The 70,362-nt window shown below is 41.7% G+C and overlaps 1 protein-coding gene across 1 annotated transcript; it reads left to right on the top strand.

Annotated features, from left to right (window-relative positions):
* Positions 1-9,805: 9,805 nt before the first annotated feature.
* On the top strand, positions 9,806-58,937 carry ATP9A (ATPase, class II, type 9A). The gene is made up of 28 exons (XM_014943657.1): positions 9,806-9,870; positions 10,862-11,006; positions 11,334-11,447; positions 14,857-14,965; positions 21,942-22,000; positions 22,891-22,942; positions 23,506-23,600; positions 24,850-24,930; positions 26,245-26,320; positions 29,406-29,482; positions 30,077-30,237; positions 30,973-31,115; positions 31,884-31,996; positions 34,050-34,262; positions 39,582-39,743; positions 45,616-45,708; positions 46,531-46,614; positions 47,278-47,448; positions 49,335-49,433; positions 49,711-49,800; positions 49,926-50,070; positions 50,646-50,710; positions 51,496-51,651; positions 53,056-53,120; positions 53,928-54,036; positions 55,318-55,375; positions 57,285-57,488; positions 58,606-58,937. Exons 1-28 carry the CDS (start codon positions 9,806-9,808, stop codon positions 58,740-58,742), a joined length of 3,141 nt encoding a protein of 1,046 aa, XP_014799143.1. The 3' UTR covers positions 58,743-58,937.
* The last annotated feature ends 11,425 nt before the right edge of the window (positions 58,938-70,362 follow it).

Here is a 70,362-nt window from a genome sequence, read left to right as displayed (position 1 = left end):
CCCGCCTCGGGGCGGCGGGGACCCGGATCGGTGGCCTTCGCGGGATGCCCGGGGCGGGGAGGGCGCGGAGGGCAGGGGGGAACCCAGGAGGAGGAGGAGGAGGAGGAGGGGGAGGCAGGCGCTGACAGGTTGTTCCTGACGCCATTGCCGTGGCACGCCCGGGCGGAGGGCAGGATCCCGGCGGGCGGTGCCGCGCTGCGGCCGGGGGCTGCGGGGAGCTGGGGCCGGCCATCGCCTGCCGGCTGGCAGCCCCCTGCGTGGGGGGAAAACCCATCCCGGCCGGCCCGCATCCTCCTCGCCTTCTCCATTAGAGCTCTCCAGACAAAGCGGTGCCTGGGCGGATGGACGCCGAGGCCGTCCCGGCAGCAAAGGGCGGCTGGGGCGGTTGTGTCCCGGCTCCATCCCGGCTCTCGGCCCGGTGTGTGTGTCCCGGCTGCCCTGCCCGGTGCGGGGCTGGGGAACCCCAGGCTGGCGGGCAGCGAGCGCTCGGGCTTCGCCCAGGACTAGCGTTGGGCCAGGAATGGTGCCTGTAGCTCTGCAACAAAGGTGTCTGGACGCAGAGTGCTCTGTTGGCTCCATCAGTCAAAGCGAGACAGTGTCCCCGGTGTGGGGTGTTGTGATAAACCGAGCGTGGGGTGCGTCCCTAAAGAAGATACGTCTGTATATTTATACTGGCGTTCCCATGCAGGAACTTAAATAAGAAAAATGATGCTTTAATGCTGTTTCGGTAGGAGATTGCTTCACTATCCAGACAGGTTGGTTTGTACGCCGTGGGCTGTATCCAAGTTACCTGGCTGTCAGTTATTGCAGTGCTGCTTTTGTCCCTGGATATTTTGCTTTTAAAATGTGGCGAGTGATATTAACAGAATAAACGAAAACATCAAAGGAAATCCTGGCTGTTAAAACAGGAGGAAATTGACAGGTTTTCCCCATGTTTGTTATGTTTTCGGTTGATAGTTTTGATCCCCATTCCTCTGACTGGAATTGTTCTACATAGTTTATTCACTATTAGAATTATCCCTTATTATAATATTGTTTTTACTAATTGATGTAGCAATATCCCTGCCAGTTGATACTGAGCTGGGAGGTGTGTGTGATGCAGCAAGTAATTCCCCCAGTGCCTGTGTAACCTGCATCACTGGGCAAGTTCCACAAGGTGCAGCCACCATGGCATTAAATTTGGTGACGTGATTGAAAGAGTTCAGGGAGAGGTGGATGCCTGAGAAGTTTCTCAAAGCTTCTTGAATGATTTCTTTTCCTAAAGTTCTCTAATCTCCACCAAGACCTTCTTGGGTATTACGATGTGGTTAGTGCTGTCTAACAGAAATTGCCCTCATCTAACCTAAGCTATGGTTGGTTGGTTGGTTGGTTGTGGACTCTACCTGATTAGCAGTCATGGAGGTGATGTTTCCTGTGTTAGCAAGAAATTTTGGCAGCAAGAAGTTGTGAAGGGGGATTGCCTAGGACTTTCTCAACAGTGGTCTGAATAACTTGGATTTGAGGTTTCTGTTTGGCGCAGTAACTCTGTTTAGGGATGGGACTTATATTGGGAACTCTGGTTTTACTGAAAGTAGCCTGTAATGTGTTAGCAATTTGATTGAATGACAGGGTGGATAACAAAGCATTTAAGTCCAGCAAATCCAAAGCAGTGTTATAAACCACAGGAGAAATGAGCCAATAAATCAGGGAGGGTCCCAGGTGTCACATCCAGAATGGAGTCCTGGGAATCCTAAGCCGTAATCAAGACCTTCTTTCTTCTGTTCCCTCTGAGAAAAACCCAAACAAAAGCACTTCAACTTCATCTTCCCTGATATATGAAAATCCAGGGATAAGCAAGAATCGAAAGACTTCCCCTTAGCATAGCCCTGATTCAGTTTCTACTGCGGGGGTTTCCTCGCATCAGTGGGGGCAAGTTTTCAGGCAGAGGTTTTGTCCATGTGGTCTTCTGGAATGGGAACCAGATTTCCGTTTACGTACTGAATGACTTCATGGAAACCTTCGTGTATGTTAACAAACAAGTAAGAACTGCCTAATTCTCATGTAGGCAGAAAAGGGCAGGTGTCATCCAAGCAAGGCTTTCATTATAGCTTCAGCCTCCAGTGCTTCCTTTGAAGGGAAGCCAGGGAGGAACTCGCACAGTAGCCTTGCAGAGATGAATGATGGTACAGGCTGCTGAGATGTGTGTCAAAGAGAAACCATGTGTTTAATAAACCAGCGGGAGAAGTGGTTATCGGTTCCTGAGCATGACTTTAATGTGGATCTGCCTTGTTGCAATCAAAGGCTAAGCTCTGAATTCTGCAGCTGTATGCCTTGAATTCAGCCGTGTTCTCCCAAATGCTCTGCAGCCCTCTGAGAACCACTCTGAGAGATGTGCCAGCTGGGAGGGAGGGGTGGCATTATCTGCAGCAGGGCTGTTGGTGGGATGGCTAGGGACTCTGAGCTTCCCAGGGGCTGGGCTCTGCCGGGAAGGGAGCTGCAATTCCTGAAGCACCCCAGATGCTCCGTTCAGTGCATGACACAAGTTTTTCCCTAAATAGCTTATGGTCTCAGTCCACAATCCTGCAAGGCATTTTTTTGAAACTAGCAGACTGCTGTGCTCCTGCTGCCTCTCTGCAATGTGGAAAGGCCTTGATCCAGAAATGTGGGGGGAAGAACGGGGAACGAGAGGGGGAAGGAGGAGCTTCACAGGAACATTTCATGCGGCCATTCCATTGTATGTGTGTGTGTACTCTGTGGCTCTATTTAAATCAGCAAATTCCATTTCAAAGTCAACAGAGAGGGATGGGAGCTCCTGCCCTCCATCTGCCTGCGTGTGGGTGTGCCTCAGTGTGTGTAGGGCTGGGCTGGTTGCCTACAGCCGGGCTGGTTTTTGCCCGGTGGCCTTGGCACATGGGCAGGGGTGGGCTGCAGGAATGACAGTGCTCCTGGCCCCCTCCCAAACCTCCCCAGCTGTGCCGTCACACGCTCTGAGACAGGGGAATGTGTGAATCCTGTGGAGGTGCAGAAAAGAGGCTGGGTGGTTGTACACAACTCTTTTTTTTTTTTTTTTTTTTTAGTAAGTTAGACTTGACTATTGCCTATAGGACCAGAGAACCATGGACTTTCCCAAAAAGTTCAGGGCTATTTTATGACAATTGCTTGTCTATAACAAAGTATAACATAAAACTAGTTACTTATTTGAAACTTTGCATTAAATCTGATACCTCATCAACAGTTTCCCATGACAGTAAAACCTCTCAAAATCTCTTGCATCTGGTTCTCAGAATCCTTCAGATCTGCTGATCTTGTTGTTCACATCTTTTTTTTTTTTTTTTTTTTTTTAATCAATGGAAACGCACATGGCTCTTTTTTTTTATCAATGGAAAATTCTTTATATGCTTTTAAAAAAATGAAATGTGGAAGGTTGGTTTGTATATTAGAGGCGCCAAGGACTTAACAGTGCAGCCTGTAAGAAAAACAGAAGCATCGTCTGAGAAATGTGCTGTTGTAGAAGTGATTAAATATGTTGATTAACTTCAGCACTAATTTGATAAATACCACCCCAGTATTAGACAAATGTCGCGCTTCTTTTCCATTCAGTTTGTTTTCAAAGCAATTTTCATTTGCTCTCTCTAATACTCCTTCATCAAACTTGCTGTGTTTCTAAATAAAAACTGCTTCTTGGTAATGGCCGTTCATCTGGCATCCGACAGTCAATCTGTCATGTTACTGCATCTTACGTCATCCCTAAGAATGTGTTTTTGTAAACAAATATCCTCCCAAGTGGAGTACACATCAGACTTCGTGCTCTTCACCACCTCCCTGTAGATCCCTGTGCAGATTAAGGGCCACATTACTTAGAGGAATCGAAGTTCAGATACAGTTCATGTTTAAAGCAATACCTTTGAGTGGTTGTGGCTTTATTTGTGGATTTGTGAGTTTGGTTTTTATTACTATTTTTGCCAAGTTATTATTTAAAACGTTAACGCCACAGTGCTGTATAAGCTTCCACATATAAGTTGTTTTTATATATTTTTGATGTTCTCTCTTTAAGATAATTTTTAGAAATTCATGCTGTACAGTGACTTGCTAGTTTACTGTACTTCACAGGCTATTGCAATACTGTTCTTCAATGCTTCAGTTGCAAAACAGAGAAGGAGAAATGTTTAGGAACATGTATTCCTAAACTTCTGTGGAAAACTGCTCACACGTCCGTAACTTTATGATTCCTATTCCTGGAAAGTGCATGCTAATTTTATCTCTAAGCAGCAATGTAAACCTTCACCTGTTTTTCTAGACAATCTTTCATTCACTTTCAAGGACGTGGTCTTCTGATTTCCTGATGGAAAGTATTTTATGATTCCTAATAATGTCAATAGTTCTCTCCTGCCAGAAACAGCCAGCTTCCTCCAGTGACACTGACCTTGCCCTGAGCAGAAAACTTTGGAGTAATGCGATGGCCTGAGCAGCCCCTTCCCTCGTCATACAGGTTCTTAGGCTTGATACCCCAAAATAAGGATGGTATCCGAAGAAACAGTAGATCACAGAACTGTGCAATACCTGTGAAATTTGTTTCATGGAGCAACAAGTAAAGGAACCAGAAAAAGCTGATAGCCCCAGTCAGAAGGATTTGTTATTTAATGAGCACCAGGATAATCTGAAAGCATGTTTGTGTACTTGTTTGCATGTGCTCAGAGCACTCTGTTTCTGGTACCCAACTGAATGGATTTGTCACAGTGGTTTTTTTGGGGTTAAGATTGTTCAGTTTCCAGAGGAGAAGAAAGGGAACAGGAGACTGTCTGAAACGTTCCTTGTCAGGCTCACCACCCATCCTTCTGCGACACCTTCCCTTTTGCTCTCGGTACGAGCTGTGTTTTGTCATTCCAGCACGCGGGCATCCCAAGTCAGATATTTAGCATCATGGCCCAGGACTTTTCACCCAAGGTGTGACTGTCTCTCCCTGCAGTACAAGTCCTTGGCAGCTTTGGGGGGTTTTGCTTTGGCTGCTGTGAGTGGGCCAGTGAATGCTGGGCTTTCACTGGTATCACACTGTGCCAACACACCCTGGTGCAGTAACGAAAGTGCCTGTGGAGACCCGTGTGTACTCACATTGCTACATTGGGACATGCGGGACAGAAAGGGCTGGGGTAGGGAAACCGTCCTCTGCACGTGACCCTGGGGGGTCAATGAAACCTGCTGATAGTCGATTAAAACACGGTCTGACATTGCAGCCACTCCTGGCTGTGTAAAGCGCTTTGTAAGGATCACAGATGTCATATAGAGGATTTTAAAGCGGAGCTAATGAGCTTAGTAATGTATTCTTCCTTAATGACGTTTAAGACATCATCGAAAAGTTTTAAAAAATAAAATTTGTGAGAATTTAATATCTTGGGGGTGTGATAAACATCTGCCTATAAGAACGAGTGCAGCGCTTGAGAAATGTCTGTGTTACCAGAAGCTCATTTTCTAACTTATTTCAACAAGCCCCTGGCGCTTGCGCAATTAGTGTGCAGAGGTAACCGTTGCTGCTGAACATTCCCGCTGGCCCGGGGTTTGGATTGTGGATTTCTGCTCGGTGCCCACCCGGCAGAGCACAGGCAGTGTGCTGGGTGGTCTGTGGGACAAGAGGGGGAAAAACACGGTTACGGAATAGGTGAGAGTTAAATGCCAGCACTGGGGTTGACTGGGTGCCGCCACAGCAAAAGCTCTTGGGGGATCTTTGAATGTATATGGGATAAAAATCAGCATTTGCTGATTTTTTTCAGGCACTGGTGCAGGAGTTCCTTGTGGAGCGCTCCAGGCTCTGGAGGAGGCTTGGAGTCACTGACGTAATGGGATTCCTAAGCGCTGATAAACCTCCCCAGTTAAAGTGTCGCAACCTGCCACTCTGTTACTGCCAGTTGTAGTATTGTGTTCCTTGGTTGGACTTTTTTTTTTTCCTTAATGAATTCCTTTACATGGCATGGAAACCTTGTGCTAAAAGGCTATGTGGGAGACTTCTTAGTAGAAATGCTGGGTATTCTTTGCTTGAGCATTGATACTACTGATAATCGCTTTCACAAACTTGCTAGGCAGGAAGTTTTTCTTTTGTTTGTCTAATTAGGTTTTCAGTTTGCTTTCCCTGTAATTCAGGAGGTTGCGAAAACTGTGACTCCATCCGGGCAGGAATTTCACAAAACTGTTATTTTTACACAGCAGATTCTCCCATGCCCTTTCTTCCTTATACTTGGAACTGCATTATTTTTAGCTTGATTCACAAACCTGGTAGTAACACAGCATTTGTAAATTCTCATTCTTAACAGCAACAAGTATCTTTGCGGTGGGAACGCTACAAGAGGTCATGGCTTTAATTACAGAACATGTGCTAAATTTTGGGTCATTTCACATCTCTGAAATTGCCTTCTACTTCCCTGCCTTTGTAGGTGCTGTCAGTATTGGGGGCTGCCATCTCATTTGGAAAAGCACGAGCATAAGCGGTTTCGTGGTAGTTGGTGTTAGCATTCAGAGTAGTGAATTTGTAGTAATTTGGAAAAGACTAAAAGCAATATAATTGTATGTAAACAGTCGGTCGTAGTGTACTCATCTTGAGGTAAAATGTTGTGCTTAGTTTGTGGGGTTCGTTTTCCATTTTCTTATACCCTTACAAACAAATGCTGATAAGTCATTGAACTTATTAAAATGATCTGCTTTGGGGATTTAGGTATCGGTTTGAAGATCTGCCCAGATATTTGGAAAGTTCTTTGGAGCGTATCGGTGAATTTTACTTTGTAAAAGAAAAAAAAATATGAAGAGCACAAGTAAAAAAATTATTAAACTAATAAGGGAACTAAGTACCTTCTATTAATCTAATAGAGGGCATTAAGTAGTACCTTCTTTGAGCCTTATCCTATTGTAAATATTATGATATAGGTGTGTAGGTATTTTTGCTGTTGAGTACAATCCCTGGAAGAGGCCCAGCCTAAAAAATAAACAAAGGTAACTGGTTTCAGATGTCTGATTACAAGGACCGACTGACTCTCTCTAACTGGGAAGCACATTGTGATGAAATGGGGTGTATGGACACTAGATTTGCTCCTTGGGCAAAGCCTCTTATTTGGAGCTTTATCATAGAGGTCATTCTGGATTCACAGTCATTAAAATATGGAATCAAGGCTAATCTTGTGTCGTTTTCTCCATTATTGCTTCATAGACCATATCTATACCACCATTTTCACTATTTTCCATTAAAATTCATTTCAGATACAAGTGATTGTTTGTCTTGGGTCTTCATCTGCAAACACAAAACTGCAATTAAAAGTTATCAAGCTAAGAAAATGTACTTCTGAAGTAGAGTTTATGAATCTGAGTGTTTAATACCAACTTTATAGTTTGATATAGTTTGGTAACTGCCTTTCAGATATGGATATTATATACAACTACATGGAGAAGAAAGATCTATTAGTTAGTTTTTCTTAACAAGAAAAAAAATTGTATATAATTTTTTTTTGCCAAAATTGATAGTTTCAGGGTCAAGAGTACCTTTTTCAAGTGGGCTACATTTAGTCAGATGTCTCTTGTACATACTTGAACAGAAAAGCATCTCCAATTATTTTATTCCAGTGATTTGATCGAGGTGTGCATTGCTATCAGGGTTTTGAGCAGTTTGCATCACCCACTGTGTTTTTCTGTCAGATTTTCCTGCATTCTCCTAACTTTCCTTCAGCAAATGAACAGTTTGCAAGTCAGAGTTGACAACTACTGAGGTTTTGCAAAAGCTGACCTCTATGTGGTCAGTGATAAATGTGTGTAGGTGAAAGCAGCGAGATTGTTATTGAAATTGAAGGACTTTACAAGTACTCTGGTTTTGGAATGGAGAGTTTGACTTGCATGGAGCTGGTAAGAGAGATTTGGCACCATCCGAAATTTGTGATTTCATGCTCCTTCACTACTGATGCGTGGGTGCTCTGCTATCTTCTCAGCATTTCTGTCTGAAAGCTGCTTTAGCAAGAAAATCTTCTCTCCTGTGTTTGGGTGGCACCTGTGCGCTTATAGGTTCGGTTGTTCTTGAGTACAGACTAGAGAAAATCCACCCTTTCAGGGCTCATCTGCCACTCTTCATGAAATATAATAATGTCAAAGTAATTTGATTATGCAAAAATCATTTTGTCTAGTTTTAAAAGCTTGTGAGAAATTATCTTGCAAGTCAGCCTTGTGAAGCTAATGTCTACGCCTGCTCGTGGAGCAGTGAATCCCGTGGTGACACCTTTTCTTTACTTTTAGAAGCAAAGCCGAATTTATTCCTCTAATATACTGAAGGAACTGACTCAACTGATAACACTTCCTTCTGTTTGTTTGCATCCAGCAAGGCATAAAACATGGTGTCTTTGTGGAGAACCACCTTTTGCGTGGTGAGTTGTAAACTCTGTTCATCATGCTGCAGGGGCCGAATGCTTTGTTTACTTACTTAAATAGTTATTTATTTTGATTAAGCGTGTATTTAACTAAACATTTGCAGCAGAATGCTGTGATTCGAGAGCAGATCTCAGCAGTGGTTTCTGGAAAGATGTTTATAAGAGCTTTGAAGCTTTTGGTTATCAGTCTGGCTGATACTGGCTTTCCCAAATATCAATGAAATTCAATAGGGCTGTTTTGAAAGGTACAAGAGGGATTGAGAAGAGATTGGCTTTCAGTAAGAAGCAGTGACAACAGAAAAATGACCCTTTTGGGGTTTGGGAGGATACAATGCTGCAATTTTGAACAGAGAGGCTTTTTCAAGGTACAAGAGGGAACGCTGATAAGTCCTTGCATCTCCCACGAAGTAACCAGTGCTCTGTGTGATTCACTGCTGCAATTAAGGATTTGTTATGTCCAGCAGCACAAGGTTTTATTCACTGCGTTCGGGCTGGCTGAGGTGAAGGTCTGTGAGGTGCCTCATGTTGATGGCGGCCAGCCTTGGGGCTGCGGTGGGCAGGCTCTGGCCTGTGGAAAGTAAGTTGCGATTCTCTGCTGTTAGCGTTGCTTAACGAATTACATGTTGATCCTCTGTGTTTTTCCTGGGGTCTTTGAGTTGACAAAAGCAGCCCCTGGCCTGAAGTTTGTAGGCAGCGCAGTGGTTTCCAAAAGAGGGAATACAGTTTTGTTGTGTGCGGCACCCAACGGTGTGCTGGAGGAGATTTTAACCTGGGTAATTTTGAATATAGGCATTATGTGCCATCACTGGGATTTCTTTATTGACTCTCCAGAGCTCCCTGACAGAAACAGGGAGAGGTTGGGGCCCATCTGGGCCATGGCTGCTGAGGGGACCCTCCATGAGGGGAGGTGAAGGAGATGTGCTGGTTCCATCTAGCTGAGCTCATGTCTCCTACCCTGGATTTTAAATATCTTCCTGGACAAAAGACACAACCCTTTAGGAACCATATCAGTTTTAGTGAAGTTGATGTGACTTTCCCAAATTCCCATGTAACTTCTAGCAAAAGCCATGAATGATTTTAAATAAACAGCTTTGATGTAACCCTGAGTTGAAAAAGTAAAAAATCAGCATGCTGATGTGTTCATATTTTATTTATTTTGACCAATTTTTGGAAAACTGGCATTGCAAGATATGAAAAAAGTAATTGTGCTGGATAATTGAAACATGACAGTATTTAATGGAACAAGAACCAATGCTGCTTACAAAGTAGACAAAAATGCAGGAAAAATCAGAGGTTATATTGTAGTAATCTGATTGAAAAGAGGATGAACTTAAATCCCTGCAGTGGTTTCTGTGGCAGCTCAGGTTTGTGGTCCAGGTGTTGCTCTGGGCTGCCCACACTCGCAGCCCCGGCGGTGGTGCTGAAGAGCTGAAAATATGGATCACTACGGCTACAGTAACAAACTGAGACTGTGTAGCTGGATCTACAGTGCCTGTTCTCAGTCAGTGAGAATGTGTGTTATTCATGGGTAGTTACCATACAATTTGCCATTAACATAAACAGAGCTAAAGGCTGTAATACAGTATAAAAATAAAACCAGTAATCATTTAGTGTCTATTTTCAGATTCCTCTTATGGTTTCCTTTTTAGAGGATTAGAGATTATTATTACTTGGCAAGACTGTTTTAAAGTGCAAAAATTCAAATATGCAAATATTAAATCCATCTATTTAAGAAGATATAAATTTCTGTGAAGCAGGGGTTGCAGGGAAGGAGAATCTCTGTCCGTCTCCATCTCATCTTTTCTTTAGGACACGTGAGATCTCTTTACGTACATGCATTCATGTTTTAAGTTCAGTTAAGGTAAAGCCCCCTTTTGAGGGAGTTTACATACACCAACAAGGGAACAGAAGACATAATAGAAAGCACCAGTTACTATTTTATTTTTTTTTCACGGAGCTTTCTGGCATAAAACCTGCAATCCAGGATCAGTGCAAGGGGACCTATCTGCTTGTACCCCACACCTCCTTGCTTCCTGAAGCTCGCCCAGCAGCCAGCACTGACTCAGTGTGGTGATGAGCTTGGTCCATGCTTCTCCATGCATTGTTTTCTTGACAGCCAAGCAAAGAGCCTCCCCAGCCCTCCTTGCTGCAGACACATTTCTAGCTCTGCTGCAGGCCTGCCCAGCTTTGAACGTGTGGTTGCATGATGTTTTAGTTACAGCTCCAACACCATACGAGATGTTTGCTCACAGTTCAGTGGACTGCAAGCCAGGTCTGTGGTGGCTGTAGCAGATGAAGTGTCTGTATTTGGTAGAAAGTCAAGCTCTGGGTTATAAGATGCTCATAATATAGTGGATAATTGACAGATGAGAGGTGGGGAGTGACAGATGAAGAAGCTGTTCTGCCTGGCTGGCAGAGTGTCTGGGGTCCGTGTGTGTGCCATAAAAATCTGTTAAAATTAACTCATTTATTAATTAATGTTCATTCTGTAGGTGTTGTGAGTGTTTAAGATGCTGTGGAAGGAGAGACCCAAGGCCTCGTACTGTTTGGCTTGGCCATCCAGAGAAGAGAGACCAGAGATACCCTCGCAATGTGATCAACAATCAGAAATACAACTTTTTTACATTTCTCCCTGGGGTAAGTGTGAAGAAAGTTGCTTTTCATCACCCCACCACAATGCTTTCCCCAATTTCAGTGGCTTTATAGCAGACAGGTGCAGAACCCGGAACTGGAGAAAATAATTAATGTTTGGCTTGTGTTTGGTGGGCTTCCTGCAAAGACTGACTTAGAGCAGCAGCAAACTGGACATGGATCTGTCCTCAGGGTCCAGGACTACTTTCAGACTGCCCTAAGATAGCATTTAGACACTAGAAGACCATGCAAGTGTTTCTGGTGGTTAGTTCAATAGGCATAACTTCTGAGCTCCATTAATCTTCTCCCTCTTCTTTTTTCTTTTTTTTTTAGGTATTGTTTAACCAGTTCAAATACTTCTTCAACCTTTATTTCTTGCTTTTGGCCTGCTCTCAGTTTGTTGTTGAAATGAGGCTTGGCGCACTTTACACATACTGGGTTCCCCTGGTAGGTAACTTAAGGTTTATTTATTCAAGAGAGTTTCATTTTGATGAAATTTCTTTTACTGCCTTTTCTCTACAGCGTACGTTTGCACTGTAAATAATTTTGTTAGCTTGCTTCTTCAGGCCAGCTCTATACGTGTTGTAGCATGGATGCCTCTTCTGGCCTTAAGCTTTATTTTGTAGAGGTTTGACAAGAATGTGAGAGAGACTGCCCCTAACTAACTGGGGTGTTAACAGGCACAGAGCTCTTGCCACTGGTCACGGTGTCTGCAAGGGCAGTAGGGCTTCATATATAACATGAGAAAATGAATGGAGGCTGGAGCAATGTGTATGTTGTTCACAGCTGAACATACGGTGTGCTTATGGAGGGGGCGTGTGGGGTGATCTCACAAGGGCCAGTGCTTGCAGGAGCCCAGACCCTCCTGGCAACTGCAGTGAAGGACCGAAGGGCACCTTTCAGGAGTGACCTTAATGAGTGGCCATATGCGCAATGATGGCAAATTATGCTCCCCTGCCAAACAGTTTGACCTATGGCCTTGGGATAGGTCAACAGGCTGCTTCGTAGTGTAACCATATTGTAAAAAACAAGTGAAAAAACAGAGAAACACCCCCTCACAACCTCCTGCATATAAAAATCAATATATAAAGGCATATTCTCACACACTCATTCACACTCACTCAAGGTGCAGATACTCTTTCCTTCCTGTAAATTATTTGTCCTCGTGTTCTGATAGCTGTGTGTTTCACCTGCAATCAAAGGAAATCAATAATAATCAGTTTTGAAACAGTGCTGTCAAAGGACAGAAAGAGGAATAGTTGCATAAATGGGCTCTAAAATGCACTGCATGAGCCAGTTACAACTGCTTAAATGCTTAAATATAGGTACCTAGATATTTTTTTCTTTTATCCCAGGAAAATTATTATTTCTCTTTCTACATGAATAACTTCTCTGCTGCACTCATAGTACTGTAGAATTTTTCTGATGCAGAGGGACATCCGGTCCAACTGTTTAAAGCAAGGCTTTCTTTAAACTTAGGTTGATTTAACTCATCTACTTGAGTTTTGAAAATCTCCAAGGATAGACATCATTTTGACTAAACAGATGACACAAAACCAATTGAAAATTGATTTAAAAAGCACAGGGACCTTTTGAAGTGCTTGTACACTAGTTTGAGAAATGGTGATGGTAAAAATTCGCAGCTCTATTGAAGGAGCTGAGGAGGGGCAAAGGAAATTTTCAGCGCAGTGAAATTCCTAATCAAAGCCAGAAAGAAGTGAAAGGGGCAGCTTTGGGACATTGCTGCTAGAATTGTTTGTATTAAAGCCTGGATCTCACTGAATTCTTTCTCTCGAGTGTGTGCTGTATTGTATTTGCTGCATGAATCTAATGCTAGTTTCATAAGATCTTGTCCTATAAATAAAGTATACATGCACCCAGAGGCTCTCTCCTTCTGGGTTTTGTATAGGCAGTTGTGACTTGTCTGTGCCAGGTGAGCAATTAGAATTTGGCATATGAGCTGCCAGAAAGCCGTATAAGAAAGGTCTTTGTTCATTACTGGCTGCTAGTACGAGTGTTAGGGATGGAATGACATATGAGATGACACAGTGAGTCGGCACATGTGGGAATATTTTGGGGTGATTATTTGAAGACTCTTCAAACAGTTGAAACAGAAGTTGAAAGTAACATGCTTTTTTATTTTATTTTGGAAAGCAGATAGAAATTTCTAGCCAAATTCGCAAATGCCACTTTTAAATAGAAGAGAAATGTTCGTTCTTTTCTTGATTTGTTGGCTATGGGAAAGTGATCTTCCATGATTATGGTCCTGAGCACTGAGGGTTGAAGCACTTCTCTGAAAATATTATATTCATGGCTTCTTACTTTCAACATTTGTAAATACAGGATTTAATACAAGCATTTTTAAAAAAAGTAATTGCCCATCCTTGGGTCTCTTCAGGCATCTGCAATTTAAATACTGCAGAAATGTACTACATTGCATTTCAAGACATATTAATTAATCTAGGTCATGCATTTAAATGCATATGTATATACTAGAAATAGGTAATATTTAGTTTTATTGTAAGATTGTGAGAGGTGGCAGGTGAAGTGTACCTCAGTATTTTAATAATGAAAGAAATTGCCCTTCTTCAGTCTTAGTTGCTCTTAGGTCACTCTTCATCATTTCCCTTTGTTTAAAAATAGGTGAGAATTTTAATTGTTAGTGTTTTGGGTAGTGTTAGCAATGCTCCACAGCAAGACTTTCCTGAGGTGGTTGTGGAGTTCAGGTTCACAAGTTTTTTGTGCCCAGCTTAGCAACTCGTACACACAGACTTTGGAGGTGTGTACATAGCCATTTTTTCTAAAAATGAAGTTATTTAAAGTTGGAAATTGAAATCCACTGGCAAAATCTCCTGTTTGGGTAGGTGGATATTTACAGATACTTTTGTGTGTTTTTCATGTAACTCAGTTTCTAACATCACCCTGCCCCTTTCTTAAAATACGAAGTTTCTTATTGACAGAGATAATCAGTACATGGTTGCAATTTTCAAGAGTGCAGGCTGTAAAAAGTTATTTCTCTTCTGTAATGATGAGGAGTGTTCTAACAGTTCAGTGAGTTTGAGCTGAGTAGTGCCTAATAAAAAAATGGCTTTGTGGTACTAGCCCCATAAATAATTGTTTTGCATGAATTTAGTTATTTTTTTATGTAGTGAAGTATGTAATGTGGGCATTTTCCTCATGACAAGGGGAAATGAAATGACTGCTCATATTCCCAGAAAAGTAGGACTGAAACCCTAATTAGACAAATTTGTAATTATACCATGAGTAGTTCACGTGAATATATTTAGAGTGCTTATTTGTGTAGGTTGAGTGTGTGTGTACATACATATGGATACGCATGCATTATATATTGGTAGATATAAAAAAGTGGTTATATAAATTTCTATATAGATTTCTATATAAAGAAATCTCCCAGATTAGGTGAGCTAACTTGGATGGCTCTGTGGTGGAGGGAGTACTGAGATTTGAGGGATCCTGTTTTACACTGGACTTTTGTGTAACCTCTCTCAGTCTTGGTTACTCACCTGTGAAATGAGATGAAATCCATTATTTACACTCTTTAGATAAGTTTTACAAAGATTTGCTTGGGGAGGTACTGGCAGAGGATCACATAAAGCTGAGAAACAGCCGTATTTTTTTTTAAGCAACAAGTCTGTTGTCGGTTCGCTGTTGGGAGTTCTGCACAGCAGCGCATAAAATCACTCTAATGATTTAGTGAGAGAAGATAGAATAAGGAAATGCAGATTGTTGGCACTGATACTGATAAATATTGCTCTTATTAGAGGCAGATGTGGTTTTGCCTGACCTTTTCATCCATTCCGTTTCACCCCCCCAACTCTCCATGCTCCCTTTTTAGGGATTTGTGCTCGCTGTTACCGTCATCCGAGAGGCCGCGGAGGAGATCAGATGTTACATGCGCGACAAGGAAGTGAACTCGCAGATCTACAGCAAGCTCACAGCCAGAGGTCGGCTCGGCGGCTCCAGCGCGCCCGCTGCATCCTGGCACGGCTGCCGCAGCGCCGGGGGTTGCAACTCAATCAAACGCTGCTGACAGTCGGAGAAGCAAGAGTTCAAGGAACGGGGAGGGGGGTTGCGGGCTCGCAGGCACGTGGCTTCGCGGCCACGCCACTGCTCCTGCCGCTGCGGGGGCCTTGGGGGGGCCGGGTGGCTTCTCATGGATGGCTCCTCGCCGGACGGTGGTGGATGCTGGGCTTTGCTGAGGGTTTCCCAGGGAGATGCACAGCTAACGCGGGGGTCTGGGGGAGGTTAATTGCCTCGGATAACTTCAGAGCATCATCTTGGTGACCCGAGGTGTGGGGAGCAGGCATTTTCATGTGTGGCAACCTGCGTGGTGGGCTGGGAGTTCACTGTAGCTAGCACCAGGCAGGGGTTAAACTTCCAAGCAACTGATGTGGTGTTTTTAAACCCTGCTTTCTCCTAACTCTGGTGTAGGGCAAAATTTCTTCCCCCATTTATTGTCCCTTCTTGGTGGATTGAAGTTACCAAAGAAAATGAAACGGGACTTGAATTGCTCTAGGTTGTGGAGGTGGATGTTTCCAGAAGGGAAATGTGTTTTCCTTCCTGCAAAGCTGTGACATGAGAGAAGCATTCAATGTTGCATGGATAAAGGAAGGGAGAGGCAGATACAGCAAACAGCATAGTAGGAAGAAAACAAGAATGGAGCTATAGTAGATATGATATGTTGTTTGGCGATTTCTTGGATTGTTTTTCTTCCACTTTTGGTAATGGTGCACCTGTCTTCCCCCGCATGTGTTTTTTGCTTGTTCACCCTGACAGTAAAAGAGATAGATGTAAGAAGGATTCCTATAAGCTACCATATTCTACTATATTCTTTAATGGAAACAACAAATGTGTGCTTAAAAAAGGGAGGAGGATCTACACAGATAATCTGCAAAAGCACTTCAGTAGAAGAATTAAACATAGGTCTGTGAAAGTGTCAGAAGATGGTTATGCAGAGGTAGATTCCAATAATGAAGGTGAGGGCAGGCTGTGCTCTAGTGTCTAGGACCGGGGACCCCGTCAGCACAGGTACCGCAAATCATAGTTAAGTACAAGTACTCTGTGCACAGAAGGAGCTTGTGAGTGCATGTGTTAAATTTAAGGTAACTTGCTTGACATACTGACATGTTCCATCACTTACTGAACATGCAGTACTGGTGGAGTTTCATAGTTTTTTCTGTCTTCTACCAGACAGGGACTTACATCATGCAAGCTCTTTGCTGAAAGAGACTTTGTGATACGTTACCACGTCCTATGTGCTTTTCTCTTTTAGCAGGAACTGCTGTAGTTCTTCAATGTTGGCAATATCTTCTCTTGTATTTTTGTATACATCATCTTTACCCCCTTTCTCCAACTGTGAGGAGTTTGGAGACCTGGTTTGTAAGTGAGCCCAGGCTGCAGCTCAGCTGGGTCTGATCCCTGGCTCTGGCCATTGTTTACAGCTGTGCCGTACCTAACAAAGACATTTAAATTCTCATTTGAAAAATAGAATGCTGCCTCACTATGGAGTTACCCCTAATACTGTGACAATGATGGTGAGGCCAGGGTTTTGTTTTTTAAAAAGGGAATGAACTGAATTTAGGCAGTCTCTTTTTTTTCATTGTTATTTGTTCTTTGTTATAAAATGTTATACCTCTGAATTAAGATGCTGTGAACTAGGTGTAGTAAAAATGTGTTGCTTTCAACACTTGCACTTTTAAGAATAAGGCTGCTTTTTAAACATAATTGTGTAAGGCTGTATATATTTCACATGTCAGGAATTATGAGGCAACTCCAAACTACGGAGTTTGAGTTTCTGAATATTAAATCCCCTTTTAATAACATGTTCTTACTACAACACTTAAAATGCTTGGCAACCAACAAAAGCCTCATCCAAGAGGGGTGTACTACATCTATTTAAAGATATAAAAGAGTTGCCTTCTGGATTCTATTCAATGATCTATAAGGGGCCTGACCTCTCCTTTAGTTCTTTTCATATTGCTATTACGTTTCCCATGAATGATTTCCCTCCCCCCAGTCCTTTAACTTTTCTAATTTTGTGAAAGAAACCAAGGGGGATTGGCAGCTGGGCACTAGCCGAAAATCTTGAGCCACTTTATTTAACATGAATTTGGTGCAGAAACAGGAGTGAGACTCTCTAGCAGTATTGTTTAGAGTAGGAAAACCACAGAAAACTGCATATGATTTGACTTGTGTTTTGGAGAGAAAAGTAATTTTCAGTCTCTCACTGAATCTAGTGTGTCTCAGTAGTTGAGCTTTTCAGGGCACCTGAACGTCCACTTTTTCACTGATTAAAACCTTAGCACCCCTGAGAATCGCCTCGGAGCAAGGAAGTCCCTTGTGAAGCCACTGTGACTGTGGGATGGAGAAGTGTTTGGTTTTTTTATTACGTATTTTAGTACAGTTAGAAAAACTAGACAAGCTTTTAAGGAAGCCCTTCATCAGGTCAGAAGTAGAAGCTGCAAAAACCAAAATAAGCTGAGAACAGCTGATCTTAACCATTGATTTTTCAGTGTAGCTGACAAAACTTGGACAAACAGTCCTGGTTCTTCATTTTTGGTTGTGGTGGGGGTTTTTTTTGTCTGTGTGTGTGTGCTCAATAGCACAGTTCATGCTTTAGGATACTGGCACAGCTCTGTACTGAAAGGGGCAGTGCAGAAGGGTATTGATACACAAAAGCCCTCTGAAATGTTGCTATATAATTTTTTTGAAAATCACAATAGTGTCACCTCTAAAAGCCAGTGTTTTGAGGGGGGGAAATTAGGTGAAGCTTGACACTGAGCACTGCTGTTCTTGAACGTTGGCTATAATGGATCAAATGGAGCTCTGTAGCTTTCTCCAAGCTATTTTTATTTCCCCAGAGTATTTAAATTACTAAGCTGCTGTTAAGGTGGCTGGAGAATAGTTTTTCCTATCTGCAAATTTGGCCTCCCCAGAACAACCCCATGGATGTAAATACACTCTCAGGTCTGAGTGAAGTCAGGGAGACTTAAGCACATGCTTATATGCAGTTCTGAATAGGAATAAGCACAGATTTCAGTGTTTTCTGGAATAGAGATCCTCACGTCCTCCTTGTGTGCAGTTCTTCACACCCCATGCAGAGCCACCGGAGCTCTCCAGCTCCAGCACACCCGCCAGCCTGGACCCCCAACCCTGGGGGGGGCATTGTAGAGTCACAGCTTTGCTCCTGTACGTGGAACTTTTTTTCATTCAATCCTCTTGTTAAGCTTTTTAAGATTCACTAAGCTGTGTTGTAGAGAAAAAGGGGGAATCCTCTTTGGATCACATTTTATTTTTTAACATGGTTGCTGAATTCTAGGGACCAATTTTTATGGAGGGCAGCATGAAGCAGAGTAGTATATTTCTAGTATATTACAGTAGTATATTTCTGCCTTCCTTTATTTTAGATAAGATCAAAAAAACTCCTGTTTGCTCTTTCTACTGATATGATCCATTTATGTTCCAAAATGATGAAACCAGCAGACTTCTGGAAAGCATTTTTTTTTTTTTTTTAAATAGAAAGCTCTCCTTTTAAAGGACAGTTGTTTGGATTGTAATAAAAAATAATCAAATTTCAATCCCCTATTCATAAACCTACAAGCTGCCTTGTGTTCAGAAGTCTGTGTGCTGGCTTTCTGCTTGATAGAAAGCTAGAACTGTGCTTGCAAATTCTTGGTTTGTTTTTCTTCTCTTGCAGCCCCCCCTCCCCGGGTAACGCTGCATAATAGAGAGAAACTCTGCAGAAAGAAATGGGAAGAGACCTCCTACTGCGGGGTGCTACTTAAGATACAGATCATTGGCATTTACCAGCCATATAAAAACAATATTTTCCCAAACCCTCTGAGTCCTGCTCCACAGTTTATACAGCATAAGGCTGCAAAAGCCAAAAGTTTGGTGCAGCACATCCAAACAATGCTTTTTTTTTTTTTTTTCAGATGCATTTGGCTAGTTTTAATAAACCACTGTCTTCATCTTTAATGCCAAATAAAGTGTTTTGATCTGTACCTTAATGAAGCTCAGCAGATCTGTTGTGAAAGCTTGACTTAAGTGCTCACATGGTAGAAAAAGGCATCTCTTCTGCCTCATTCATTTAATACTTTATCTGCTTTATGGTACATCCATCACGCTGCAAGTTTGGTGATAATTCCAAAGGTCATAGCTGAAGTTGGAGCAAACTGTTTGCATTTCATTGTGTTTACTTTCTTGTCTTTAAAAAATATATAAATCAGGATACAGAAAAGAAAAACAAATATCAATCAAATATTAAGAATTGATTCTTTTTAAAAAAAACAGGAGATCAAGACTTTTTTTAAAAATTGTGTTAATCACCGATTTATGTTCTGAATCAATCAAATATTAAGAATTGATTCTTTTTTAAAAAAAACAGGAGATCAAGCCTTTTTTAAAAAAATGTGTTAATCACCGATTTATGTTCTGATTAACTTCTGAAAATATAATCTGGAAGCATTGTAAATGCTAAATAAAGCTATGTGTGTTTAGAGGAAACACCTCTAGATGCATTTAAAAAAGCAGTAATTTATTATTTAAAAAATAGGTTAATAGCAGAGCAATATTTGGAAATGTTGCAGTTGTGTTATTAGCTAGTTTCTTAAGTGTGCGTGAGAAAACATCTACTGTTTAGGAGGTAGTTTCCCCACAAAGAGAAAAAGGAATTACAGAATTCCCCAGATCAAAATAAAACTAATTCAAGTAAGTTGCTTTATGGGAGTCATGAGTCAAAGGAAACATCTGGTCCCGCGCCTTCTTAGCAGGACATATGGTACATACTGCAGAGATGTCATCCGTGAGAGGCCAGGAGTATGGCTGCAAAAGCAGAATTAGCTTTGCTACCTAAAAAGGGCATCTCATTTATACAGCAGTTATAAAAATGTGTATTGGTTAGAAAGGTCCTCTCTTTCTTTTACCTTAAAACAGCTGAGGTTGGGAGGGTTATTGAACAAGACAAATCTGCTCCAGGTGCTTTGATTTTTCTTGCATTGGAAAAACTTTAAAGCAGATGATACTGTTTTGAGAATAATGATCCAAAAAACCTTTTATGTGCATAATGGTAGGAAATCATCACGTTGTAGCTTTGTCCAGGCGTTAATTTTTCTTTTTGAGTGTGAATTTACATCATTAAGGAAAGCACTACAAAACTAAGCTTCCATTCTTCAACCCTGCAGGTAGTGTTTCCTATACTGATAGTCACCAAATAAATCCTTGTGATCTTTAAGAGAAATACATAAAATATGGTTAAACAAATCCAGCTTTCCTTCCAGGAGATTTTTTTTGCACAGTGTTTTAGGAATTGCTATGCCCATGTGGGGAGAGCACACGGAGGGGGGGGGTGGGTTTCCCTCTGCACAGGAGAATATTCAAAAGCACTTTTTGTTGTTTTGTGAATAACCGTATTAAAAGGGGAGGAAGAGATGTTATCTGTCAGACCCTTTTAGTGTCATAGTACCTAACTTTGTATAGCCCATACAGAAGACTGCCAGGGATGCTTTTTTGGATCCTCTTGGAGTGCGGCTTTTCTTTTCAAGCCTCTGCGTAATGGACTCTTAATCCCCGGTATGCTTCCTGCCCCGGCAGAGATGTCTTTAGCCCAGCATTCATTTTGTTTACCCTTTGTTTTTTAAACTAAATTCTCGCAAGGCAAAACCCAGCATCCCTGAAAGACCTATGAGATATTTGTGAAATGGGCCAGGGCTGCTTATAATTTGTAGGAATAATTACAGCATGTAAGGAAGTCTGCATTTATTAGCAGCAGTGATGAAGCATGTTGTTAAGCACACAGTGTGTCACCAAAGCAGCAGGCTGCCGGGAACCCAGAATGGCTTTCATTGTTAATTTGGAGCAGAAACACTGAAGCATATCCTGAGAAGGATGCTAATGAAGGGACTGCCAGTAGTAAAATCCCAGTGACCTTTGTGCTTTGTGCTAATTTCTATTCCCCCTCCCTTCCCCCTTCTCCTTTCCCCCTGAGCTGCTATCTGGCCATTTAGCCCATGAATTTCGAGGTACAGTAGGAGTGTTGTCCGTGCTGGGGTGAGCTCCACGTGCCTCCCCCACTTCCACTCAAATCACAGCAGATTAAAGAGGCTTTTGTTGAAATATAACAGACAGACACATAGAGGCAGGGTTCAAATTAACTGATTATAAATCACTAGTTAGTCTGAGAAGCCAAATCTAGAGCTGGCTAATGATTTGAAATTACTAGGCAATTGTTAAATTAATCCTGTGTTTTAAAGCAACTGGGAAATGTTTGACAGCTGCAAAGAAATAAATATTTACGTGTTTTCTGCAGGACCTGTACTCTGCAGGGCTTGTTCAGGCTGTGTCCATTGAGAGGAAAAGGAAAGGTGGTAGAGCTGAACCAGATACAAGAGCTGCGGCACAGGAGGAAATGAGCCTGTTTTTTAGGATGGGCTGATAGGACTGACAGCTTTCTAGGTCTTGGCTTGTGAGTTGAGCTTTAAATTTTCAACCACCTAAGGAAAAGGAGTTGGGAGTTGATGGTTCCCTATTGTAATTTTCCTATTCTCGCTCTGTTGTCTGTCTGATGCTGAAAGTATTTTTAAATTCCTGGGTTAAGCAGTTCAAAAGAAATATTTAAGGGCTTGTTTCAGAATTGTCACTAGAGAGTGACCGGGGGGGGTTCTGTGTCCAGGACTGAGATCTGGAGCTGTTAGACAAGAAGCTTTCAGCCCTTTTTGCAGATTGAGACCCACTGCTTTACCCAGTGGAACCAGTGGGCTTAGTAAGTCTTCACAGGGCAGCGTTGCCTAATTCTTGTGATAGAAACATTACCCATTTTCTCCTGGATAGTGCAGTGGAAGGGAGGGAGGTAAGGTGCATCACACAGCACCCACAAGCCCTGTCCTGCTGCTGCTCTAATGCACTGGTATCTTTCCTTTGCAGGGACTGTGAAGGTGAAGAGCTCTAATATACAAGTAGGCGACCTCATCATTGTTGAAAAGGTTAGCCTTTATGTGCATCTTTTCTCTGTGAAGTACTTCTTTTTTTTCAAGACCATCGAAGGTGAGGTATTTTGAAGTCATACTTGTTTTATAATAGGCTTAGAATTTCAAGTGTTGAACACTAGTTACAATATTTAATCGCTTTTCAGGGTTCCTCCTCCCTACCAAAACAGCATCATCATCTTTATAAATGAGAACAAATCTGTAGATAGCATTTAGAAACTAATTTTTCCACTTGCGCTGTAACAAGATAAAAAGCCTCCCTGGTCCTATCTCTGACTGTTGGACACAGGTTAAATACCTTATACAAACACAACATCCAAGTGTTGCTTTGGGGGTAAACACCACAAGTATTGGGAGACTCAGTGATCCATTTGTAGGGACTGGTACGTATGGATATATTTCCCCCTTTATACAAGTTTATGTTTGTTTTTTTTTATCCACAGTTTTCTTTTTTTTCTCCACACGTTCTCTGTGCAGGCAGCTATAACCTCTAAAACCATTAATATGAAAATATTTGGTACAAAAAAAGAGAAACATGGCAGCTGTAGATTCCAGATACGTGCTTTCTTCTAGCATGGGACTTCTTGAAAGGAAACCAGCATTAGTTTAAAATTTCTTCGTACTTCTAGAATTACTCACTGGCCCTTTTGTAAACCTAGCTGGTGGGTCTGATCAGTGGGAGCTGGCACCAGTTATTATTCTGCACTTGGAATTCTGCAGGGAAGTGAGTTTAGGATTCAAAGCAAAATGAGTATCAAGCTTCAGCTTGACAAAGAAATCCCCTTTCTGCTCCATACCCCCTTGGCTTGTCACGGTGGGGCTGTGGAAGGCGGCTGCACACGCGTGCAGGGGTGTATGCACAATAATGGCCTTTCTTCTCCTAACAGAACCAGAGGGTCCCTGCTGACATGATCTTCCTGAGGACGTCAGAGAAGAATGGTAAACATCTGGAACCAATTGTCAAAATAGCCATTAACCTTTCACTGGTTGTTTAGAGAAAATTATCTTTTGGAAATGTGAAAGAAATAGATAATAGTAAAATTTTAGAGAGAGAAATCAAATGCTTTTATGGACTGCCACTTCTTGGGATGTTATTCTCTGGTTTTGTTTGCTAGTCAAAGAATGTAGATGGTTGAATCCGGGGTGAATTAATCTGGTTGTGTAACAGTTTGTGTTTTAGATGTAAATCATTTGACTTGCTGTTCAGGTTTGCTTTGTTAAGGATAAGGAAATGTTTGATCAGAAGGATTAGAAAACAAAAAGACTAATGAGAATATTTCATGTGTCTTAAAGATACAGTACAGAGTCTCACTGTGTTCTGGACTAGTGGAAGGAAATTAATGTGTGATGCAAGAATATCATTCTTATATTATTAACAAATGTTACTTGAAATTAGATACTGTTTAGACACTTGACATTAGATACTGAAGAAGCCACTTCATGAGTTATAGATGTACTTAAGACATCTGAAAAGAGCACTGACTGGTGTTGAAAATCCACAGGGTCTTGCTTCCTTCGCACTGACCAGCTGGATGGTGAGACAGACTGGAAACTGCGGCTGCCTGTTACCTGTACTCAGAGGCTGCCAACTGCTTCTGTAAGCTGCCTTCCTACAAAATACTGTACCTGGTAAACACGTGTATCTGTCTTACCTGAAAAATGTTCAGGTGCTTCATTTAATGGGCTCTTTTGAGAAACAGGTTAATGCAGCATTGTTCTGCCCAGGGCTCAGTGCATGCTACAGATTAGCTTTGGCAACAGAGAATATACGGCTAAACCAGCTCTTCCCAAACTCCAGGCAAGAATTCAGGAGAGGTGAAGCAAGGTGTCTCTGTGCCATGTGGCTGTCACTGCAAAGCTGTGCAGATAGGCACTGGGGTTGAAAGTAAGAGGTGGCTGATGGTAGGATGCTCCTATTTTATTTTTCTTCTCCAGAGACCATTGCAGTAACTTGCTGGAGGATAGATATTGTTGCAGGATAGGTACCCTTGGTACCCTTGGTGGTGCTGCTGCTCAGATGCTCCATTGCACTGCGGTATGTGCAGAGACACAATTCATGTATTTTCATGAAAAGGCTTCAGGGGCCGTTCTCATTGCTCACCTTTATGAAAGGAGCAGTGTCACCATGGAAGCTCTACTGTATGATCTGATACAAGCATATAGCTGCCATCAAGCATGTTGTTTCCCAAAATCTCTAGCTGCTACAAAACACAAAGTAGTTTGTGTTTTGTTTTTCTTGGTTTTTTTTTTTTTTTTAAATAAAACAAGAAAAAGGAGGGGAGGGATCAGAATACCTGCTTTATTTATGTTCTAACTCTAAAAAGTGCAAGAAGTTTATTTTATATAAAGGCTTTGAAGCAAGGCATTCTCTCCATGGAATCACTAGTTTGTGCATGTGTAGGAGTCAGCAGTGAAAACACTGTGCAGAATTGGTGTATCTTCTTGTCATCACAGAACTATTCCTAGTGACAATGGCATCTTGAATTAAATACTGAGTGATAGGGTGTTCCTTGGTTGCCTTGGAAGACTAGTCCAAACCTTCTTTGCTATGAAGTAATAAGTATCTTCAGCTGTCTTGATTATTCAGGCTGGAATTTCTTTTATGGGGCACCAACATTTAAGTAACTTCCCAGAATCTCTCAGGTATCAGGTTAAGAAATACTCTTCAGTGAAGCTGGCACACCCATTGTATTTTATCTTAGACAGTTGGGCTCCAGTAAGTAACATGATTTAGTCATTATCTCAACTTGATAAGTAACTCTTGCTCAAAGTATTTTGGCAGAAACATTTGTACATTATTTAAACGAGGTTGTCTAACTGTCTGCCAAAACATGTCTGTTTTATAGGACCTACTGCAAATCCGCTCCTATGTATATGCAGAAGAGCCGAATATTGATATACATAACTTCGTGGGGACCTTCACAAGGGTGAGTCTTGCCGACATATGCTTGAAATCATATATGGAGAGTTTGCAATGCAAGCCTGCTGAATGCTACCAGGGTGCCAGAGTTTTTCAGGAGAAGCAGTGAAGTCTGTCTTGCCATTCCTTGTCTCTTCTTCCTTTTTTTTTCTCTTTTTTTTTTTCCTTTGTAAAATCCGTGAAATAAATCTGAAACAAAAACATAGTTATTGAAGCTTTGACTTGGAGACAATGTTATAGGCCGTTGAAGATTAAGAACCTTACTCTGAAGGTATTAGAACTGAATATTCAGACAGGCTAGTAGTTAAGTATTTGTGGTGCCTGTTCAGAAGGAAATCTGAACCACTATGGATTCTGTAGGATTAAAATCCTTTAATTGTGAGAAGACGGGATCTTAGCTAGATCAGGAGGTTGTAGTCTTAATTCTGAGTCAGTTGGGGTTTTTGCCTGCAATTGCATGCAACCTATGTGAACTCAGTTATATCTGCCCTATTTCAGAGGGCAGCAGCTTAGAGCCACTGTGATATATCACTGTTAAAAAAAAAATATATATTTTGACTTGTTGGGAAGATGCATTGCATACCTGGGGCAAATGATTGGATTTTTTTCCCCTCTCAGTGGGACTATGAAAATTTTGAGTGATTCATCTAATTCCCTTGGGGAGCTTTCAGACGACAAATGGTTTTGTAACAAATAGGAGACAGTTAAAGCTTTCTAAAAGTTGTCAGCTGGTATTTTAGTTCAAAATTGTAGGGTTTTCCCTATTATCTTTGTGGCATGGTTTAATCTGGTTAAATAGTGCTGGCATGGCAGAGGAGTTTGAGTGGTTTGGGGAGACAGTTCTTATATAAAACCTGCACAGACATTAATTTACTTTCTCATGCAAGGGTACAATCATGTAGAATTAATCTTTTGGTGCCTAAGAGGAATCATGCTTTCTTGTAACTGTTCTCTGGTGCGTATCAGACAACTTCCCAGGCATCACTGAGCAGTCCAAACAGGTTCTCAGTGAAATCTTACAGAAGCAGGAGAAATGCTATTAATCTGCATGAGCCAAGTGAGGGAGTATTTTCCTGTAGTCCCTGGAGAGCTGCTGACAAATCCCTTTCTCATTTATGATTCCTGAGGGACTTCAGCAGGCAGAGGTATCTTAATAGATTTCTGCCCCTCACACCCCCGAACCCTTCTGCTCCACAGCAACAAACTGCTTGTGATCTTTACCCAACCAGAGATTCACTTGGGTTTATGAAAATCCTCCATCTCTACAAACACTTCTGTGTAACTATCATCCACTGACAAATTTGTTTTTATCTCGTTGTAGGAGGACAGTGACCCTCCAGTGAATGAAAGTTTAAGCATAGAAAACACTCTGTGGGCCAGCACAGTGATTGCATCAGGTAAGATGGAGGCACGTGTAATTTCTGTTTTTTAAGGGAATATGTTAACAATTTTTAAAGGTCTTTTTGTAATGGAATAATAATCTCTGTCAGTTGGAGAAATTAGCAGTTGGAATGAGGTTTCCCACTTGTCCTAACACCTCTGGGGAACTGAGCTGACATCTAATTGCCTCTTGGACATTCCTAGATGAGAAAGAATTGGAGTGGCCTTTGGGCACTTCTTTAGCATCTAGGACCAGAATAGCACTTAATTGCTCTCGGCATTGACATCCTAATCTGTAACAGAAATGGTGTCAAATAGATTCTGGTAACAGAAGCTAAGATGAAAGATTTCCAGGTAAGTGCTTCCATTGAGTTCATCTTACATGCATTCAAAAAGGAAAAAAATAAATTCTTTGACAGATTTTGGTTTATATATATGATGAGCTCCCAAGGCCTGAGGTTAATCAATGCCCTCTTGTAGAAGCTTGTCAAAGTAAAAGCCTTGTTCCTCTCCTGTCCGGCTCGCTTGCAAGGTTTGCAGGGCAGTAGCTGGAGGGGAGTGAAATTCTGTTCTGGAATTAAAGTTGTTGAATGGAGAGACTTCACAGTGCAGTACCTGGAATTAATAATGATGGGAAGGAACATAAACTTCAAGAGATTTTTTTCTGAAGCATTGAAAAGATGCGCTCTTTTAAAAGCAGAAAACAGTGAATAAATTTTATTCCTGTATGTTTCTATTTAATCCTGCTCTGTCTCTTCTTTGAAAAGTATTACAGTGTTGTCATAGTGCTGTGACCAAGGGATTGTAAAAAGAGTAGTTGTCCAAATACAATTTAAGCAAGTTAATTATGTTTATAGATTAGTAATTGCCATGCAGTTGGGTAACCTACCTTGCTCCCCTCTGAGTGTAGACACATGTAGTCAGCCTGGCAGCTTCAAAAACTCATCAGGATGCTTAATGCATGAGTCTCAGCTCATTCTGCCTTTGAGTAAAATAGGTGGAGAAATTGAAAGCCATTTTCCTTGTGATTCTGTCCTGTATGGCTCCTCTCCCTGCGGCGTGCTTTCCTGGGGAGTCTGTCTTGCTCCTTGTATCGAAGCTTTGATTTGTACCAGCTCTTGCACTGTGGCAGATCTCACACTGCTGTGGCTGAGCCTAACACGGGGGTGTGTTACAGTGAGGAGTCCTGAAGTCAGAGGGGAATGCTCTCCTGCCCTCAGCGTGTTCACGGCTGGTGCCTGCTAAGGGTAAAAGCTGTTCCTCTGCTGTGTGTAGTACACACGTGGGTGCAGATGTTTTTTCCCAAAAGAGGGCACAGCACACGCTCTGCTCCAGCTGGTCACTACTTCACTGCTGTTTAGAAGTCTCGGGTGGTCTTGGTGTCTGTATCGAGGCACACGACGAACTCCTCTCTGCCCAAAAGAACTTATGTTTGAATCCAGGCCTCCCTTCTGAATATGAACAAAGTTATTTGTAGATAGACATCTTTGAGTTCAGTTAACAGGAATAGCATTTGCAAATATTTTCATCATTTCAGATGGTTTATGCAGTTGAGTCTGTTTTGAATGGCCATAAAACAACTAGAAACTAGAACTCTTCATACGCACCAGTGTGCCTTCAAGCTGTTTTCTAGTCCTGGCAGGTTTTCCCCCTCATTTTGACTGACATGATCAATATAATACTCAGGTTTGTTTCTCCTATGGCAATAATAAATAGCACGTTGTAGGTTATTTCTGTTTTGAGAAAATGGGGATATTATTTTTCTTCTTCTTCTGTAAGTGAAAGCTGTCAAGTTGTGGTGATGCCATCTCACTGGGGCAGCCTTTGCTTGTAAGATGAAGCGGAGCTATGTGGCTTTCTCCATCTGCTGTAGTAGGAATGGGTCTGACTCTGACTGTTTGCGGTTGATTTGGAGTAGCTGTGCCATCTGCTGATTTGAATTGTGATGATCTTACCACCACCTGCCATCTGGCTCCAGTGATATGTTGTTTTTTGGGTTGGTTTTGTTTTTTGGTTTTTTTAAAGGAATGTTTCCCAGCATATTTTTAGAAACCACCTCTTTTGAATCAGTTTTATTTAAAAATAATTCACTTGCATCTGGTTAAAACTTTGATTGTTCATGGCAGCAGGGGAATAGCAAAGTATAAAATAGCAATGTATTTGCAGTGGTGCTTTTTTCAGTGTTTTTTTTTTCTCTAAAAGATTAGACTTTGGCAATAGTAGCTTTTAAACTCGTGACAGTAGATAGCTTTTTCTTTATGGCTTTTTGCAAAGTCTTTAAGAGAAATTTGTAGAAAACCAGTAATTTATGGTGCTAAACTCTATTATGTTTCTGTGAGAAGAAAAGGGAGAACTTTGTTCCTCTCAGCTCTTCAGCAACTGTGGGACAGAGCATTAAAATACGCTGGTAGGCTCCCAGCAGCTCCATCTGTTACAGTAAGGTAGGAGTTGGTATGATTCGCGTTTCAGTGGGAAGAGCAATTAGGCAAATACTTGAAGTAAATTGTAGATTTTAAAGTAAGGTAATTCTGTCTTCGAAAGCTGTTGGAATTTATTGGTTTTACTCTGATTGTGGCAACCTTCACCAATAAAGAAACGTAGTCCAGAGCACTGATTTAATTTTGACACACAGTGAGGGACCACTATCTGGTGTAAGGTGAACTTACCCACACCTAAGTGGGACTCTAAATGGTAGGAGGAAAAGCAAGAAATCTTCCATCCTTAGCAACCTTTATTTATAGTGGGGAGAGACAACTGACATCAAAATGGGGTCAGTGAAAGTCGAGAGAGCAAAGCAGGTGACTTCTCTTTCCATGTGCTTTCATTGATTCAGGCTGTGATGCTTCATCAAGTCCAACCATATGGGTACTGTGGTTGAAGACTTACTGACTTTCTGTAGGGTGTCTCCCGTTCAAAGTCTTTGTCTTCATAGGTTTTATATTTCAGGAGCCAGCTTTTTAATTTCTGGTTGCTATTGCTTCTGAAATTAACCTAGTAAAAATCCTTTCCAATTGTCAAGCCATTGGATCTAACAAGTATTTTTATTTAGAAAACAAATGGAGGTTGTTTTTCTTCAGCTGATGCCTGCTCTGTTTTGTTTAGGTACTGTTGTGGGCGTTGTCCTCTACACTGGAAGGGAATTACGCAGTGTGATGAATACTTCAAACCCAAGAAGTAAGGTATGGTAAGGAAGCAGTCTTGTAATAAATAAAAAGGGGCAGAAATTTATTGGTTTTTTTTTTTTAAAGGAAATCCTTCCAAATCCTATGTGTACATACTTTAGGGACAACTTCATAGGAATATCTTCCATCCTATGATTTAAGGTAGCTGCCACAGCAGAACCTATTTCTCCTTATTTTTTTGTTGTACACGTTGTACATGTGTCTTCTCACTTTTTTTAGGATTGGTAAAACCATTATTTTTTATGGCTGTAATGAGGTAGTCCCTGTTAAAATAGGAAAGCTTATTTTGCTGCATTCTTCAAATGTAGTAAAGCTAAGGCAAGGTGCAAGGATGTTTGTATAGTCTGCAGCTTTGGCAGCGTGAGTCCTCTCACACCTCTTCATGCATTGTTTAGCTTCCAAAGGATGGAAGTCTTATTTAATAAGCTGGTAACAATATTGCTTATAATTTTAAATGTTTGTAGTCTTCTAAAAGAGGAGAAGTTGACGAGTGGAGAATGGCTCTTTGGATGTGGCAATTCATTCCCCTTGTGAATATTACATTGAGCTAACATCTTCTCTTGTGTGTTTGAATTGTCTTTATTTCTTTAGATTGGTCTCTTTGATTTGGAAGTGAACTGTCTTACCAAGATCCTGTTTGGGGCTCTTGTGGTGGTCTCGCTTGTTATGGTGGCCCTTCAGCACTTCGCTGGCCGTTGGTATCTTCAGATCATAAGATTTCTCCTTCTGTTCTCAAACATCATTCCCATTAGGTAAGGCAATTTCTAATTCTTCCCAGCAAAATACTGTTCCTTTGCATTCTCCTCCATGCTTCTAGAATGAACAAGCACACAAACTCCTATCTATTCCTCACTTGACAAGTAGGCAAATCTAGAAATAGAAATCAAATTACTGTTCAAACATAAGAGGTGCTGTGTTGTTACTGCTGAATTTGTGTAGCATATTCACCCGTTCACTGACTCTGGTGACTGTGGATGAATCATTTAAAGCCCCTTAGTGTTTGGGCTGTCTGGTTACTTTTATCAAAGCAGAGCAAAAAACGGAAAAGGAGAGATCTTTATACAGCATGTAGTGGAATAGGACCCAGTTGCCTTTTAGAGGGGACTGAAACTTTAATATTTAATTGCACTATATTAATAAGTAGATTGCTACTTTCGCTGTAGGTCTGGGATTCATTTCAGTTCCGTTTTTAACCTGCTCTCTGTGTATCAATCAAGCTGTCCTTGCTTGTCTGTCTCCATCTTCCCCTCAAATTATCTCTTCTTCTCAACATAATTGTATCATCTATCTTTGAATTACAGTACCACTGCAGCAATGCAGTCCTTCTCCCCATTTGCCACCTGAACACTGACTTTGAATATACTTCTCCCAAAACACCCTCTTTGGCAGCTCAAGTTCAGCATGGGAGACACGCCCTTCATTGCACTGTGGCTGTTCACAATTATTTTTTCCAAAGTTTAACTTTTTATTCCCTTCCTCCTGCATAGTTTACGTGTGAATCTGGACATGGGAAAAATTGTCTACAGCTGGGTGATCCGCAGAGATTCCAAAATTCCTGGGACTGTGGTTCGGTCTAGCACTATTCCTGAGCAGCTGGGGAGGATATCCTATTTGCTTACAGATAAAACAGGTATTTATGTAGAAAATATTGTTTTGAGTCATGATATGTTGTTGTTTGGATTTTGTTACGTTTTTCGCCAGCCAGAGAGTATAATGTATGATTTCTTTGGACTGGAAGAAATATGCATTTCCTGTCACTTTGGACAATATGATATAATCCATTTTTGGAAAAAAAAATATATTTTTCTGTTCAGAATGTATTATAAGTAAAATAAGATATGAATATTATGGTGCTTCAAAGAAAAAAGTGTGCTATTAAACCAAAAGCTGAGGGTAAAAATAAAATTAAAAGCAACTTTTTAGAGTTAGTTTTCAAAGACAGATGAAGATAGATTACACGTTTAGGTGGAAACATACCATCGGTCTGTCTGCTGCTGTTCTTACACTTTCAAAGTTGAGCTTGAATTCAGAAGACCTAAGCTGTAATGAAAATCTTACTTGACATGAAATCCTGGTCCCATTGAAGTTGTTTCCAAAAGTTTTCTTCGGTTCCAACAGAACGAGAATCCTGCCTGCAGCTCTTGTTATCGTTGACTTTGGGGTGAATAATCTCGTTCTTATTTACTGGCATGGTAACGTGCACCACTGCTTCCTGGGACAATCAGCTGTCAGGCTTGTCATATTGACATTTTTTGTTTACCTGGGCTTAGTGTAGTGACTATTTCAGCTTCTGGTCTAGTTTGTCTTGGATTTGGGGTACAGCAAGGACAAGAGGTGTGTGTGGTGGCCAATAGGCGTGTTGGTGCCCACTCCATGTCTGGTGCTGCCTCTCTTACAGGAACTCTTACGCAGAACGAGATGGTCTTCAAGCGACTTCACCTGGGAACGGTGGCTTACGGCCTGGACTCCATGGATGAAGTGCAGAGCCACATATTCAGTATATACACACAGGTAGAATTGAATTGTGTTACTTAACTCTTTGTTCACAAAACAGTTTTCTGGGTCACTGGGCTAATGGTGAATTAGTATGGCAAGAATCTGCCTTTTTACTTTTTGGCAAACTCTGAAGGTTAGTGAATGCTTAATGTTTATATATTATAATGATTTTTTATTACATTAGTAGATTTTTCCACATCTACCAGTCTTTAACTGCCACAGCACGTGCACGGATGTGTACGTGTAAGTGTGTTCACGTGCATGTGTCTTGCTGCTGAGGTCTGATGGTAAAATAGCATACTTTTATTTAGATAGTCACAATTTGCAGCAACCACATCGCCTGCTTTGTTGAAAAATTGGCTCTGGGTAATATTTAATGGATTAAGTTGCTGTTTGAAATGGTGTCTACTGGGGCAATAAAAAAGGAAGAGGAGCCATCGGTACTCAGTAAGCAGTAACAGAGATCAGTGTACCAGTGTTGCTGATTTAGGGCTGATGGTTGAAAAAGAAAAGTCATTTTCGAAGTGCCTGTGCTTTTCTTTGAGCATGCACACCCAATGCAGTGAGCTGAGTTTTTTCATGTCACATTGTTTTTTGCTTTGGTGAAGAGATTTTTAGATTGAAGTGCTCTTTCTATACCCCCCACAAAGTGAAACATGAAGCCAGCGTTCTTGTCTGGAAAAAGGCACTATGTGCCGTAAATAGGATTTTTATTTTGGGGTTTTGTTCATGGTGGCAAAGACACACAGTAGGTTGCCTTGGCCTCAGTGATCTGTTCGGTGGCATAGCTTTTCCCTGGGCAGACTACAATGTGCTTATAACTAAGCATATGATAGTTGGTAAATACATGGTATTCTGAGTAATTATCTTTTTCACTGGCATGTGTCTTAAGTAACCTATAACTTCTCTAGCTATCTCTCTCTTTCCCTCCTCTGCTTTCACAGCCTTCTTAGCATCTGTTTCTTCTCTTGGTGTTGAGACCCTTAAATGAATGAACTGTACTTTAAAAAAAAAAAAAAAAGTAACCAAAAAATAGACTTCATATCTATCTGCGCTAATTTTGTATTCAATCTCCAGAAAAAGCTTGACTACTAGTTAATTATTTGCCAAAGTATTCAGTATTTTTCAAGAACCTTTTGGTGACTGACTAGTCCAGTATGTGACTAGTGCTATATGTCAATCTAAATGCACTTCAGCTGGGGTTTGCTGGTGTTTAATTTGGTTAAAGTCAGTTGCAACAGCGCTGATGAGCAGCAATATTAAATTTGAAGGTCTTACGTGTCCTAATCACTAGAGTGTGGAAATTAGCATGTGGAATTACACTGGTGAAGGATACGTCTCATAAAACGTTTATCATTAACAAGTGAGATTCCTTATAATGAGAAGCATTTGCTGGCAATGATTCATTTTGAACTGTAGTTCTTATTCTTTGCTCTTATTTTTACCATGTTGTGGCCTTTGACCTGGAAGTGAAACTTTTGTCCTCTTGACACTAAAGGTTAACAGAGCAGGAAACTAGATCACTGTGTGTCCCTTCTTCAACCAGGATAATTTAGTAATTGTGCAATTATCTGAAGACTCCCATTCTGATACTAAAAATAGTATTAAAAATTAAATGAATGTAATTAAGATTTTCTAGGTCCGTACGAGTCATCTGTTTTCTGTTTTCAGCAATTATATTCTTTTGTGCGTGAAGCCCAGTTGACTCTCAGTTTTCAAAGCCACTGGTCTTTAGTGGAGCAAAAAGTGGTTTCACTGAGTCTTCCGACTTTGGTCTTTTACCGGTCCGTGTTTGATGGATCTGCCACAAAGACTCTTTTTCTCAGTGTACTGTTGAAAAACTTTGGTAAATCTTTTGGGGCATTCTACTCCACCAGTAACAATGATAAAGAAATTGATTACACTTGAGTATGGTCTGAGTTAAGGTGTATGTAGAGTGCGTCTCACTCCTGGGGACACAAGAGTCTGCGTAACTGCTACATATGTGGTCTTCAGTGAAGTAAAAAGTTGATTATTTTTTTTTTCCCCCCCTGCAATAAGACTTTATTCTATTTCCTTTTTTTATAAGCAATCTCAGGACCCACCTGCTGTGAAGGGCCTTACATTAGCCACCAAAGTGCGTAAAACCATGAGCAGCCGAGTGCACGAGGCGGTGAAGGCCATCGCGCTGTGCCACAATGTGACGCCGGTGTACGAGTCCAACGGGGTGACAGACCAGGCTGAAGCCGAGAGACACTACGAGGATTCCTGCAGGGTGTACCAGGCCTCCAGTCCAGATGAGGTCAGTATCCATTTGGGTATATAAAAACATAAATATGACCTAGCTTGTTGCTGAAAAAAAAATATTGTTTGGTGAAAGTACTCCAGTGTAGTGAAGGGATAATATTTTAATACATTTCTTGCACTGATAACCCATGAATAGACCACAGGTGCCCTCTCAGCTGATATACTTCAGCCAAATCTGCCTCTCTGCCTGAAGCTACAGAGCTACATAGCAACTAGTATCTGGCTGTTACATCAGCCTCTGCATCTCAGAGTTTTGCTCATGTTTCTGCACCTTTTATCCAGTGTATATTTTGCAGTTCAACACCACGAGTCCCTTTCACCACATTTGGTAAATTATAGGCAATCTTATCTTCTTTTGGAGTGGGATGACTTGTGGGAGGTGGCTAGTGGGCTTTCACAGATCAGTTTGTCCCTGATCTCCAGGGCGTTTGAACTTGCAGACCAAGTGACAAGTTGTAAATCACGCTGGGTAGCCCTGCTAACCTGGGACACATCCGTCCCCATGCAGACGGGACAGACCCACAGCCCCAGTTAATTCTGCAGAGGAGTAAAGTGCACAAGAGTTTGTTTCAGAGCAAAGCTGTGTCCTGCCAGGGCTATATGGGGTGGTACAGCAGAGAGAAACGTTTCAGCTCTCCAGAGGCTCGCTGGAGACTTCTACTGAACACTTGAGAGATCAGGTTCAATACAGGATTTAAGATTGAAGTGCTCTTTGCCACCCTCTGCAAAATTTGGAAAGTCTAATTAGCGTGCTGTTTCCTTCTGTGATGGAGACAGGAGGAATAAAATATGGTTTCACGTATTGGTTATGCATCTTGGATACATCACCTTTAGTGCAACCAAGGTAAAACAATTTACTTCCTGTTAGTTTGTACAATTGCACTTGCTCCATGCCATTGAAAGAGACTGAAGTTTGAAACTTCCTGTAAGAATCCTACTGACACTGTGAGATCATATCACCCATTTGACTACATTCAAAGCGTTTTTCCATTTATTGCCCCAAATAAAACAGATTTGCCTCTGATAATAACCTTTTCACCTTTGACATCAAAAGAGAATCTGGCTTTCCTCATTGTTAGAGATGAGAAATTCTTTGCATAGAAACAAATTTATTCATTAGCCCAGCTATGTGAGGATTTTATAATTGTTGGATATATTAATGAAAGACAGATGCACAGAGTTATTTTCCACATTTCACGTACATTCAAAATATACCCTGTAGTGTAGGCAATTCATTTATTTCATGTAAAATATTCATACAAAAGTCGCATCTTTACTTTTCCCCCCTCCTCTCCCATTGATGTGCCTACAGTGACAACAAGCCCTTACTCCTCCCTGGCTCTGGAGCCGGTGCTCAGTGTGTGCGTGTGTCCTCTCCCACCACATAATCTGGGTTGGTGTTTTGCTTACCTGCTTTTCTCCTCTGATGTGTTGCCATTCCCTGTAAAGACAGCTTACAGAAATCAACTGCCTTTGGATTGAAACAAGTTCTGAATTATTTCCAGATGGGAATTTTTGTGATCTGCATTTAAGGTTTTTTTTCCTAAAGCATTTACAGGCTATTTTTGCACAGATCCTCTGTTTATTTACATATATACTGTGGTATATAGTGAAGTCAGTGATTTTTCTTTTCCTTTTTTGCTTTATACCGTTCTGTCTTTAAAATATTTATGCAGCAATTTGTCTCAAATACCCAAGGGATTATTGTTTGTTTGTTTTACTATGGCATGATAACTAATCCTTCCAAGATTATTGTTTAAATTCTTTTTTCCTTTCTTGTAGTGTCTTAAGTAGAGAATTACAGCGGGTTCAGAAATCAGATATGCTTTGCTGCGCTGAGGAAATCTTGTCTGTAGGTCTTAGATATACAAATATTGTTTAGACATGCTCTGTGTATGTCATACTAGATGGTACAAAACGCAGGATCAGCACAAGCCGAGTCCTTGAGAAAGGAGTGATGCTGTTAAATAACATTCCCTGTAGGGGAATGGCTTTGGACTCCTGTTAAAGCCAGCCTTTGAAATCCTATATCAATAAAATATTGCCATGGCAGGGAAGGTCAGTTTATGAAATGAGTACAAAAACTTGTATTCTCTTTACTTTAACAGCAAGGGTAATTTCTACCAGTTGGCATAGGATTCATTTCCTGTAACAGAAAGCAGGATTTCCTAAATTTGTTTCCTGTGCATGCTGCCATTTAGAAGTCTTGAAGTATCTTTATTCAGATATCGGTTACAGCCTTGGGGCTCTGCAAGCGTGTCAGTTGTAGCCATACAGTAACTAACAGGGGAAATGAAATAGATATAATCTGATCAGAGATAAGAGTGCCTGGGATTCCTGGGCAAACAGTCTTTAACCCTGACAACCCACCGCAGCTGCCAGGACATGAAAGGGTGCACCGATCAATTGGTTTCTGCCTGTTGTCTGTCTGCCTAGGCAACCCTAAATGGGACGTTTGTAGAGCAACTCACGGCACAGAAGGATCAATTTGTCTCTTTAGAATGAAATTTATTAGTCAATATCCACTTCAGTGGTGGCTTGGGTAATTTAATTGTCGGAAAGAGCAAAGTTTGGGGGATAGTGTGCTGAGCTGCTGTAGCTGCTCTGCTTTGTAACGCTCAGTTCTGTGTCTGATGTGGCCTGGATGGAGCCACAAACTCCTGGAGTGCGGTCAGGGACTTTACTGATTTCTCCTCATCACTGAGCATGGGCTCCCTTGAAGGTGTGTGAGGCGTTTCGAGCCTGTTTATATCTCCTCGATTTAAGTTGTAAATATGATTTTGCATCTCGAATGTCATCTTTTCGCTGTGAATGAGAGCTCTCCAGTTGCTGTTTGTGTTGTGCAGAGTAAACCTCTTCCATCTAGCACCCAGCTGGGAACATGCTCCCCGTCCCAGGGTGCCCAGACCCTGCCGAGGAGCCATCAGTGCTTTGTGTTGTCCACCTGGTGCCGCGGCACTTCCCAGGGGCCAGGACCATTGTGTTGCCTGTTGAATGGAGACGGTAATTTCAATGCTTTTAGTACATCTGATAGGAACACTTCAAAATTATATCACTTTCCCTCTCGGTAATTATTCATTAAGTACTATAGAGGCTGGAAAGTGGCATGTTCAAAGGGGTCAGCCCCACTTCCCCTCCGGTGCTGAATGCGGTCCACCTGGAGGGCCATTAAGGGCTGACGGGACCCACGCCTGCTCGGAAGCAGCATGGTAAAGGGGGAATTTCTTTCATTATTCTTCCTCTTCCATTGACATACATTTTTGTGGTCTCAGAGCCAGCCAAAATGACTGGCCTTGCACAGAGCGGTGCGGTTAGTGTGAGGCACGTCATGTGCACGACGTAGCACCTCTTGACGTGCTGCTCATTCATTTGTTCCTCTGCACAGGGCTTTTCTTTCAGGAGGTTTAAATGCTTCCTGACATAGGATTTTAATGAGGCACTGCCAGGGAAGGAGGGAGGAGGTGTCTGTGAAAGAAAGTCGCAAAGGAGATGCTTTAACAGGCTGAGCTGAGAGCAGAGATTTGTATCTCCAAGCATTTGCAGCTTGCCAACACGGACAAATCAACAGCCAGGGCAGCACACACTGAACATCACGTAACATCCTGCTGTGAAAAATTCTCAATAATTATTTATTAACCAGAGTATTAGAAACCCACGCTCCATCTTTGCTCTGGGAGACTTGTTAGGAGGATTATCTAACTGCACACTTTAATGCACTAAGGATGGCTTGAAGAAACTTTTGAAAAAGATAAGCTTGAAAGAGCCTTAGATTTGTTGTAATCTTTGTGAATAAGCCTGCAAAAATTTGCTAATATTAAAACAAATATTGATTCAAATTGATTTAAAGGTCTTTCAAGGCAAAGCCAACTCAACTAAATATTTTTTTATCTGGCAATTTAAGACTACTTTATGAAAGGAAAAGTTTATTTTACGTTTTCTCTTAAGGCTAATTGTGGATGAAAGGGAGCTGAGTTAATAAAAGATTCTTCAATTAGACCCAATTGTATCAATTCATCTAGTAAAGTCTTGACTCAATACAAGTATTTATAGGTTCCATTTTTATCTCTATCTCATGCATGTGATTTCCCAAAATAAATTCCATTTTTGTATAAGATATTTGTGGTCACTTAAGGCAGTAAAGGCAGAACCTGAAAGGCACAGGGGGTAATTAACCTTCAAGACAGCAGCAACCATGTGCCCAGCACTCTCGTGCCTTTGAGAATGTCACTGTAAAATACAGTATTTTGTGTCTGTTTGGAGAAAGTATCCCTTGATCCTTTCTGGAGGCTAGTGATATATGGGCTCATGTCAGCTGCTGCTCCCATCCGTTACTGCCAAGACAGCTTCTAGAGTTAAAGCCCCGTATCGCAGCAGGCTCAGTTTTAGATGGATGTGTCAGCTGAAATAGGGGTTCCGGGGGGGCTCGTCAGGCAAGTGAAATAAAGGCTTTGGTCTTCTGTCATGACTCTGGTTGTAATCTAGTGAAAGCTTGTAAAGAATTCAGTGTTGTAGGTCCTTAAATACTAGAAGCTGCAATCAAAATGACACCTACGTAAGTTCAATTAAATGAGTTCTGCTGTGTGCCTTGAAAAATCTGGGGTTTGTTTTGGGTTTTTTTTTTTTTTTGTACGTTTTAATTTTGGGGGAGTAGAATTCTCTGCTAATTATGTCTGTGAGCCAGCCTTCAGCTGTCTTGCTGATCAGTACAGAGGCTGAAAGTTGTTGATGAATTGTTACTAGCGCACAGAGTATAACACAAAGCTCATTTTGTTGGTTTGCTTTTTAAATATTAATTTTTAATGTGCTCTGCATTAGTGTTTCTGGCTTTGATACTGCAAATCTGGGGTGAATGCATCGTTTTGAATTCTTGATTTCATAAACCGCAAGCTGGGAAATAGCACATTCAAAAAGTCAGTGTTTGTAAGGAGTGCCCAAGCAGAGGTTTGGGCACCCCAGGCCTGGGTGGAGGGTATTTGTGCCTGCCCTTGCTGAAGGGTTGTCCTTCAGGACACGGCAGTCAAAGGCAGGGAGCTGACCACCTCCTCTTGAGAGTCTAGGACATCCGGGCAACTGAATCGGATAGGAGCTCCGATTCTGATTTGGGGCTGCCCAAGCCCCAAAAATACTGTTAGTAAGCTTCTAACTTCAGGCAGAGCCAACTGGAACGAGCTGTCTATATAGGAGCTCCTGCCTGTATGAACAGACTCACTCTATAGCACCATTAATGACTAATGAACTTTGAGCCCCCACCCGCTGTCCCCTCAGGGGAGGTATGGCATGGGTGGCCGCCCTCACCATGGCCTTCTCCTCTCAGGTGGCCCTGGTGCAGTGGACCGAGAGCGTGGGTTTAACGCTGGTGGGCAGAGACCAGTCCTCCGTGCAGCTGAGGACACCGGGTGGCCACATCCTGAACTTCACCATCCTCCAGATCTTCCCCTTCACTTACGAGAGCAAGCGCATGGGGATAATTGTTCGGGTAAGTGGCTTCGGGTAAGCTCTTGCGTCTTTGTGTATCTCCTCCTAACACAACGTGAAGCATATAAAACGTTTGCTCTCAGCTGTGCTGTTCTTCCTGGCTGAGTTGTGCAGTCTCTCCTACCTCAAGCTGTGAGCTGGTTCTCTCTTATGAGCTAATAGCACCTCATTGCTGGGTTTGTTTCGTGAAATGTCCTTTTCCTTGGCCGTATTTGGTGGTAAGTGCTCTAGTCTCCCAAGACATCTTTAGTTTCTTGATTTTTGGTCCGTTGTTCAAAGTAACAAGGAGCCTAAGCTTCCAGCTTCCTCTGGCTGCTCCTTCCCTCTCACATTTGTAATTTGTCATGTACATGGGTGGGTTTCAGCCATACAGCTCCCCTCTCTGCACACACTGGTTCCTGAAGGACACACTGCCGGGCACAATGTCAGGCTGGGGACGGGTGTGCGGCCAGTCCCTCAGCCAGCACTGCCACCGACTTCACCTCTCAGGTAAGGCAGTTGTTTCAGGGAATTTTGAAGCCAGCAAAATTAAAAATCACAGTTACCCTGTCCCCTGGGACCCAAGTTCTGTGTCCCCTCCCACAGTGACTCACACAGCGAAGAGGAAGAGGAGCCTGGTAAGGGCAGGGCTGCTCTCCAGGGGAGCAGGCACTAGCGGCGTCTCAGGGAAGCTTGAGCTGACTTTGAAGCCTCACTCTGTGTCCTTGGGGTTGTCTTTTTGTCCATCCAAAAGCTCCTGCCCTCCCTGTCGTGTCCATGCTGTGGTCATGCTGGCAGAGCTGAGGGGGTGTTATACAGAGGACTGGGGCAGTGAGTCAACCCAGGTCTCAAGTGCTTTTCCCCCTGGGGGTCAGCCAGGAGCAGGAACCCAAGCAGGTTCACAGGTCCGGCTTACATTGCATCTCCAAAGCAGTTGTGGTGGTACAACAGGGGGTGATGGAGATCACAGCAAGTGGGAAGGAAGGAGGAGATCCTGGACCAATGCCACAAATAACTAAGGTACTGTTAAATGTGTTGTGGAAGTGCAATACCTCTCTGAGACCATAGAAGTACAGCACCACAGGAGGAGGCGCTTACAGCTGCAGGAACTGTGGAGATTTTCCTTTTTTGAGCTGTTTAACAGAGCCCGCAGCCGTGCTGAGAACATGGTGTCATGAACAGGGTTTGAAAATAGTTAAAGTTAAGCTAAAAGGTGCATTTGTGCAAGTACCTTTATCATCAGCAGCAGGCACTGCACATGCTAAATACGTGCCCAGCTGAAACTGGACATACAGAACTTTGTGGTTCTATATACAAATTCAATATAAGGTCAGACTCTCAGAAAAAATTACCTTAAAAAGAAAGAAGAAGAAAGTGTGGGTGTCAAACAGTTGAGATCAGTTGTTAGCATTATCATCATTAGTTGTCAAGATAGCGCCAGAGAATCAATGTTAGTAAGATAAACAAACCCAGCTATGGCAAGGCACTTCCATTTGCCTGCAAAACAAACAAGGTGAAGCAGTTTGAATATTTCTTTTGTAGGTAATTATAACAGCCTTCTTATTTTTTACTGAGAGTACAGACAGATAATTGGTACCAGGAATCTAAAACATGAATATGAAACCTATAATCCAGGGCAAGGTATGATTCGTTATATCATTTCATGGGATCTGCAGTTTTGTTATTTAGGGTAGGGAGAATGGGTAAGATAAATTTTTTTTCTTCCCTCCCTTCCTTGTACTTAGTGGTAAAACTGAGTTGCTGTGTATTCATTCTGAGATGTCTGGAAATACCTGGTATCTGGGTGTGAAAATACTTTCTGTGGCTTGAATTTTAAATTACACAGAATCATAGAATCATAGAATTGCCCAGGCTGGAAGGGACCTCCAAAGGTCATCTAGTCTGATCTAGTCCCTAGTCATCTAGAGCCTCTTCGATAGCAGATTAATTTGGTCTACTTTATTGGCTGGCATTTGGTAGCATCACAAATCTCAGTTTCTCTGGACCCCTGGAAGAGCACAGTTAGTTCCTGTCAAAAACAGCACCATGAAGGGGTGGTGTAAAATGGAACAACTCGGTAGTTGTATTCAACAACAAGTATTACAAGAGTTTCAGTTTTCCTATTACCAAGGAATTTGGTGATATAAAGATGGAACTGCAGTATGTGCATATAATTATTTTCACAAACCCATGACAGATTGAAAATTGTTAAAGCTCATGCAAATGACTGTATTTGCATTATCACACCTGAGTATTTTGGATCTGGATCTCCTGTTCCTCAAGGAACTGCTTTTAAGTTCTGGATCACACACCACAGTACGGTGTAGGGGGGAGAAATTTGTATTTCAAGTCGTTCAGGCTTTGGAATATTAAAACATGCCCAAGGGCAGGAATGTTAGTTGAAGTGGGCTGATAGGCTGAGCTGGTACAAAGTAATCAGCGTGTTAAATCTGTGAATCTAGAGATCCGACTGGATGCATTTGAAAGTACACAGTCATCAGTGTTCCCACGAACCTCTCGTGCTGCGTAGGACAGCTGCAGCAAGTGTAGTGCCTATCTGTTTAGATACAGCAAGTGTAAATTCTTCAGATTAATTATTTTTATAGCAAAAAAATGATGTGGAGATTTCAGGCTACCTTTTCAAGACCTAAAACAAAAATGCTAGCAATAACGGAGGGAGGGGAAGATTAAACAATCTCCCTCCCCATTGCTTACTGTAAGTGCAAACTTTTGATGAGGTGGTGTTTTATCAAAGGTGTAAGAAGTGGGCTAACCATCGAAGCCAGGGTACACTTCATTAAACTGTGTTTATGTGCTCAGCAGAGAAGTGGATGACCGGACACTTTATCATCTAAGTGGAAAGGAGTCCTCTTTTATTGGAATCTTGTTCCTTTTAAATTATCTATCATCTGTATTCTCCTCCTTCAGGAAGAAGATTCCTGTTTTGCATTTGTGTATTTAGAATATTGTTGCTGCCAAAACCAGCAAAACTCCCACCTGTGGTCAGCGGGAGCAACATCAGCCCCAGACCCTGATGATGAATATTGTTGATAGAAGCATTTTCCCCTCTCTGTTGTGCCTGTTAATTGAGTGTCTTTATTTTGCAGCAATTGAGCTGCTGCTAAGCCACTAAAATCAGCTCCCTGTATAGCCTATGCAGAAGTAGGTTTTGAGTAGCAGATGCTGGCTCCCTGGGTATTAGTTTGCCATGTTCCTGTATACTCCAAAATAATATCTTCAAGCAGGGTTTTCATTTAAAAAAAAAAGAAAAAAGTTTATTTAAAAAAAAAAAAAGAAAGAAAAAAGAGTTCATAAATAGGTAGTTTTCAAGTAATATTTTCATTCATTAAACAAACATGTATGCACACATAGGCACTCTGTTTAGTTTTGATTCACAACTTGCAAGGTCTTTACTTTTTCACTATATCTTCTAAAACTCCTGCTTATTTGAAAAACAGAAATAAGGGAAAGTAGTGTGAAGTATCCAGAAGACAACAGACACAGTGAGCAGCTGGGGAAGGGAGGTAGAAGCTGCAGAATGAAACTGTACTCAGGATTGCAGTGAGTAGAATTCAAATGGTAATATTTTCTGCTCAACTATACAGATATTGCCCATTCCTATAACGTGCCATTTTTCAGGCTAGCGGGAGCTGCTTGAATTCAAATGGTAATATTTTCTGCTCAACTGTACAGATATTGCCCATTCCTGTAACGTGCCATTTTTTAGGCTAGCGGGAGCTGCCTGTACTCAGGATTGCAGTGAGTAGAATTCAAATGGTAATATTTTCTGCTCAACTATACAGATATTGCCCATTCCTATAACGTGCCATTTTTCAGGCTAGCGGGAGCTGCTTTGCGATCCTCTTGCCAGGCTTCCTGTACAATCTGGGTATAGAGTTTCAGCAAGTGATTCATGCATCCAGCCCAATAAAGCTGTTACTGAAGTCCTTTGCAGAGACACCCATCTGCCCTGCTGGCCCTGTCTGCTCTGGCTCCTATAAAGAGATCTCCTTCAACACGTAACTTGTAGTAAATAAAGTAGTAGTTAATATTGAAAACAAGTAGCAGATGTTTAGGGTATTTTTTGCAATATCTGCTTGTTTACTTGTGATCAACTGTCATTTCTGTAGTTGATTATTGTAGTTCTAAGAAGTCTTGTTCTACCAAAGCAGCCACTCTCCACTGTACTGTTTACTTAATCATCTTCTTGAAAGAAGGCCTGTTTGTTTAACCACAATATTTTCCATTCTTCTTTTTCTTTGCATTTTTTTCCCCTTACCCGTGTGGAATGATCTTTGTTGTAAAGCAAAGATAGTGCTATTGTCATATCTGGAATTGAAAGAAGCCTTTGAACCGTGGCCAGAGTCAGACCACGGTGGAAAAAGATGCCTCTTCAAAACAATATAACTGGCAAATCTCTGTGTAGATTTATAGTGTGATCTTACCATAATATGAGAACGCACTAACCTCCTATTGAACTCGGTGAGAGGAAATGACTAATGCAAGGAGATAGCTGATACAGTATTTATATTGGACAAAATATCTAAACTATCTTAAGCCAGTTCTGCAGCACGGGAAGTGGAGTCTTTATTCAGTTTCCTACAGAGATGTTGCTAGACACTTTTTAATCAAATAATTTAATAGATAAACCTTTACCTTTGGCTACTGCCAAAAACGTTGTGTTTTACTTAAACAGATTCTAATTGTTTTGGTAGAGCGACACCCATTTTGCTCTGGGGATGTGGGATGTGTGGGTATCAGTATATGAAGGCTGCGCATTTCAGGACATTGAAAACTGTGCTTAAGCTTAATTATAAGAATCTTCCTTGTGAAGATCTTTGTAAGCTTGGCAAAAATGCTCAGTAAAGCACCTTCATTATCCTTGTCTACCTCTTCATTTCCCTAGCAAAAATGCTTCTTTATCTTATTTGCATTTTTATTATTCACGTCAGTTGCTGCTTTTTTTTCCACTGTGGAATTAAATTCTGTTTCACTAGTGCTATGAGACATCAGGCTTTTACCTGCCGACTCCAACTCTTCATGTGGGAGAACCTTCACCACTAGTTTCTGTAACTGCAGAACAGGTTGACACATGTATTAAATAGTTTGAAAATGAAAAAGGGTCCACTGTACTTTTCTCTCATTTCTTTTCCTAAAGTGCTTTTACCCTTCATTCATAGCTGACCTTCCTGGGCTTTTTGGTTTTGCGTGTTAAGTTTATTTTCTTCCTATCCCTGGTGGCTATCTTGGTTTACAGAGCAGTTTGTTCCTTACTCATTGTTTTGTCTCCTTTGAGGAAATTGCCAGCGTTTCCATTAGCTTGTAATACTAATAGCTGTGACCTCCTTAGGTATCTGCCTGGTTAGAAAGGATTTTTTAATTTGTGGTAATGTAAATATGCAGCCTACAAATTACTTGTATCAGATAAGGCAGGCAGCAATCTAACCTTTCTGCGGCAAGCATAAACTTTAATTATGCTTATGCCATATAATGTAACAGAGGGGGTAAATTAGAGTAATTTTACTGTTAAGCTTCGTGCGTCTGTTTTATTGTTTCAAGTAAGTATGAAATAAATTTCAAGAGTGAGGGCTAGAGGTTATTCCAAAGGCACATGCAGTCAGGATTGAGAGGTGTCTGCATGGAGATGCCATGTTGCTGATTAAAAAGCTGATCATCCTTGTCTAAAGCGTTATTTTGGCTGTGAGTAACTGAGCTGTGATTGAGCAGACAGCCCCTTTTGGCCCTGAGATGAGATGCTGAGCCAGATGGACCTTCAGCCTGACCCAGTGCATTTTTCTGACTGTTGTGCCGAAAACTCATCACTTAACTTGCTGAGGCCACTCCAAATATGCTGATATTGGCCCAACTTACACTCTTCTGTTTTTTATCTGCAGGATGAATCAACAGGAGAGATCACCTTCTACATGAAGGGGGCTGATGTGGTGATGGCTGGGATTGTGCAGTACAACGACTGGCTGGAAGAGGAGGTATGGGGCCGTACCTCCTACGTAAGGAGGGTTTCTCGTGCTTTTCTCCTTCCAGGACAATACATGACTATATGGCAGAGTGGACATAACTCCTAAAACATCTGCGAGCCAGAGGTCACTGATCTTTGCAATTCATTGAATTAGCCTTCAGCCATTTATATAAGCAGTAACAAGGGAGTCAGGTGGCAAGTTCAAGATATTTAGTGCAGAGTAAGTCCTGTAAACGAAATGGATTTTGCTCAAAACTGATTGCCACTCAAGATTACCAAATTTGTCCTGGGCTTGATCCTGTGTTTGCATTTATTTTAGACTGAAAGGTCTAATTTCAAAACTACATTTGGCAGCTTTGTACTGGGGTATGTTTGTCAGGTTAGTAGTTGTGTTGGCACAGATTTCATAGCAGTAGCTTCAGTTACTGATTCTCCCCACCCCCAAACCCTGGTGTTCAAAGAAATAATAATACCTTGGTCTTATTTTAAAGAATTTTTGGCCAAATATGTGAAGTCTACAAATCAAAGGCTTGTGTCCTTTTACTTAAAGACAGCAAATGCAATCAATGGGGTTGGTTTTGTCACACTGGTACAGCAGAGAGGACATTTTTTCTTCTGATCACTGGGATAGATTACAAACTATTGCAGATCTCCTTTATTCCTCTCGGGTTTATCATGCACTTCATCAGATGTTACAGACTCACTGGGGTTGCTCAAACTGGATGGTTATTTTCCTAACCTGCTATCTTACATTACCATCTCTGCAATGCTGTGAATAAATCATCTTACTTGAGATGCAGTTTATGGTTTACAACGTGATACTTCTTTCCAGTGTGGTAACATGGCTCGGGAAGGCCTGAGGGTTCTTGTCGTAGCCAAGAAGTCTCTGACGGAAGAACAGTATCAAGACTTTGAAGTAAGTTTTTATTTGTTTTCTTTTTCCTTTGTTTTTAAACAAACAGTCACTGAAGTGATTCTCACAGACCTCTAGTGATAAAGCTGCCTCTCATCTCCCTATTCCTTCTGCTAGAATTGTCATTCTTCAATGTCTTGCTGTTCTTTTAATTGAAGTGGCTTTTTAAGTGATATGTATGAAACTGGATACCAGCCAGAACCCTCCAAAACAGTTCCTGAATCCTGCCTTACAATCTTTTGTGGTTATAAATTGTGCAAATATTCATCATTTGTTAGACAAGTAGTGTTTGTGTGGGGAGATGTGTTGGCTTTTGATTTTCCTTGTTGCGTTTTGACATCCAGGAAAACTACAAACAACCGGAATATAACCCCGTCTGGCTTCATGGAAACACAGGCTTCAGGCCTGTGGTTTGTGAGATGGGTTGCTACACACAGCATTCATTTACTTACCCCAGGCAGGCAAAACATGAAGAAGAACTGTTCAGTTATATGCAGAGATGAGACAGTGGGAATGCTTAGGATTCTCTATTGCCCTGTTTCTAGATGTGCTACCTGTAGAAGCCATGGTTAGACCTGTGGTGCGAGGGGGGCTGGTTAACCCTATATTTCACAAAAACTGCAGGCTGGCTGTGTGTGACCGTGGCTGTGTCTGCTCTGTCCTCAGGCACGCTATGTCCAGGCAAAGCTGAGCGTGCACGACCGCTCCCTGAAGGTGGCCACAGTCATCGAGAGCCTGGAAATGGAGATGGAGCTGCTGTGTCTCACTGGCGTGGAGGATCAGCTACAGACGGACGTCAGGCCCACTCTGGAGACGCTGAGAAATGCTGGCATTAAGGTCTGCCTAACCTGATGTTACTCCTACCAGGAACACCCTCTTATGGGGCACTGTCCTACAGGCAGTCAATTATGACAGTTTGGAGACCGTGTCAGGATAAACATTTCACCAGGTGCTCTTTGCAAGTAGGAACAGTGGGGTTGGCTGATACATTTTAAACATCACTTTGGGAACGGAACATGCTGGAAGTAGTAAATGTTACCTAAAACTCATGAAAGCATGTCACCTTGTGCTTTCTTCCCCCAGCAGGCTCTGGCTCCTGCACAGAAACCAAGGGCGTAGGCAGGAGGGTAGAGACAGGAGACTTTTGAGCAATTCTCTCAGGTGGTTGCATGAAACAAGAACGGGTTTGGTCTGTGGTGCAAACTCCAGTGCTGGGGTTGAAGCACTGGGCTGTGAATATGCACATGTTCAGTAGCCACTAGAGGGGGTCTCAGCCAAGAGAATCGGGGACTGCACAGGTTTTTTGCAGCTTTCTGAGATCCTGGTATCTGAGACTCAGGCACCTATGGCCTGAGCTGTGCTCAGCAGTGAGGGAATCTTAGTTTTCCTCTCTGAAAACTTGTCGATCAGATTCTGAAATCGAAAAATTGGACAGGAATGGACTAAAAATTCAGATTCGGGCAAGAAAAATAGTTAAAGGTTCTGGTTGTGGTTTCTCTGCTTTAAGTAATAAAGTGAGCAAAATATTGAGTCATGCTGTGAATCCAAAGCAGGGCTGTGTGTTTGGGATTTAGGTGGGAGGTGGAATTCAAGGCTTGGGACAGATTTCCAAAAGTGTGTTCGGTTTGGAGCCATCCCTGTAGGCAACAGGGACTTCAGCAGAGAGGAGAAATGAGCAAAATCAGACAAATTCCCTTAGCAACACTGTGGCTTTCTCCCCCGCTGGCATAGTCCCGGACAGTTATTCCAAAGCAGTTTCATTTTTTCTCTTCACCTTGGCTGGAGTCGGTGTTGGGGTGTGGAGTGTGTCGTTGCACAGCGAGTGCAGCATTTCTGAGCACTCCTTGCAATGGTATTTTCATTAGGGTATTGCATGCAAGAAGTAAATCAAGAGTGAAGGCAGTCTTGTAATTCATTACAGGGACCATCTTGTTAAGATCAAATCTTTTTCCAACCTCAGATTATTAAACAAATAACCGAGTCTTTGTGTGTTTGGGGGGTTTTGGGTTTTTTTTCTTAGTTTTGTTAAATATTCTTGGGCAGTGTCTTGAAAGAATAAAAACACCAGTGGAAAAAAAAACAAAACAAACTCTGATATATTTACACTGTTGAGGGAATTCCCTGCCAGATTATAACAGGGTATTGCTGCTGAGTATTGCTGCTGACATTGCTTTATAATGCCCCCCCCCGCCCCGCACCAGCACAAAATAAAAGGAGCAGTGTATATTTAAAAAAAAAAAAAATCTAAGAAAAAAAAACAACCAACCAACTTAGTCTGTTCCAGATGCACACATCAGCAGTGAGCTAACCCCAGTTGCATCATCCACATTTCAGGCAGGGCCATGAGGGATCTTTCTGCAGCAAGGCCCGCTTATTTCAGCGTAGGAGAAATAGCCGGGGTGGGACATATTAACACACGCATACACATTCTTTAGCTTGCATTTTGTGGGTTTATCAGCAGAATCTTGAAATATTGCAGGTGGGAAAAATGTTATACATAGTTTGTAACTTCTTTTGTGTTTCAGCCTCTTTAGAAGTTTTGCTTTCTTTCATCTGTGAAAATTTTCTTGTATGTTTTAAAATAGGGCTTTTTTAGAAAAATAATGTATATACGTATTCTAACAGTCCATTTATGTGCCTGAACTGGCAGGTGGTGGTTCAAGATGTCCTGCAGGCATGGTTGTTAAGTTTTGTATTTAATCCATTAAATATTTGGATTTTAGGTGTGGATGCTGACAGGGGATAAGCTAGAGACAGCCACTTGTACAGCCAAGAACGCGCATTTGGTGACACGGACACAGGACATCCATATATTCAGACTAGTGAGTAACACCCGCCTTCCCCTCTCTCCAGACTTGTTTGGGACCCCAAGTTCTGGGACAGGAGGGGTGCTGAGGTCACAACTGTTTTCCAACAGTGGACCCATAGTATTCATATTTTTTTTTTTGACCCAGCTTTCTATCCCCTGAGCTTTCGTTTATCTGAATAACTCAGTGTGCTGCCTGTCCCTATTGCTTTTGCTCCTTCTGAGGCTCGTCTGTTTGTTTTTTTCACCCCAGTGAAGTAAACCTTTCCTCAGTTGCCATCTCTTTTCCCCAGGTGACTAACCGTGGAGAAGCCCATCTAGAGCTGAACGCCTTCCGCCGGAAACACGACTGCGCTCTTGTTATCTCTGGTGACTCGTTGGAGGTAGGCTCCAAACATCTCAGGCTGTTCAGGAACAGCCCCAAAACACCGTGGCTGAATTAGGATTTTTTGAAAAAGAAACTTCCGTAGCCCAAACATTGGTGACACTTCTGATCTCTGCAAATTAGGTGTGCCTGAAATATTACGAGTATGAGTTCATGGAGCTGGCTTGCCAGTGCCCTGCCGTCGTGTGCTGCAGATGTGCTCCAACACAGAAGGCCCAGATCGTGCGATTGCTCCAGGAGAGGACTGGCAAACTCACCTGTGCAGTAGGTAAGGGACTAATGAGGGAGGAGTGGCCATGTAGGGTGGCATCTTTATTATTTCTTCTTTTGAGTGAACAGTCCCGAGTCATCGTGTAATAGCTGGAAATACTGAGTTAGAGAACAGCATTTTTGCAGGATGATTGATAAGATGAAATATTGCATATGAAAACTTCAGTGAAAACTACTCATAAATATTTGGGGCGATATCCTTGCGTGAACTTGATGAGATGAAATATTGCATATGAAAACTTCAGTGAACAACTACTCATAAATATTTGGGGCGATATCTTTGCTTGACCTTGATCAAGTAAAGTGCCATTGTTAATCTGTGAGTTTTATTTCAGTGTTGTAGGTGTAACAGTAGACCTACAAGTCAAAGTAATCAGTGAACTATGGGTCTGTTAAAAACAAAACAAAGCCTCTTAAAGATTTTAAATTCATGATTTCTATTAAAAATCCTGCTTTTGTTGATAGGGTTAAATGTTCCTTCTAATACGGTCTGGTGCAGATGCCTTTGGTGGGGTTGCAGATTTCCTCTGTTGCTTAACTACCAACATAGTTTGTCTGTGCTCTGGCCTGCAGGTGATGGAGGGAATGATGTTAGCATGATTCAGGAGGCTGACTGTGGTGTTGGAGTTGAAGGAAAGGTGAGATTACCTCGTCTTTAGTAACTCTTCCTGTGGCAATTCAGGAGCTAGTTTGTAACTCACTCTTAAATGAATCCGCAGAAATTTGTGCAAGAAAGTGAGAAGCTTCCACAAAAATAATCATCAGACTGATAGCCGTATTGTGAAAAATAATTTGGCTGTAAAAGAGACAACTGTTTAACAGGGTTCAAGTTCATTATTTGTTTCTTGGCAGATTCCCTGAATTTGGACCGTCGTGTTTAGTTTGGGGTTTTTTAATCATGTGTAGATGCTCCAATTGCTGGAGTTGTAATTGCTCTGATACGGTACACACTACATGGACAATTAAAAACCAGTTATATAATTTAGAAAGCAAACTCTGGGTTAGAGCTCTGGTTCCTGCATGTGGAGCTGCTTGGAATGACAAGACTGAATTTGGCGGCAGTGGAAAGACTCTGCTTGCAGTGAGCCAAAACATTAAAATTGAGTGAACTTTTGAGACTGAAAATTTGTGTTCAGAACTGACTTGATATGAGTGTCACGTTAACATGCGTGTTGTGAATCATAATCCAGAGGGTTGCTTGGAGTTGGAGGCCAGGGTTCAAATGGGAATTCTCTTCATAGTTTTGCTCTTTGCTTAAAAGTCACGGTGGAAGGCAGAAGTGCTGAGGTAATACTCTCCCCCACCTAATGTACTGCAAATTTTCATAGAAATTCTGTCAGTAATAACTAAATAATAATACAATGTTTTTTTATTTCAAATAATGCAATGATCTCACTATGCTTTTACTTGCTGTTGTACACAGGAAGGAAAACAGGCATCACTTGCAGCCGATTTCTCTATCACTCAGTTTAAACATCTGGGTCGTTTGCTCATGGTGCATGGAAGGAACAGTTACAAGCGGTCTGCAGCTCTCAGTCAGTTTGTGATCCACAGGAGCCTGTGCATCAGCACAATGCAGGTAAATGGACTGTCATGACAGCTTTCCCAATGGAGACTTGAAAAAGTAAAATCAAAAAAGTACAGGTTCTGTGTTTCATTTTAGACACAGCTATTTCTTCTGAAAATTTTCATGGGTGGGAACTTAAGTCTGTTACTTTGATTTGAAAACACATAACAAAGTTCCTGGTGTAAGACAAATGTCAGCAGCTTTTCCAAAATTGGACAAACAATATTCTGCCTTAGAAAACACTGCTTTCATGCATCATGTCATCACTGTCATTTAGTAATGCTAGCAAATACAGAAAATCTGAAGCAGAGTAATACTCTCAAGGCCTCTGCTGAGTAAGTGCACTTATTTTCAGGTATGTTTTAACTTCAGTCTCACTGTTTGAAGGCCTTTCTGAGGCAGCTGAGAGGGACCTGGCTCAGACCCTGGATGAGGTTACTGAAAGCTTGGTCTGGCGTGCTCTGGAGTGTTCACAGGAGCCGTGCTGCAAAGGCTGCTGAAGCAGATATTAACCTTCCCAAGTGCTCAGCAGCTTGCTGCAGCAACGTGGAGGTGGTCTCTTCCTCTCCATTTCAAAAGGAGCCTTAGAAACAGATTTAGTATTCACAAAATTTACGTTGTTTGTGTGTGCTGAGCCTCAGTGTAACAAAATGCAATTGCCAGTTGGCAGGGAGCTTTGAAAGAGATTTTTAGAGTTCATGAGCCAAATTCCATTCTTAGCTGTGATGACTTGAGTGAAAGTTACAGTTAAGGACAGAGGTTACTCTTTGGGAGTTGCATTTCCATGCCATAGCATACTGATATATTTCTTAAAAATACTAGTTTGGTTTGGTTTTTTTTTTGAAGTAAGACATTTGATATTTTTGAGAAGGCTGATTCTGCCCTGTCCTCTTTTTAGAGTAAACACATTGGAGAGAGATACAAAGAGACAAAAGGTTCAGACTCAGGGGACAGTCTAGCTTATTTTGCAGCTGAAAACAAGAACAGAAAACCTATAACTTCTGACAAAGGAAAAATTAATCTTGAATTACATGGAGTTTGTATTAGTGAGTGTATACTCTTTACATTGTGAAGACATCATCCAGGCATAAATAAGTATGCACCTGTCCTTCACAACATCTGAATGGCTTTGATCAAACCAGTGGGCTTTGGAGAAAACTCTTTATGTTCTTTTCTATGGAACTGCATTACAAAAACTTTTCCAAATCCAGCTTTCCAGTAGTTGCTATTAAACATAGCTTTCGTCCAAGGTTTGCGTAGGAATAAAAAGGGTTGGTATTACATTCTTCTGTCTTCATTTCAGGAATTTGGAGAACCCACTGCAAGTACGTTCCAGTTTGAACAGAGTATATTTTTAAGCTGTTACTTTTACTACAGTACCTATCATCTGAAAAGCTTATTTCTTTTCTCTTCTAGGCTGTTTTCTCATCAGTATTTTACTTTGCTTCAGTTCCTCTCTACCAAGGCTTTCTCATCATCGGGTAAGAGCTCACATTTTACTACTAGTGTGGAAAACCTGTGCATAATGAATAGATTTGTGCTAATTAACATGCAAGACATGCACATCTCCACTCTGTATGTTTCACAACGCTGCTTCAGAAGATAGTTATGATCCTTGTCCCCTTTCTGTTCCTCTGCACTGAGCAAAGCCACCAAGGCAGCACAAGTACTTCTAGAAGCCTTTCCAAAAGGACAGTTTGTCACATTCAGAGCACGAGAAGTGAGCCGTCCTCCTTCAATCCTAGTAAAAAGCAGAGGGGCAGTCATTATGCTCTGATCCCTGCACAGCACTGACAGGCCGTGCCCAGCTCCTGAGGGTGTCAGAAAGTGGGGACAACCCAACCTCTTAACAGGAGGGATCAGTTCCTGTCTAAAATATACTGGGAATTTACTTTCCCACAACTTTGTAGACTTTCAAGTACATAATTAAAAAAAAAAAAAACAGCAAATGAATCTCCATTGCCTCTTGATGCAAACAGGATCAAGCCTGAACTGTAGAGCAAACTTTGGGGTGGGGACAGGTCTGTCCCTGGCTCTATTAATAACCCTATAACACCAGTTGCAATACTTGAACCAATCATCTGTGTATGAGTGTTTCTAATCAAAAGCCATTCAAATAGAAAACCCTGCAGGTTTTTCCTACATGCAAAACTCTGGCTTGTTCCATTTGCAAGTTTTTATAACACGTACGTCATTTGGCACTTCAAGAATGCTGTATTTCCTTTCTGAAGACTATAGGATTTCTGTTTGCTGATAGATAATTTACTGATCTTCTACCTTCTTCCCAGGTACTCCACAATTTACACCATGTTTCCAGTGTTTTCTCTAGTCCTGGACAAGGATGTTAAATCTGAAGTTGCAATGTTGTACCCAGAGCTCTACAAAGATCTTCTTAAGGTGTGGGAGACTCTTGTTTTGTCTGTTTGTTTTCAGATCAGGATCCCTGTCTTGATCTGAAACTCTCTAAATGTGTAAAGTCAAATATTTTATTAGTAATAGAGGGCTTTATCATGCATTTTCAAGCAAAATTATTTTAAAGGCAAATTTGAATTAACAGATACAACCAGATTTCCTGGCAGTTTGTTATTGAATGCTACATGAAATGCAATTTATTAAAAACGGCTGGAGAAATAGAAGTTCCATTCTGTGGGAAATTCTAAGGATTTAATATTACCGATTTGTTCCAAAATAAAGGGGAAAGAGAACTTGTCAGGGATTTGGCACTATCCCGAAGCCAAAAAAGGGGATGGGGGGAAGGGATAAGCTGATTTTCTGGACGGAGGAGGTTATCACATAGGTTTTTTTTAATAGAAATTTGCCTTGAGGAGGATGATCTAAAGGGTCCTAAAGGTTTGGTTGCTGTGCTGGTTTTGTAGCTTTAGTGTGAAATTGGGTCCTTCTCTTTGGACAAAGAAAACTTTATTTGATGTTTACCATAGAAATATCAGGAAGGTAAATCTTGTCTTGGATTCTTTTTTTTTTTTCCTGGAAAATTTTTGGAATAAGTGGGGTATGCAGACCGGGAACATCTTTCTTAATTGAAGGAAAGGGTGGACTGAGTCTTCAACAGATCCTTTCCCTCAAGGATTTCTGTTAAACAGATACTCTCAGAAGCAAAGCCTGTTTTTCCAACAGCCTGAATAAGTCTCCATCTGGTTTCACTTGTATGTTGTCTCTTATGTCATAAACCACTAATTCTCCAACCATCCTTAGGCCTGGTCTAAACATAGGGTTTTTTTGTGCTGGTATAACTGCGTTGGCTGGAGATGCTTTTATTAAAACCTATCTGCCTTCAATATGATGGTGATTTGTGTGTGTGTGTCTAGAAATATAATATTAATATATTCATATGTATGTGTATGCACACATCTTATATTTCACAGTACAATAACTAAACTCATGAGACATCTTTGCATTGAATTAATCTTGTGTGCAATAAGGACGAGGTTGTACTGTACTGTGCAAGCAGTGAGCTTCCACGGTCCCAGGCCTCCTTCGTACATCATGAAAAATGAGAATAAAAATACAGTTCCTCAGGGCTGGTTGATTTGTTTTGTTTTCTTTCCAAATCACCTTCAAATTCTTTTTTATTAATTGTTGGGTTGATCTGTAAGTGAATGTTTATAAAAGAAAACCCAACTGAGCTTTGTCCTTTTGTTTTTGTTTCCCCCCCTCCAGGGACGACCATTATCATACAAAACATTTTTAATATGGGTCTTAATAAGCATCTATCAAGGTAAGAAATCAACTTCTGCTTTGCCTTTGGATGTTTTAATGAGTACAGAATATCTGTTTGTATTGCAGGAAGTTATGTAAGGTACGAAGTGAATTTAGCAATGCATCCTTGGGCTAATGAATAAATATATATATTTTTTTTTTGTCTCGGAAGATGTTGGCAGCTTTATCAAAGGAAGAAATTATCTAAAACTAAATATTGGCAGCAACTGGTCAACCCTGTTGTAGGCAATGATGTAGAAGTTCAAAGCATTGTGCCTCTTCCCATTGGGACCATCCTGTGTAATTTCATGCAAGTTCCTTTCAGTGTTTTAATTGCTCCATCTGCAAAGTAGAATTTGTGACTCCTCCCTTCTTTTGAAAAAGGCTTTCAAACCTATGGATTATAGAGGTCAGTCAGCGTGCAAAATACAGAATCTGTAGCTTTATGTATTTTATCTAAATCCTGTCTATTAGAAGTGGCAATAGTTCTGATTACTTCATGGCCATTTGTAATGAAGGATTAGAGTAGAGCTCAGGTTCCTGATCGTGTGCCATACACTCTAATCTGGCTGCTTAAACAGTTAGGCAAATGCCTTAGTTACAATACATCCGTTTTCCAAAACTGGATGTAGTAATTGGGGTTTATGTCCAGCAAGGTCTTTTTTTTTTTTTTTTTCAGTTTGTCTTTTTTATCAAGTAACTTCAAACTCAAATAGCTTCTATAAGTGTTAATCAAGGAATCATGGAAAACGTGCAAATAACACGGAACTATAAAACTAAGATGGCAATACGATTCTGTGACAAAATGTCTTGTTTTCCAAAACCCCCTTAATCAACAAGTCAGAACAAATGTGCCAAAATAAACAGCTAATTCTTACTGATGTAGTTGGTATTACCATCCTCAGTAGGTAAAAGCTCTCTTGGTGTTATCTTCTGTTATCCCAAGACAGGGATAACAGTCTTCTGATGCTGTACAAATACAATGGCAAAGCCAAAGCATTTATAGAAAATTCACAAGTGGTGGAAAGCTAAAGCCAGAGGGTGATGCATTGAGGGAAAGATTTCTTATTGAGCTAAGACCACTATCTGGTTACAATATTTGGTTAAAGTGACTTCACTTCTGATGTACTAAAGAACTAGAAAACAGCAGGCCAAACAATTGGGCTAGTTGCTAGCAGAGATGAGCCTGACTGAAAACTTGAGAAGTCCTAATTTTTGGAAAGTTCACAGCTGGATTTGAACTTTGTGGCTCAAGCTCTAGTCACTTGCAGGTTTTCCCTTCTGAAACCGGCCTAGTGTGATGGATGTTGGTGCAGATTACTCATGCTGCTAACATGAGTTATTTGTGCAGGTGGCCGTGTGGGTCCTTGTGAGCGTTCCCTGGGCTAGCTAGAATGGGAGCACGAAACAATGCATCATTAACAGTGCTTTAATGTGTGCTCCTTTTAGGGGGAGGTGTAAAGGGGAAGGAACTTGGCCAAAGTAGCGCAGAGAGTCTTACTTGTATCCATTGAGCTTTTCAACACCTTGCTTCCATCTGGGCACTGAGGCAACGCAGTAGGTTTTAGAAATATTTGATATCTTTTAGCTTCTGAGTAGTGACCAGCTGCTTTCTGGGAGGATAGAGTTTCGTGATGTTAGAAATCTCCAGTTGCCAAAATAGCGTGTATTAATTTCCTATCTCCATGTGTCTATGAATATGATAGACTGTTCTAAAACTCTGGGCACCTCTGCTGTAACTTTTCCCTGTCTTCTCATCAGTTCTGTCTCCTAAATAGTAACTGATTCATTGTTATTACATTCATCAGGCTTCATGAAAAACAGTCTCAAGGCATGACTATGTTTCAGCGTTTCCAAGACCTAGCAGTGGGTTTTAGAGCTTAGATTGATGTTTGAATAAAATACCCAAATGTTCCATTCCCTTGCAGGTAGCATCATCATGTACGGAGCGCTCCTCCTCTTTGAATCTGAATTTGTCCACATTGTTGCCATTTCCTTCACATCCTTGATTCTCACTGAGTTACTGATGGTGGCATTGACGATCCAGACGTGGCACTGGCTCATGATAGTGGCTGAGCTGCTTAGTCTCTCCTGCTACATAGCTTCTCTGGTCTTCTTACATGAGTTTATTGGTAAGGTTAAATGCCTTTTCTCCAAGCAGTTTATGACCTGAATAGTAACAGGACTATACAGAGCTGAATTGAGCTTAAAGGCTGTTGATGAAGCCAATGGTAATTATAGTGGCAGTGGTTCAGACGAGAACGAGCTCTATTCGATTTTAAGGCACTTGAAAGATATTTTACAGTTCCTTCACATAGCAAAATGGTAGAGGAGGTAAAAGAGGTAAGTGGACTGTGCTGCCCAGTGAATCTCATCCATACTTTCAGAGCTCCACCACGGATCAACTGTCAATTGTAATGGTGGTCTTTGTTTCCATATGGAAACTGAGCTTAAGACCACAGGTTGGAAGCCTCTGCTGTTGGTTTGAAAAATTTCATCTTTTAACTGGGTGAAGGAACTGCCTCAAAAAATTTACCTTATTTTATCTGCTTCTTTGGGGCCCTTCTCTTGTGAGTTTGGTTGTTGGGTTTTTTTTATTTGCCTGAAACAGAGCTAATCCTTTTCCCTGGCTAAAGGAAAAAGGATGAGAAATTCCAGATTTCCCTAGTTGCAAGTATCAGATCCATAGGGTTTGTTCCAGTTTTCATTTGGGAACCACAAGGTGTCACTACTTCTTCCATAAAGCTCTTTGCTAACTCTGAAGAGGATGAGGATATTCCAATGGGCTAGATCCATATCTCTTGCATATGGCTACACCAGCTCCAGTTTGAACAGTGCTCCAACTATTTTTGCAGCAATTCTGAGGTATTAGAACTGAGTTGAGCGATGCGTTTGCTGAACTACCAGCGAAGTAGCAGAGGACAGTTCCCAGAGTGAGAAGACAAGCAGTCCATTTACAGGAAGGTTAGTATTGCCAGGAGATGGAAACCCCTGTTCCAGATGGTCTGTGTAAGGGCAGTTGCCTGTGAGGAGTTACACACCTTACTGAAATGTGCTGTGCAGAAAGCTGTATCTTTTGTGGAAGAGTAGGACAGAAGAGTGAGGAGCAAGGGATCAATGAGCTTTGAATTTGCATGTGGAGAAGGTGAGGCTGTTTAAGAAGCATTGGTAGATTGAATTGCTTTTCTGCACCTCTTCCCAGAATGTACTTCCCATCATCATTCACTCTGCGCTCTTTTCTTTTTACAGATGTTTACTTCATTGCAACTTTGTCGTTCTTGTGGAAAGTCACCGTCATCACTCTGGTGAGCTGCCTCCCCCTCTACGTCCTGAAGTACCTGAGACGAAGGTTTTCTCCGCCAAGCTATTCGAAGCTCACGTCCTAGGGCTGCTCTCCTTGCTCACCAGAGACAAATATTGCACATGGCTGAGAGACAAAATCATGTAGTTGTTACTATAATGAATACGTCCGATATTTGCATAAGGATCATGTGGTAATCTCTATTACATGCTGCTTTATTGAAAAAAGACTTCACAACTGCCGTGAACGGGAACCTAACAATAAAAGGGAGTTTTCTTGAGGGCAGAGGCACTTGTTAGTTCATACAGTTTTTGTCCCTTTTGTTCAACTTAACTGGGGTCAAATGTGTGTAACTGATGCCAGTGGGTTTCTCATGCATGGGTAAAAGTATCTGAAAGCTGCTAACTGACCTTGGAATTTACATTTGACAAATTTAAGTTACTTTTTAAAGTATCTGTGCTGTTCCTTGCATTGTGTTATGTTATTTTATATCATTTATCTTTTTGATTCAAGTAGTTACATTCTTTTTTACATCCTGGAAATCCCTTAATGTAGGTGATGCACTGTACTGCTGACAGCTGATTCCTGATTTACGGCATGCTGTTTCCATAACGGGGCTCCAGCATGTCGGATCTACACACACTGGAGAATCTGAACGTGTTTGAGATTTTCCTTCAGTTGAAATGCGGTCAGTCACCCTAGTGAGTTTGGAGGTATCCAGCCATTGATAAATATAGAGAAATGTAGTCCAAAAAATGAAGAAACTCAATTTTGACTTTTTAAAGTATCTGTGCTGTTCCTTGCATTGTGTTATGTTATTTTATATCATTTATCTTTTTGATTCAAGTAGTTACATTCTTTTTTACATCCTGGAAATCCCTTAATGTAGGTGATGCACTGTACTGCTGACAGCTGATTCCTGATTTACGGCATGCTGTTTCCATAACGGGGCTCCAGCATGTCGGATCTACACACACTGGAGAATCTGAACGTGTTTGAGATTTTCCTTCAGTTGAAATGCGGTCAGTCACCCTAGTGATTTTGGAGGTATCCAACCATTGATAAATATGGAGAAATGTAGTCCAAAAATGAAGAAACTCAATTTTATTTGGCTTTTGTGCTTCCTGTTAGAAGGAGCTGGTGACATAATAGCTTTAGTCTGTATTTATTTGTATAGAAGAAAATTATCTAAACTAAAGCAAATCCTCTTTGGAAAAGAAATTCGCAGTTGATCAGAACTGAAATGTGTCGACAACGTGAGAAGAGGCTCGTACTGTTCTGCAGACAATGTGGCAGACGTGTCTTGAATCCTTGGAGACTGAAAGGAAAGGTCACAGAGCTGCTACTCTTCACAGCTACACGAAATCTGTTTCCTGTTAGGGTGAGACTGTGAAGATGAGCTGGAAATAAGCTGAGGCACTCCTAGGTGGATGTTGTTCATGACACATTCCCTGCAGAGAGGCAGTTTTTGAGAACCTTGCGTTTGCTTTGCTCTAAAAACTAAACTTGAATGACGGAGGCAGGAATGGGGTTTGCATGAAGGCGTTAGGCTTGTGTGCAGAGCAAATTTACTGACTGATTTTTAATTTTCAGTAGCTAAACTTGATGAGTTCTTTTTATAATAAGCACTGGCCCACGCTATAATACCATGAGGAGAGTGACACCTACTTGGGCTGCTCAGGAGAATGATGGAGAGTTACAGGAACCTTTTACCATTGGGTCTGAGCATCAAGCATCGATGAGCTTTTAGTGGCAGCCATGCCCATCTAATGGCTGTTTAGTCTGTGCTAAATTAGTTGCTTGCTGTCTCATTCCCACATCATAAAAACCACCATTGGAGCTGGCCCTGCTTGGCGCCATAGTTGGTTGGCTGTGTGGAGGGACCAGGAATGGCAGAGCCCAGAGCTTGAGCTCCCTTTTCTTCTCTCAAGGCAGCCCTTCCAGGTCAGGGCAGCCACACTGGTGTGAGGAGCAGAAGCTCCCTGGTTGTCTCTGTGCTGTGCTGAAGCTCTCTAATGGACTGCCAGCTTCTGGTGCCATTGCTACAGGCATTCCACTGTCGCAAGAAGCACTGCATTTAGATGCTGCATTTAAAGGTCTGGTGTGAAAATGGGAGTCTTCTAAAAGGGGAGCTGGAGTCTGTGTTGACCCATAGTGGTACGTCTCGAATTTTCAGATCTAAGATAGCCCTGGCTTGTGTTGTTGCTGGGTGGTAATTGCTCCAGGGGGTATTTTGCACAACCTGACCTGCCTGCCTTGCTTTCAGTTCCTGTGAGAAATTACAAAGAGGAAGGGAAGCAAGTTCCAGAAGATTTAGAGAGAGATGTGGTTCATAATGCATGTGGCTTAAGGTGAGAGGAAGGTGCAAGTCCATATGAACTTGTTGTTTCATATGGGGCAAACTCTCTTAATTTAGAAAATTATGTTTCAAAAATCCTTCAGGAAGAAGAACAGTAAATACTTTAACTTGCAAGTGTGCCAGCCATCTGACGTCTTGCTACATAGCAATCACCTTCAGAAACAACTGGCTGAGGAAAGCTAATTCTTAGTATTCACCTTTTCATAATAGTTTGAAAAAAATGCCTTTTTTTTCCCTTCTCTTCTATTTTTTTTCCCTAATAATAATAATAATATACAATTCTACCTGTTTGACATGCATGTTCATCTTGGGAAAGGCCCTAGACCTCCAGCACTTGTCAGTGCTTTGTCTCACGGAGAAAAAGCGGTGCCTGAACAGCCCATTTGTGGGGGAGTTGGCCAACAGCCTTTTGTGAGTTACGCCACTTTGCCAAAAAGATACTTAATATTGTCTTTATCATGACTTGCTGCAGCTCCTGGATAGTGTCGGCCATGCAGGTGTTCTGGAGTCCCCAGTCAGCATTTGATTGAAGTAGATTTAAATACAAGAATCAAGAATTTCTTTAGGCAACTTCTTGTGACTGAGAAGTCAAGTCCCTCCTGTCTGTTGGCGAACACATCGCAGTACACATCTCTGTAAAGCCCTGTCCCTATCACGTGTGTATTAGTAGTTAAATGTCCTGCAAGAATAACAGTGCCATGCTACTGTATGTAAATATTTGAGACGTATATATGGTAGAATTCACTGTTTCCTGAAGTCAATACAGTTTACACTGAGTGGACCATATTTGCAAAATATAAGCTTACACTACGAAAGAGGGTGAATTGTGATTTCAGTTATATTTATTGAATCCTAACTTTAATTAAGGAACACATATTTAGTGGAATTGATAGTAATCTGTAGCTGTGTTTTGGAGTGTGAATTATATTCCTTTGCAGCTAGGTTTTTTTTTTTGCACAAGGTTGTAAATCCAGGAAGTAATTTCTGTCCGGGTATACACTGCATTTTTTTAAAGCAGTCAGAAAATTAAAACTGCCATCTAACAAACAGCAGGAAAGAGGGATGATTGTTGTATTTTTCAAGTTTAGCACTTTATGTCTGCAATCTATTTCTCTTAAGTTATTTAAAAAAATGTTTTTAAAAGCAAAGTTTAATACATATGTTCATACTTATTGTACATTTGAATAAATGGATTCTCTGCTGGAAATTTAATTTAGTCTTTTTCCTCTAGTATGCTCGTAATTTGTGCTTGTTGGGAGTGAAGCATTGTTTTCTTGTGCCATGTAGTATCTTGTTTGTAGCCTGCCTTAGTGTTCTTCCTCCACCCTTTTTTGTTCTGGTTTGTACTGTAGCAGTTCATATAACTGGTGTGCTTTGGGGCTGTGCCCCAGCGATGCTGTGGGGCAGTGCTCTCTGTCTCACCACCTGCTTTGGGGACATCAGTGCTCTGTGCTGTGCTGCTGCCGTGGGGGGTTAACGTGGGGGCTTTGTGACATGCACTGTTCTCTTCTTGCACCTCTGCAGTAATTCCAGGTGTGTTGCAACCCTATTCATTGGTGGGGTTTTTTTTCTTTTTCCTTTAACTCTGTATTTGTTCCCTCCGTAGAGCTTGCCCTCTTCATCTTTGCAAACATTTGTTTTGCTCAGCTCGCAGCGCAGTTGAAATGCAACATTCTTTATTCAACATCAGCAGCTTAAATCTGTGCAGGGTCTTATCAGAGCTGGGCTGGGGAGCGATGAGTGACATCCCTGTGGCCCCTCGGTGTTGAGAACTACGTGCTGAGAGCTACAGCTGTGGCTGGACCAAACTGAGTGGCACCAAAGGCGCTGCTTTTCTGTGGTCTACTCAACTATGGCAGTTAAATGCCGTGACAACCTCTCTCGTCCTCGGCAACTGCTGAGGAAAATTTTTGCTGTAGTTGAGCTGATTTTTTTCAGGGAGCCCCAGAGAATTAGATGTGAGAATCCCTAAAGCTTGTCTTTTGGCTTTATCTTTTGAAGAAAACTGCTGCATCACCTGGTGCATCCTAAACCCTCGGTGTGGGCGAGCAGTGCTCTAGACCAGGTATGTGAACTACCATCTCCTGCAGCTCACTGTCACGAGTTCTTTGCACTCTGCTGTTGGGATGGGGTTTGACTCATCCCCACAGCTGCTGGGGCCAGTCCAGTGCCCACTAAAATCTTCAGTGTGAGCTGCTTGGGCTCTTTCACTTTTTATTTATTATGAGTTATTTCGTAATTAATAAGCTCTTTGATTTGCGTGAAATCCTGGGTTCTACAGCTTTGCCAATATGGTCCATTACTACTGCCTACTACAACTTGTGTACTTATATGCCTTGGAGAACATTTTTAATTGTTAAAATTGTTAAAAAATAAATGTTAAGTTAATTTAATTTTTAATTGGGGAAATGGATTCTGGTGTCAAAATGATATTTACTGTGATGCCGATGTTTTGTACCTGTCATCTAGTTAAACAATGTGTAAATACTCTTGATTCAAGAGAAATATGAATGCCAATTATTTATTGTTCTGTGGAGTTATATGTTGCAGATGTGTAAAAACTTAAAAGGGAATGTTGTAAAACAAGGTGGAAAAATAAATTTTATGCAACTTCTTTACTTCATCCCTATGTACCATGTATGGTGCACCTGAGTTAGTCCTGGCATGACCAGTCCAAGATGTGTTTTGACAGAATTGTAAGCAATAGGTCAATTGCGTTGTGGCCCTTTAAAGCTTTGGTGTAAGCTTTTGCTGGCCTTCACTTTTTTGGTGACTTCTTGCAAGGTGGTTTGGGCAGGCTGCTGGCCCCACTGCTGTCCTGCCACCGCTCTGGTCAGAGGACCTGGGGCTGTGACCACCAGGTGGAACTTCAGCCCCACGCTGCCACTTCGCTGCGGCCTTTTCTACAACCAGTTAGTCCTAGAGCACCCAACTGTCCCGAGGATTTTAAACAAACCCTGTGATTTGTAAATTCAATTTCAAGAGACTCATCTCATTCAGGAAAATTCTGGTCAAATCATCCTCGCGATTTTTGGTGCAACCCCAACCGAGGGGAAGATGGTCGTTCCTGCTGGTACCCACTGCTGTGAGTAGGAGGAAGTCTTTCCTTTGAAACATATATATGCTGCTCTCGGAAAAGCAATGATGCAATAGCATTAGGAACAGCTATTTTTGGAATGTTCTCATCGCACAAACGTTTGATTAACTGGCTCAGCACAACAGCAGGCCCGCGGCCGGGGCTGGCTGCCCCACTGCTGGGTCAGGAAGGGGAGGCAGAGGCAGGAGTCTAGCACTGACTATTCTCTGCAAAGGAAGCTTCAATTGATTCTAGCACTGATTAAGAACACGGTACAATAGTTTTCTACCAAAAATATAATAGAGCCGTAAAAACACAAAAGAAAAATTTTACAAAATTGGATAAAGTAAATCTATAACTTGGGAGACCATTGCACTAAGACAGTGATAAACTATCCTTCAGATCATTAAGCAATTATTAAATATTTATTTAATAAATACAGGACGCAGATGCCGACATCATAACCTTTTTCATTATTAACTTTTTTTGGTATAAAATATTAAATAAACAATTTTTGTGATGCTTGCACACATCAAATGAATGCCGTAGACTCCAGAAATTACAGTAACAGACTTCACTCCCAAGTGTTACCAATTTCCCACTCTAAATGGGTTACATAAGCCCTAGTTAGTGGTTCTTTTAATTTATGGATGGTTTCTTTTTAATGGTGAAATGTGTAATTAGAAAAAGCTAGAAATAGTTTTTCTAAACTCACTCTGGAAAGGGAAGGAGAATTTCTGCAATTTTTTTTTTCACCCAAACATTGCATAATAGTAGAAATGTCAAAGATTTCCATGGAGTTTAATTTCATTCTTCATGTGGCTGTGGTCATACAAGAAGTTTGAACACTGCAGGGGTTGGCAGATTTTTGGAAGATCACACATCCTGGGATAAGTTTTCAGCCGAGACTTTACCAAAGAATGCCTGGCCTTATTTTTCGAATTGTGGTCGTATTATACACTAGACACCAGTGTGTCCTTTTCTTTTTTTTTTTTTTTTTCTGTTTTCTTCTATAAAGAAAAGGTGCTGGCTGGTAATTGGGTGTCTTCCTATGGCCCTGAGCCTGATGTGTTGTATGAAGATGTACAGAAGCTTCCCTTTGCCTTAGACCTCGGTGATACACCCTCTGTCTTTGCCTTCTGATGGCCCAGCTGTGCACCTACTCTGCCTCTTCTCCGTGGCATTCCTGTGGCATTAAATATCATCATCATGATAAAGCTTGGCTAGAGGACATCAACTGCTCCTGTTCCCATTTCACAGAGGGAACCTGTGGTCTCCGGGCTGTACCCAAAGTCCCTGGCAGAGCACTCCGTGCTCTGCCAGGGACTTTGGGTACAGCCCGGAGACCAGAACAATATTCTGTTTTGATTATTAGGCTTAATCCCCACCTCAAACATTGGAGTCAACAGGAAAGTTGTTTATTCCACAGGGTATTCAGATGTCTGTTTTTAAATTATGAATGTGGTTGCTGGCTTTAAAAAAAAAAAACCCAAAAACCAAACCAGACCTTATTCTATAGCATATTGATAAACCCCAATCCCAAAATTTTGCTGAAACGTCAGATCCAAGTGACCTCTGTGTGGTGAAAGCGGTGAATTTCGGAGGGTGTGAGCAGCGGTTGGCTGCAGAAATGGCATTGCTGCCACTGCAAAAAGGTTCACCCGAGGAGAAACTTCTCTGAGCGTGACAGCAGGTAGTGGCAGCTCTGCCTCCTGGTCCAGCACCTCCTTGGGGTCAGTATCAAAACTAATGCTGTGGTTTCCCTGGGCCACGAGCTGGTATTTCCTGGCCTTAAGACTCTCCGGGTGGTGTCGGGTGCTCTAAGTTACGTGGTGAATCTCTGAATTTTTGCTGCTTGTAATTAAAGTTATAGATGATCAGGATCTTGCAGGATCTGGCCTTCAGAAGAACGCCCTTCCCTCTGCTGCTCCTCCTCCCTCTGTGGCCTAAGACCTGACTGTTATTGAGTGAGTGGGTTACAGAAAAGGGCTTTAAAATCATTGCATTCCCACTTTAAAGCCTCCCTCTCTTGGCTTGCTGTAATTGTGCACGTAAGGAGGAATATTGTGTGCTGTTCAGCTTCTCTCACAGAAAGAAGTAGTAACAAGAACAATCTGTGCAAAAGAATTTAGCGCATTAAATATGGGGGTAATAGTCATTCTCATTTGTCCTTTTATGTGAAACAGATTTTATTTTAAATGTACACTCTTGAGTAGCTTAACCATATCCAGAAACTTGTTTACCAGGGTAAAAGCAGAATTACCCGCAGTATAAATTAAGAGCATGAGGGGAGGTGAGTGGGCTGGGCTGCCCGGTGGTGCTGAGTCAGCGCTGCCGGAGCACACCTTGGTGGGCACGGGGGCAGCGGGTACCGCCTGTGCTGGGGATTTCGGAGGACGGCGTGTTTGCTCATGTGTTCCACATCTGCTCCAAAAAGAGCTGTGTTGTAGCTCTGCTGTAGGCGTTACGTTTCTGTGCCGTTGGGCGCGGGTCTGTCCTGTGCTGGCTCTTCTGTTTTTAGGACATGTCACTTCGGGTTCGTTCCGTACAGCGGCAGATTTCACCAATCTCTGACTTGTCAAAAAGCGATGCTATAGGTCGGGATTCCTGTTTGAAATGAGAACAAACCATTTGTCAGCGATACCCTTATGTAAAACGCCACGTAAAGGTCTGGTGAAGCACGTTACCTGCTCCAGCAGCAGTGGTGTGACATGGACAGGAACGCTCCTTGACACCAAGCCTATGGGACAGGCAAGGGATGCTGAATTCCTCGGCAGAATTCCTCTGCAGCCTTTGTACATTTGACATGATGGTTTTGAATACGAGGCACGTTTATAAGGATCGGTGTTCCTTCCCCCTGTCTGACAGCACCTCTGCCCCAATGTGGTGGTTTGTGGCGAATCGCTGTGTCCTGCATCTGCCCTTGGTGACTGCCCACTGGCAGAGCCCTTTCTGTCACTCTGGGCAGGAAGCCCTTGCATGTGACTTGGCTCTCCTGGGCAGGCCAGAGCACCAATTTGGGACTGGGAATCGAATGGGTCATGCTCACAGTTTTTCTCTTACCTTTGGCTTTGATCTTGTTCCAAGAGTTGAAGGGTAGGACCTTTGAGGAGAGACCTCTGGACCACAGCAGGTGGTGAAGCAGCCTGTTGTCTCGCTGCGAGGGCAGCAGCGCTGCCAGTGGTCCTCTTGGCCCTGACGAGGTAAGATCTTTGTCCTGGAGATGTTGCTGGAGATGTTTGTTGCTCTCCAGCTGCACCTCTATTAAGCTCCATCCTGTTCTCCTTATGTTTGACAACCAGCACATCAGGAGCTGTAAAATTTCGGAGCCCTAGTGGAGAGCAGCCAGCATTTTAACCACTCTTTTGCCAGGGCAGCCTCGGCGTGAGGCTGCAACGTGAGCGAGGAGAGCTCTTGCTGTTGGAGCTGCTGTGGTCGGCAGCCAGCCCAGGAGACCCGGGTACCCCCCTGCCCGGGGGAGGTTGGTTCACCTCCCGAATTCCCCGGTGGCATCGGGGGTGTCAGCGCTCGCGTGCTCCTGCCTGATCTCCGTGGGTGCGTACACGTCGCCTTTGCACGTAGAGGTAGTTACAAATGACTGGATTTGCTCACAAGATCCTTTTCTTAATTTAATTCATAAACATAACTGGAGCAGTTACATCCTGCTGTTTATTAATGTAGCTTTAATTATTAAGTGTGCCATCTTGGCTTCCTTCTAGCCTGGAACAATTACTTTAAGTCCAATGACAAACAGAAAAGTGATTTTAATGTTAAAGATGAATAAAATTAAGCACGAGCAAGAAGGAAACTAACACTGGTTCTTCTCCTTACCTCTATTTATGATTTTAATGTTAAAGATGAATAAAATTAAACACGAGCAAGGAAATCTTTTTTTTTTCCTAAAGTGTGAGCTGGAAACTGACACTGGTTCTTCTCCTTACCTCTATTTGTGTCCAAGGCAAGTAAAATCCCTGGAGAAGGGGAAGACCAGTTTTAAACAGGTTCTGCACTGTCATTGTCTGCCGTGAGCTGCTCCAAAGAAACATTTATCAATTATTATTTGCAGAATGGTGTAGGGACTTGGACCTTCTCCACCCTCACAGCTGGGCTATAAAGTGAAAAAGAAATTTCTAGAAGACCAAGGTTAGATGTTATCAACCCCTCATCTATCTTGCTTTCTCCAGATATGCCTCTCTCCAATCTGTAATATCCTTTTATTTATTTGTCAAGATGTGTTGCTGCCTTTTAGCTGGATCCAGGTAAGTTAACTGCAGTGACAGGTTACATACTGGGCTGAAACTAGTGCCAGAATTTCTCAGGCAACTGTCTATAGACTAAATTTTGATTTGAAGCTGTCCAGTTTTGCTCCTAGGAAGTCTCAAGCCTCCTGCTGATCAGATCTTGATATCTGATCTTTCCTATAAATGAGGAGAAATGAGCCAGAAAACAAATTTTCTACGTGAAATTGCTGTTTGCAACACTAACCCGTAAGGAGAAAATATTTCCAAAATCTGATGGAAAAAGTGCAGTGTGTTGGTATCTCGGCAGAAGACCTGCAGCTGCTGTGAACAAAACAGGTCACACTCATCCACACCCTCACACAATCCTCAGGTTTGGTTCAAATCTGAGTTGAATTCTTGCGAGCCCTTGTTACTGAGCATGGAACCAATTTTTACAGGTGCAGCGTTCGCCATAAACAGCCTCCAACAGAAAGAAACATCTTGTATTTCACACAGCTATTTCCTTCAGCAGCCTCCGTGTCTTTTGTGATCTTCCGCCGTCAGGAGACCGTGCAGGGCAGTGATTTATATGGGTTCCCACTCTCCTTTCTTTCAGCTCCTGTTGCCATTCCAGCTCTGAAGGACACAGTGCCACAAAGCCTTCAGTAAAACCAGAGCCCGGAGGAAATATCAGGTGTTAACATCCAATAAAAGGCTCACACACTGGAATGAGGTGGGATTGCAAGGTACCGCTTGCGTGGCCCAAGCAAGGACTGACCTAATGCAGGGGGTTTATGGTGGTGGCAGGTAAGGACTAATTATGGACCCTGGACTCCATCACGAGCTGACGTGTCAGGTTAATTTACCCCCTGAAGTACCTACAATTACATGGTGGGGGCTTTCTGCCCCTTTGTATAACTGAATGCAGTTGCTCCTGTAGAAACGTAGGGAGTAAATCTGAGGTGCTGAAAGAAATACTGCACTAGAAATTATGCTGGAGGGAACGTTTTATATGCTTTGGGGTAAATTAATGACTGGGTTTGGGTTTTTTAGAGAGAGAGAAAAAAAAAAAGCAAACTTTGTGCACAAATACATACTTTAAAATATATTTTCTTTCAAACACCAACTATTTTAACAACAGTGTAAATCAGATTTTACAGACCACATATTTCAAGTATGAAGTTCATTAAATGTGTGAAATTCTAGATTAGCTGCCGGGTGTGGCCAGAGCCCCAGTAATGAATCGTAAATTCTGTTCAGGATATAATATCAGATTCCCTTGCTCTGGTGGTGATATTAAAGGGATAAACCCACCTTTTCAAGACAGTCATAACCTTTCTTTATTATCTTTATTTAGTTTAGCCATCATATGGCATAGCAAATGACTGTATCAGTGTTTCCATCCCAAACCTAATGTGCAGGTGTATAATTGGGTCAGTTCATTGTTGTTATTATTAATAAACCAACTTACATCCTAATGTAACTGAAACTAATGCTATCTATTTATACATGCATTTTTGTCAGTGCTCTGGTAGTGGGTGGTAGGCTGTCTTTAGATACAAGAATATCTCTCTGAACTGCCATTCACTCTGACCTTGCCTGAAAGAATCACTTTATATAGTAAAAAAGCAGCATGACACTGATTTGGTGTGTCTTGGAGTTATCCATCAGCATGGGCTGCCCAGGGAAGTGGTTGAGGCACCATCCCTGGCAGTATTTAAAAGACGGGTTGACATAGTGCTTAGTGACATGCTTTAGTCATGGTTTTTTAGCAGAGTTAGGTTGATGGTTGGATTAGATGATCTAAAGGCCCCTTCCAAACTTGACAATTCTGTGGTTCTATGGCTGTATCCTCCAGCTGAGCTGGGAGTTGATAGGTGTGGGCATTTGAATCTGGGTATTCTGTGAGCATGATGGGTCTCGTAGTCATCTTCTTGGTCTAAGTTTGCTAAGTCCTTCCTGAACTAGCTTTCAACCATGAGAGGTGCTCTCTGGGACTTGGAAGAAGGTCCATGCAGAGAATTGTGAAGCCTCTGGCACATGGGCATGT

This window comes from Calidris pugnax, unplaced genomic scaffold (genome assembly GCF_001431845.1).
Source record: "Calidris pugnax isolate Ruff unplaced genomic scaffold, ASM143184v1 scaffold118, whole genome shotgun sequence".
Taxonomy (NCBI): domain Eukaryota; kingdom Metazoa; phylum Chordata; class Aves; order Charadriiformes; family Scolopacidae; genus Calidris; species Calidris pugnax.
The sequence above is the reverse complement of the archived record's forward strand: the minus strand, read 5'-3'. Positions and strand labels throughout refer to the sequence as shown.

Excerpts from the sequence above, each read along its gene's own strand:
- ATP9A (XM_014943657.1), top strand. The coding sequence starts at position 9,806 with ATGGATCACTACGGCTACAGTAACAAACTGAGACTGTGTAGCTGGATC. Across the intron at positions 31,997-34,049 it reads TATTCAGTATATACACACAG|CAATCTCAGGACCCACCTGC; the intron begins GTAGAATTGAAT and ends TTTTTTTATAAG. Across the intron at positions 50,071-50,645 it reads CAAACTCACCTGTGCAGTAG|GTGATGGAGGGAATGATGTT; the intron begins GTAAGGGACTAA and ends TCTGGCCTGCAG.